This window comes from Phoenix dactylifera, chromosome 2 (genome assembly GCF_051530095.1).
Source record: "Phoenix dactylifera cultivar Ajwa chromosome 2, Ajwa_hap1_PhDact_Kaust_v1.1, whole genome shotgun sequence".
Taxonomy (NCBI): Eukaryota; Viridiplantae; Streptophyta; class Magnoliopsida; order Arecales; family Arecaceae; genus Phoenix; species Phoenix dactylifera.
In genome coordinates this window covers 52,864,016-52,927,209 of record NC_143191.1, presented here as the reverse complement: position 1 = coordinate 52,927,209, position 63,194 = coordinate 52,864,016, and the positions used below count along the sequence as shown (strand labels likewise).

At 41.2% G+C, this 63,194-nt stretch overlaps 1 protein-coding gene across 1 annotated transcript; it reads left to right on the top strand.

Moving 5' to 3' along the window:
• Window positions 1–19,903: 19,903 nt before the first annotated feature.
• LOC120105567 (MATE efflux family protein) lies at window positions 19,904–21,715 on the top strand. Its single transcript, XM_039118147.3, has 2 exons — window positions 19,904–20,061; window positions 20,127–21,715. The coding sequence occupies exons 1-2, from the start codon at window positions 19,993–19,995 to the stop codon at window positions 21,558–21,560; spliced, it is 1,503 nt and encodes a 500-aa protein (XP_038974075.3). The 5' UTR covers window positions 19,904–19,992; the 3' UTR covers window positions 21,561–21,715.
• Window positions 21,716–63,194: the final 41,479 nt, after the last annotated feature.

Below are 63,194 nucleotides of genomic sequence, written 5' to 3'. Positions count from 1 at the left end.
GTGTCCTTTCACATAGTTGGCATCTTACACTCAAAGAAGCCCAAGCACTAAAGTTTCCTAAAGAGAGCTCATTCGATCGAGCTACGGAGTACTTCATTGGTTCTCACTATCCATTGCAAGTTACTCCTTTCCAAAAAAAATTTGGGTCATGGATTGATCTTCCTTTTCTTTCTCATATGCCTATATGGTGACGAGTTTCTGAAGCAACTTACTTCATCCTGTAAAAATAAATCAAGAGACCGGCCAGTCTCATTCAAGTTTATGAAGGATTACATGTTCAGTTTACTCTAACTTGAAATTGTTCTTGAAAGTTTGTGTTTAAAAAGGAGAGGCATCACATTCTCTAATGCAATTTGCTTGCTTCTGTACAAAAGAATTGACAAGGTGCAGCTTTAAATAACTCTTTCTTTCTGGATGAGTTTTCTGAAAAAAAAAAACTGAAAGTCATGAGGGATTTTGGCATGTCAAATTTGCAACAGCAATTGCTAACTTCACCAAATTGTATGGCGCAAGACTCCTGTATTCCTAGAAGTGAAATCATTGCCAATTTTGTTGATAGTTTGATCAAAAAGAGTTCATGTCACCCATGTCAATAGGCTGGACTTAGGACACAAACCTTATATAAATTCATGATCAAATAGAAAATAAACTTGGGCTGCTCTAACCCTCAATTACCACTGCATCAGTCCTACGAACTTCTCCAGATAAGTTTTTCCAGGCAGGAGAACATTGCCTACATGCACCCATTTTGCATCTACCATTCCCAGCCACATGTGCCATAAATCACACAAAAAAAGAGGAAAAATTCTCAGTTTATGTGATCAGAATAGGAGTTAAGGTTATTAGATTGCAAATTTAACTAGCCTACTGTAACTCTTGAGTACCAACTTGTCCTTTCTTTGTTCATCGTAAATTTACCTTTATTTTTTTTTTAAGAAGAAGATAGCTAAAATTATTCATGAAGACTTGGAGAATAGAGATATTCTTTTAGGGGGTAGAAAATAGAGCTATGTTATGACAATGAACAGCTTCAATGAACACCAGTTTCAACAGGATACTGCTCAAGTTTATATGGACCAAATAGACAAATCTTATAGACGCGCCTAATTTCATGGCTATCGATATTTGGTCCTCAAACAGATCACTTTAGACCTTGTACAAGCTTTCACTCTTCTAATTATGTTAAGATATAGATGTCGAACACATCAATATCGCATGTGCGAAGTTCTATTCAGGACATCCAATGCCAAGTCAAATCCCAAGCATGTAAAGTTTCAGCTCATACATGAACAATTGTGAGGATGCAAGTCTGGCTAGTGAAGTTCTACTTTATCATGGGAAAATAAAGAAGCCACGAGAGAGAGAGAGAGAGAGAGAGAGAAGGAAGAGGTTCTTCTAGGCCCCCAAAGATGTCATTCTTCATGAAATTGATGCTCCTTTTGATTGTTAACTATTTCCATTGACCAGATTCTCCTAAAAATTCTACACCTAGGGAATCAACTTTACAATGAATTCTCTGTGTTCGAATCCAAATCCATATCCAAACACTTTTTCCTCGAGGAATTCATACCTAAACACTTGCATGATTGCGTGTGAAATCCTTTCTTTCTGGGTGGGCATGGTTGGATCCCACCATTTTCATATCTAGACTCCAATTCCTTCACAATTTAAGGAATATATAACAAGCTCAACCGAACCAGATCCATATATTATATGCTAAGTAGCCAGAAAGCAAACATGTCTCCTGTGATGAAATGCTTTGTTAAGAAAGGGTAATGGAAGACAAGATGGAATAGGATTGGATTGAGATCAGTCAAAAGGTTTGAAAACTCTGGTGTGGCTCCCTCTCATGCCCATGCGTGTTGACTCAAAGGGGGTCAGAGGGAGAGTCCCGCCTTAGGCTTTGCCAACTTTTGACGAGGAGAGAGCGCACCAAACGAATTGGAGTTTGCGTTGGAAGATGATTTCCTCCACTAGCACTCTCCACTAAAGGAGGAAAATAGTATCTGAGGCCACTAGGATCTTGCTGATTGCACGCTTATCTTGTGTGAATTAGGTCACTTGTGCATGCAAATGTTTGCCTCTAAATTGACACCATCTATTATTGCAGGCTTAGCCATTTCTGAGAGGGTGGTAGTGGCAAATATATGGTGCCATTTTGGTTTGACAATATAAGCTCCCAGGGCAAACTAATAAGCATTTTGACAACAAGTGGCATTCATTACTCTCTAGATGGATAACCTTATTCATTTGTGAGACGGTGTGGGGTATCCAATTTCCTAGCATTGCTCGGAAGTGTTTTGTCCTGTGTGAGATGAATCAGGCATGATTATGAGATATCCATCTCTCCTTATGTAAATGCTGTTAAAGCAGATTAATAAATTCGGGTGGATCCAGGGCCAGTACAAGGCGGGCAATGGGCATTTGCAGACTGACGAGAAATTTCTTCTAGATCACTCATGTGTACCGAGCAGCGAACAGGACAATTGACTGAGTCGCTTTTTCTATTACTTAGCATTCTAGTAGCATTTTTTGGGATATCTATGGGATTATTTTCTCTTCCTTACTTCATCTTTTATGTTCTGATTTTCTTAGATATATTCATATTAGAACTGTATAATCTATGCGATCAAGAATTATTTCGTGCTTAGAATTTGGATTACATTTCTCCCCCCTTTTCTAACCAAAATGGAGGACCGAGGTCCAAGGCCCACCAACACTTAGTTGGGATTATCTTTTTCTCGATAAGCTTAGACTGGGCTATCAACCTAAAGAATGATAAAGTTAGCAACTTAACTAGTTCAAATGCTCAACTCCAACCCGAAGCTAAACTTGCTCCACCCAAGACCAAACCGAACCCAATCCAAATCCATGCCAAATTCGGTCTCTCGCCTACGATCACAATTCGAATAGGTCAAGTCCAAGTCATGTTGGATTCGGTGCGACCAGTGACACATCCAATGGTGACAGATTCCAATTAGGATCCTCATCATTTGCAAGATAGAATATAAAATATTCGACATCAGAGGATGCGAAGATTCCGGGATTATGTCTGATCAGAAGATTATCATCTCCAAGATACTGAAATCCCCCTTTATGGTGTTGGTTTGGACCAGATACGCTAAGGCCTGCTGGTTTCTAATGGTGCCGAGCTTTGGTTAGTGACAACCCTTGCTTTTCGGTGCAACAAGACAGTTAATCAAACAATTTAAGTCTTATGTGGGGTATCAGAGAGGCACATCAGATGTCCATCCTTGCCCCAAGTTGTAGTTGTTGGGTGGACTTTAGACAGGCTAATTAGCACCCTAGTGGCATCGGTGGTTGGCCATTTAGATTCTCTTCTCCTGCAACATGAAAGGCTATCGACCGCTATCTAGAATCTCTGGATAACTTAAACAAAACCATTAGCCCTCTTGCTTATTATTAAACTTGGAGATACTGTTGGTTGCTTGGGGTTTCCCCTACAATGCAACCGACCATCTTATTAATCACTAGATGTGACCATGGATGTGCTATCATTCCAATAGGCATGTGAAATGGAGGTAATTGTCGGCCTGGGATTGGCTATTGGGCATATGCTATCCTTGCTTGGCCTTTGGTAATATGATCGAAGCATGATGTCGCAATCCAAGCATCGCCTAAGTGGGATTAGGTTATAATTGGAGTTTCTTTTTCTAGGGATGACATTTGGGTCGGACCGGATAAAAAATTATGTATTAAACATGTCAAGTTAGGTTAAATATATTTTTAATTAATTAAATAGATTTAAACAAATTAAGCGGATCAAATTAAGTAGATCATAAACAGATTAAGCAAGTTTTGCAAACAGATTGAACGGGCCACATTATGATCTGACTCAATTATTAAACAAATCAAAGCGGGTTAAACAGGTCAAATGTCTAAACCTATATCTAATTCATTTAATATATAGATCTGGATTGAACCTATTTATGTCAAATCGAAACCTACTTAAGATGGGCTGTTCGTGGATTTGTTTGATAAATCGGGTCATAAATTGTCATCCCTACTCTTTTTTTTTCGCCTTTAATCATGAGATTCCAACATGCATGGTTCCGTATTAATTTTCAAGCATTGCAGTAGGGCCATGATATGCTAGAGCCACCCAGTTAGGCTGAACCCACGCTGGAATATATCGACTAAGATAAGGTTGTGGGGGACGAAGTCATGGATTCTAGTCTAAGCTAAAATCATAAACATCTAGTGACATGATGAGAAAGGTACAAATTGCCAAGCTAACCACCACCTTTTATGTGTCGATATCCTTGCAGCATTGGGTCAATGCTAGTTGCCAAAGTGGAAGCTTTTTTTATCACTTAATCCAACTGCCCATAGTTGGGATTCTCTCTCTCCATCTCTCTATCTCTATCTCTATCTCTATCTCTATCTCTCTTTGATGAAAAGGAAGGAGGGCGAAACATGCTACCACCATCAAATTTATTAAGACCATAAAATCATGTAAATATAGAGATCTGAAAATATTAAATGAAAGGGAGAACACACGCACACATATTGACTATTGTGTTGAAATCAAAATTGTTTGGACAAAGCTATACTTTAGATTTTATTTGTTCATTTACATTGCAGTTACCTTGATTTTTCTTCTGGCAGGACACCATAAGTAGGTTTATAATGCGGTTTGACGAAAAAATATGTTATTCTAAAATGCAATATATTGTCGAAGACAGGAAAACTTAGCGATAATGCAATATGTAACTCTCATCCTGATTTGCTTTTTAGGTAAATGTTGATGCAAGGGTTGTTTAATACTGTCTAATGTAATGTGGGCTCAGCCCGCCAAACTATCAAACAAAGCGGCTCTGTCGGGTGGCATAATTACTGCCTGGAGACTGGGGTTTGGTGATCTGGATATCTTCAATGTTTGTGAGCAACAAATAATGATAGTGATCTTTGAAGGTAATGAGAGGCTGTGGATCCTAGCCATTGTATATGTTAGCACAAATTTCAGGGAAAGAAGGATCTTATGGGAAGAGGTAGCCAAACTGTCTCAGCTGGGACATCCATTGCTAGTGGCTGGAGACTTTAATTGTATTGATAGCCCATAAGAGAAGCTAGGGGCGGAGGCCTTCTCCAACAAGAGGGAGGTTAGAGAGCTCCAAGAATTCATCACTAGCAATGGGCGATTGATCTTGGCTTTGATGGTCTGAGATTCACTTGGTGCAACAACCGTCTCGGGCAAGCTAGGGTCTGGGAGCGGATTGACAAAGTCTTCAACATGGCTATATGGGTGCAGAGCTATCCGGACTATCGGGTGAGTCTTCTACCTCATATCGCCTCTATGAGGCTTGGAGGGTGCCAGTCCAGGGTAATCTCATGTACAGAGTCTCCCATAAGCTGGAGATAACTAAACGGCGTCTGGTGGAATAGGAAGGAGGTGGGCAACATCTTCAGGATGGTAGAGGAGGCCGAGGAGGCGATCTCCAGACTACAATCCTAGGAGGTATAGGAGGGGTCTATCGGAGGTGGATCTGGAGGAGCTCAAATTTCACTTATCCGCTCATGACTCACTTCTTCGCCAGCATGAGATGTTTTGGAGATAGAAGTCCATGATCCAATGGATCAGAGATGAGGACTGAAACACCAGATTCTTCCATCAGTTGACCATCATCAAAAGTTAGAGAAACAGAATCAGAAGAATTAGGGGTTCAGATAGCCAGTTGACAGAGAATCTGGATGCTATCAGACAGGTGTGGGAGCAGCTTTTCAGGTCCAAGTGAACAGATCAAACGAGCAGAAGGAGTTCGCCTTTCATGACGCCACCTGTAACTAGTGTCACAGAGGAAGAGAATGCAGCTTTGATCAGACCTGTGTCGGCCGAGGAGATTCGGGAGGCTCTATGGTCATTGGGGGAGGATAGGGCCTCGGGGCCAAAAGGGTTTTCCCCGATTTTCTTCAGAAGGTATTGATTGATTGTCAGACAGGATGTGGTGGAGGCGATGCAATAGTTCTTCAGCTCGACAGGCGACAGCCCTACCAACTGACTGGAAGAAAATTTGTTATCCTGATCCCAAAAAAATAGGATGCTACAGAGCCATGTCACTACCAGTCGATCAGTTGGTGCACTACATTGCACAAGGCTATAATGAATGTTTTTGTCGCTAGGCTGCAAGGCATCCTACCTAGACTGATCAATCTGAAGAAGGAGTCCTTTGTGGGAGGGTTGAGCATCATAGATGATGTCCTTATTGCCCATGAGTTCATGTTCGACTTACAGAGAACCCCAAGACGAAGGAGTTTGATAAGCATCAAGCTAGACATGGAGAGGGCTTATGATAGGATGTGCTGGGAGTTCCTACGGAGTTCGCTTGTGAGTATTGGCTTCCATGAGCAGTGTATTGGTTGGGTTCTAGGTTGTGTGAGCGCTCCATCTTTTGCCATTCTTGTGAATGGCTCTCTCACACACTTCTTCGAGTCTGTGGTTGGCCTCCGTTAGGGCTGCTCGCTGTCTCCCCTACTCTTCGTCCTGTGTTCGGACGCCTTATCCAGGGCCTTGCGGCATGTGGCGGAGACTCAGGCCTTAGACGTTTACAGGCCAAGGGCAGAGTCAGTTCAAATCTCACACCTCTTCTTTGTTGACGACTATCTATTACTGGTTCGAGCGACTAGGCGGGCGATAGGGTGATTCGGGACATCTTGACAGGTTACTATTCCGCCTCTGGTCTGCAGGTGAAAAAGGTCAAGTCCGCCATATGCTTCAGCCCAAAGACCAAGCCGCATATAAAGGCCTCTATCAAAGAGATCCTAGGGGTGGGCGAGCAGGAGGGTGCGATGAGGTATCCGGAGGTTCTTATCACTGGTCGGCGTCTTCGCTATAGCGACTGTTCTTATGTCGAGCTGAGTATTAGGCATAGATTGGAGGGATGACAGATGGATGCTCTTTCCATGATAGGCAGAGTCACCCTGGTGTGGATGGTGTTGAGCTCGATTCTAGTGTATATGTTGGCGAACACCCTTGTTCCATTGTCACTACCGAGGTCTCTAGAGCAGATATTCAGAAACTTTATTTGGGGCAGGCAGGATGGTAGGGGAGGCACTGACCTGGTGGCTTGGGAGGTGGTCTGTCAGCCGCTCAGATGGGGTAGTTTGGGGATTCATTCACTGGTGGCGAGGCGGGAAGTACCAGCTGCAAGACACACTGCTGGGTTTGTCTTGGTGTCGGACAACCTGTGGAGTGCTTTATTGAGGGTCAAATATGGTGCGCTCATAGCGAGGGTGGAGTTTCGGGCCAGGCATCACTGCTCTTTCATCTGAAGGAAGATCTGCTCTCATGCCCCATCAGTGCTATTAGAGATCAGGGGGGCAATCGGGGATGGACAGTCCATTGATGTCCTGGGGGATAGGTGGGTGACAGAGCAACCGCTAGGTCGGATGCCGACGATGGTCGACTCGACGAGGGTGGCCGGGCTAAGAGTCAATGAACTTTTCATTTCTGAAGAGGGCTGGTGGGACGAGGTGCTGATTTGAGAGGCTTTCGGGATGCAGCTTGCCGAGATGATCCTAGCTATCCCGCGACCTCAGGGTGCTTCGAAGGACAAGCAGATTTGGGTGGGCATAGGGAGGTCCAGGATGCGCTTTGTTGACCTACATGTAGTGATGGGTGGCGAGGCCTCCAGGCGATTTGATGGTGGATGGATCTGGAGGATGCAGGTCCACCCCCACGTGACCTTGTTCACTTGAAAGGTGGCCTGGGATTGTCTACTGACTAGAAGTATGCTGGCTAAGAGGGGGGGTCAGAGTCTCTCTAATGTGTGTGGACTGCTCGGATTCGATGGAATCTGTCAGTCATGCTCTGATTGAGTGCCCATGTGCGCACGGATCTGGATGAGGGCCTTATTCTCTTTTTTGGGGCCCGCCGTGTAAGCTAGAGATCTTATTCAGCTCGTGAGGTTTGCCACGCGGTCTCCAGGCACCGCGGGGTACGGCATTGTTGCCGTCTACTTGGCTTATCACATTTGACTGGACAAAAACAACAGTCTTCGAGGACAGGAGGGCACTCTTGAGGTCCGTCGTAGAGAAGGCTTTCCATTGGCTGCAGAGGTTACTAAGGCTACCATGGCGGTTTTATTTGGAATGGCTAGGGACATCTAGGACCCTTTCTTCTCTATTATAGCACCCTGGTATGTCCTTGTTTCTTGGGAGCCATCACCTCCTGGTCATCTTAAGGTAAATTTTGACAGCAGCGTGCCTACTAGTGGAGATAGAGCTAGAGTGGCGTTTGTGATCAGGGACTAGATTTCAGGTTGATCACTGTGCGGAGGCATCAATCCTTTGAGGCATCAGTTTTTAGGGTGGGCTCAGAGCAGCATGAGAGGGACTCTCCTACGCGAGGTAAGTTCTAGAGGCGGGGAGCATCATTCTCGAGGGGGACTCAGCCAAGGTAATTGAGCGCATCCTGGAGGCAGGGTAGGGGCTGACACCCGCTACTACGCGACATCTGGCGTCTGTTGAGAAGTGTTGTGCCTTCCAAGCCATGTACGTGTTTCGTGAGGCGAATAGACTTGCTGATTGAGTCGTCTCTTTTACTGACCACCATTCTGGAGAGATCCTCTGGACTGGGCATGCTTCCGTTCCTCCGCCGTTGTATAGTCTTCTTTCATTGATTCAGCTGGCTGTGCTCATGCGAGATTAGTGTAAACAACCGATGTACCAAAAAAAAAAAAAAGAGGTAGTAACTAGTTGCTAACATAACAGCAAACAACTACTTGTGTTGCTTAGAGTAGTGCCCATGGAAAATTCTCTACGAACTCAATTTATTTTACCACAACTGAACAGGAGTGACTTGTACCACCATACCTTTTTTTGATGTAAACTTGTGCCATACCTGCATCCCTCCATTGCTGCTGGCTTCTGTGTCATTTTTCTGCTCTCAAGTCTCCTTTCTTTTCAAGAGACTAGGACATAGCTATTAGATGCTGGCCAGCTCTGAATATTTTCCATGCATTCAAGCCATCGCGTGCATGGGTCTTGCACATTCATCTCGGGAGTAGTCGCATCTCAAGACAACCAATCCGTTTCTTTCATCTCCACAACCATCAAAACATCCCCCAAACCTTTATATATCTCCTTGCAAATTTTGTTCCTCGTGAAGGGGGACGTGACTCATGCCATCATGAGATACATGGATATGTTTGTCCCTTTCTGACATGGGCATACTGCTCACAACATACTGTTACAAGGGCATTTTAGAACCCTAGTAGTGCGACCCACATAGCTAGAAGGTCCCATCCATGTCATGGAACATAACATAGAAATGCTAGGGCCGGACCACAAACTCATGATGCACATAAAAGCATGCCTTCCTAACCATCTCCCTATGATGCACATAAAAGCATGCCCTCCTACCCAAAGTTTATAATAACAAAACATGAAAAGGCAACCACGCATGCAATGCAGCCAGTTTTTCTTTTTCTTTTTCTTTTCTTTTTAAGAAATCCATTTGGATTTGTGTAAGCCCGACAACATGTAGTCTTTGAGACTATTGGATTTTGCTCAACTAGCGATCCTCTAATTTCCACACATGAGAAAGGGTTTTATTCTACATTGGTGATACTTCTACGGCCTTCTTGCGAGATTTACCCCGAATCCGCATATAATCGGACAAAGCACCGCAACGTGATCCCCCCAACCCTGTAGAAGAGGCTGCTCCAACTTTCTTGGACATGGCGCGTGCACTGATAAACCTAACATTGGCACATGGATGTAAGGGCTAGGATTAATTAGGGTTAGATCCTTTGAGGTACTACAAATACCTAATTGGTCCCTATAGTTTGTATTCTATGTTAACATGAGTAGCTCCATAATCCATGCCATATATGTCAATAAATTTGCAGGCAAATGTGAACTATCTATTAGACCAAGTACAATTGTGGACTCTTAAAACATGAGTGCCAAACTAATGGGCATTATTTATCTTAAAACACAAATAAAAGTGCATTAGGAGTAGGGATTTCTCTTCTATTTCTTGTTGTACCATTGTCATGTCCAATCAAATGGATAGTAGTCTTCTCTACCATGTTGCTCAAAGAAGAGGAAGAAGGAGAAGAAGAGGAGAGAGAAGAAAAGAAAGAAAGAAAGAAAGAAAGAAAAGGACTACTAGACTCGCTTCCTCTTCCTTTGCTACTAATTATCTTGAGAATATAAATATCCGGCGACATTATTTTTCTAATCCAAAATATTTGTGGAAAGGAGAATTATAAAATGTTGATGAGCATGTAAGCTGCCATATTGCATTGCATATACTTCAGTCTAAGTCTATATATATCTTAAGGAGAGGATATTTAAAGAAATAAAAAAATATTTGGTGTTGTGCTATAACAATTATACCTATATACATATATATGCGCGCGCGCACCCACACACACACACACACACACACACATATATATATATGTATGTATGTATGTATGTATGTATGTGTTATGTGTTGTTGTTTTTGTTGTTGTTACCGTCAATAAATTAAAATGAGAGATTTGTAGGCAAAAACCTATACACATTGGCATTATCCTCCTCTAATACAAAACCCTCCCAAGCTCGAATAAGGTGGTGCCTACTACACTAGTAAAATCTCTTGGTGGTTACACCAATACACTAGAAATGTTTAAGATATCTTAGAGGATCCATCAATTCTTTCAAGAACTCATAATTTTAAGTACATGTTATTTTTAATATTTTTGCGAGCAGAGAACAATCTACAAGTTATTGAGTTCATGGGAAGTTATATATGTGCCATCATTACAAAAAAAAAGAAGCAAAGCCGACTCTTGAATGCCGATTCTAGGGAGATGCGTCGGTAAATTTGGCTTCCGTGCCAAATTTTACCGACGCGTCTAATGAGCGTCGGCAACTTGAAAGAACAGACGACGCTTAAAAGCGTTGTCGTAGTCCTCAAGCGAAGACGACACTGAGAAGCGTAGGGAGTGGATCTAGGACAACGCTTTTAAGCGTTATTGTTGTCCCCGACCTAAGACAACGCTTATAATTGTCGAGCTAAGACGACGCTTATAAGCATCATCGAAGGCGAGGAGCCCTTTAAACCCAGCGCCCGATCTCGAGCCCTCATTCTGCCCTAGCTACTCCCTTTTTTCTCCTCTCTGGTGTTTCCCTAGCCCCCGTCTTCCTCCTCTCCACTGTTGTCCTAGCCCCCGTCTTCCTTCTCTCCGATGCTGATCTTTCGACTCCAACCTCCTCTCCTCCTTCCTCCTTTCCCATGTCGACCGACTGACCTTAACCCCCTATGCTCGAGGTATTTTTCTTCTCCCTCCTCTCCCTCCTTCTTGCTTGTTCTCCTCCTTCTTCGCCTCCTCTTGTTCGTGTGTTTGTGGGTGTTTTTTTTTTAATTTATTCTCTAGCTTCTCCTCCTCCCTCCTCTCTGGCGCCGACCGAGCAACCCTCAAGCCTCGATCGAGCTTCGCGACTGCCCTCCTCTCCGAAGACTGGCGTCGACCGACTGACCCGAGGTAATGCACTATCTTTCCTTTATTCTTCTGTGCTTAGTCATGTACTCTAGATTTTAATTATCAATTTGATTTTTTTTTTTGGGATATAAGAATTAGAATAGAGCTATGCAATCATTAAATTATCTGATGAAATTCTAAAACTGAGATGCAATCATTAAATTAAGTCAGTTTCCCCCTCCCCAATTTAGCCACAATGAAACCTTTATCTTGATGTCATGACATGAATATTCAAATAATCAAGCAAAGATATTTGTTAATGAATTGCAGAACATTAATGCTTGATCCCACCACTTTTGCAATTGTTGGAGTCCCTTGGAAGAGAAAGAGAAATGGAAACCTCTTAGTTTGAAATATATATGTTTAATTAGAAAAATAATTTTGAAGAAGGTGATGACACTCGGTATGATGTGCGAAGCAGATGGTCCTTGCAGATTTTGTTCTACGCCATCTTTTATTGTTGCTTTAGTTTTGTGTTATTTTTTGCTTGCCTGGTTAAGTACATCAGATTCGAATTAGCCATACTTAAGACCTAGGTTCAACATTTCACAACTCTTAAAGCTTCAAACTAAGAGCAGGCTACTTCAAGAATGACTGAAGAGCGTTTAGAATTTGAAGAATGCACTGAATTGATCTTAATCTTACAAATATAAAAGGTGACGAGGCTCTTTATTTTAGAGACATTATTCTATCTGTTCTAAAAGACTATGTTTCCTGGTCAATATTGTTCAAGCCCTTGACAATATATTTAATGTAAATTTATTTAGCTTAAGGGAGGAGATAGGGATGAAGAGGGACAAGCCTGCCTTTAATTTGATGTTGCCCGCAGTACTGGCCTTTCTTTCATGTCTTCTTTTATTGTTAGAGAAACAAAAGAATTAGAGACCTAATTTTGTTTATGTTTTTTAAATAAATTGCAATTCAATCGGTATTCTAATAGAATGGACAAAAGTTGGATAAATAAGTTGAGATCCAGTGCCGAGATTTGGATGGAGTTCAGAATTTCATTAAATTTGCTTTTGAAAAATCTAATATGAATGAAAAGATTTTATATCCATGTCAAAAATGTATAAACAGTTCTGCTCTTGATCCAAAAATTATTGGAGAACACTTGATATGGAATGATTTTCTAAAGGGTTACATTGAATGCATACTTCATGGAGAGTCCATATTGCCGTCTCCATATAACCAACCCTCCTATCTAGAACACAACTTCAATTTTAGATCTAGTAACACAGAACAAAATTCTGTAGGAGAAGATGATATAAGTGGCTTACTCAGAGATGCTCTTGGATATAGTATTAGAAATTTAACAGATTTTAGTGGAGGATAAAAAGCAGCCATAATAGGTGATGAGCATACAATTATTTATCAATCCATGTATGTGGAAGAATCTATACATTCTGATGACACAGTTTGGTATGATAATTTGGTGAAAGATTGTGATCAGAAACTATTTCCGGATTGTAAAAATTTTATGAAAATTTATTTTCTTCTGCATTTATTATATTTGAAATATTTGAATGGATGGTCCAGCAAGTCTTTTACTATGCTTCTTTAATCACTAAAGGATATATTTTCGGAAGGTGTTACTTTGCCATCATCCTCATATGAAGCCAAAAAACTAGCAAAAGAGTTGGATCTTAATATGAGAAGATACACAGTTGTTCGAATGACTGCATGTTATATCATGGTAGAAATATCAACCAAGAATCGTGCCGAATATGTGGAACTTCACGATGAAGACAACATAAAGAAGACGAGAATAATTCATTGATAGAAGTGGATGCTGCACTGATTAAAAAAAAATCAGCTAAAATTTTGAAGTATTTTTCTCTTATACCTAGATTGAAAATAATGTTTGCATCATCGAAGATGACTTTCTCAATGAGATGGTATGACAAAGGTTGTACAAAGGATGGAATGTTAAGACATCCAGTAGATAGTCTCGCATAAAAAGCATTTGATGATTGGCATCCCGAATTGCTTCTGATGTTTGCAGTGTTAGGCTAGGTTTAACTAATAATGGGTTTAATTCATTCCAAACGATGAGTTCAACATACAATACTTGGCTAGTTGTTTTGATTCCATATAATTTTCCACATTGATGTGTATGAAACAGTCTTCAGTAATTTTGTCAATGGTTATTCTAGGTGACAAGAGCTAAGGTAATGATATTAATATTTTTCTACAGCCTTTAATAGAGAAATTGAAACAATTATGGAAGGGTATTGATACATTTGATGCTTTTGTTGGCCAAAAATTCAAATTGCGTGTAGGGACCATTAATGATTTTTCTGTATATGCTAATTTATCTGGTTGGAGCACTAAGGGGCGTATTGCATGTCCTTCGCGTGGAGATTCAACCCATTCGTATTGGTTAAAACATGAAGGAAAGTTCTATTATTATGGGTCATCGTCGATGGTTAGAAGCAAACCATTTATTTCGATTTTAGAATGACTTGTTTGATAGTACTGTAGAGTTGCGATCTGTCCCTATTCCACCAACTAGAACTGAAGTCTTTAGACAAATGCATGGCACTAATTATATACCAGGTAAGGTCTCTAAATGTGCAAAGAAGAGAGGAAGGGAGCATGTTGGCAGCACAATGAATGAAGGATTAATAGCAGAGGTTGCTGACTTTTTTGAGAATGAAGACAACATAAATGGTCAGAAAAGATGATAACTCAATGGTAGCATCTCCATAGAAACAACTATAAAAAAAAGGAGCATTTTTTTATTTACTTTATTGGGAATATAATCTTCTTCGATATAACCTTGATGTGATGCATATAGAGAAGAATGACTGTGATAACTTGATTGGAACATTGTTAAATCTTGATGGAAAGATAAAAAATAACTTGAAAGCGCGCATTGATTTGAAAGATATGGGCATAAGACAAGAGCTTAATCCGAAAGAACTTGCCAGTGATAAAATTTATATACCTCCTGCATGTTATACAATATCTACTCAAGAGAAATATTTTTTTCTAACAGTTCTAAAAAATATGAAGGTTCCTGATGGGTACTCATCGAATATTTCACGATGCGTAAATCTCAAAGAGCAAAAACTTTCAAATCTTAAAAATCACGATTGTCACATTTTGATGCAAGATATCTTTCCATTGGCTTTAAGATCATCAACACTGAAACATTTTGATGCAAGATATCTTTTCTTCAGAGAGCCATGATTGGGTGCTAAAGTTCCTCAACTGCAAATAGAAAGAATATAAAGTGAAATTGAAGACGGACTTCAAGCATGAGGGTATGACAGAGGAGGAGGTTGCTCGTGTTTGTCCTCCTGATGTATAGCCTCAGCAGTGGAGGGAGCTTGTTTACTACTAGTTTTCTAAAAGAGGACATGTCACGTATATTGTTTCAATATCTCATATTATCTTTATTATTAATATGGATTGCAAATATATACATTGAATATATTATATTGTGTACTTTTATTTTGGCAGATATATTCTAATATTGGTAGAGCTGCATGAGCATCTCAAGCAGTTCCTCACACTTCAAAGTCAAAAAGTTATGCGAGACGTAGAGATGAATTCTTAAGATTTTTTGAAACTATTTGAAACTCTATTAATATATTGCACGTATCATATTGTATTAGTTTGCCAATATACTCTTCGAGTGTAGATAGAAGAGCATGGAAGGGAGCCTAATGAGGTAGAGTTTTATAGGATGACTCACACCCATCGAGATGGCAGCTTTGTTCGAAAGAAATCGAGAGAAATAGTTATATTATTTATCTTTGATTTGTTCAAAAAAAAATTATTAGTTTTACTTTTTTTAAAAATATTAATGTGACTGTTTGTTTTGAGAGATATAGGATAGAACTTCACTTCTTATTGCAGAGCGCGTCGGGGAGTCATCATCATCTGGCGCAGCCAGACATGTCGAAGCTTAGGTCTTTGCCGAATTGATGGGCCCAGAACGTTATGGTTGAGTGAGGGGTTATGGCGTTGGACCCTACTCAGTTGTCTGCAGTGAGCCGATATACCCAAAATGCCAGACAAGATAGTCGCACTGCAGATGTTTATAATTTGAAGATAGAGATAGCACAGATAAAGTAGACATATGAAAAAAGATAAAGGAGATAACACAGAGTCATAAAACCGATATTGCGGAGTTGAAGCAGACCCATGAGTTAAAGATACAATCTTTGCAGAATCAACTTGACCAGATTTTATCTTTATTGCAAAGATTTATCCCTCTAGTAAATAACTAAATCAATTTAAATATTTTACGTAATTATAATATATTTTTGTATGAGCGTAATGACTTTTGTATTCTTACTTTCTAAAGTGTATTTTTTTTCTTATAGGTTGCTGATGCTTCATTTACTCGTAGAGATGATGATGCCATCGACCTTTAATATATCGTAGACTATTTATATTTAGGAATTTGATATGTATGTTTTTAATATTTTTCAAGTACAATGTAATTAAATATGATATTATGAACATTTTGAATGAAAAGTTCTTGTTTTGTAATGTGATTTTTGTTATCTATGTGATTTAGATTGTATATCTATTGTGTTGAAAAAGTAATGTATATTGGTTTAAAAATTACTTTTATAATTTTTTTTAAAAATAATCACTATTGCTGATGCTTTTAAGCATCGGCAATAAGCAAAGTGGCACGCCTTTGCCGACGTATTAAAACATCGGCAATAGAAAATTGGCACGGCACAGCACAGTGGCGTCGACGCTTTAAAGCGTCGACAAAGGACCAACCTGAGCCAATGTGACTAATTAGCGTCGGTCTAGTAGAAAACAAGCCGACCTAAGGAAGCATCGGAAAATTAGAAATAAAATGGCAGTTAAAAGTGTCGGTATATATCACTTTATGCTAACGCTTTCTAAATGCGTCGAAGAAAAAAATCCCACCCCCATCTGCCCCACACTTCACCAACACTTTTGGAAGCGTCGGCATGAAACTTACCGACGCTTAAATGCGTCAGCAAGTATTCTAAAAAGCGCCAAAATATTTAGATTCTTTTGTAGTGCATGCATATTGAGATAAACATTTTTTTACTTGAACTTTAAAAAAATGGTCCTAATGAACGACATACCAAATTTCCTCAAGAAAGAAGATCACCATTCCAAAATCATTACAAGCATATTAAGACCTGTCTTGGCTAACTCAGATAACTCTATTGAATTCTCTTAGGGCTCGTTTGGTTCGCGGAAATCATTTTTTCTCCTAGGAATATGATTCCTAGAAAATAAATTTCTAGAAAGAGGATACCTGAAAAAGTACTTTTGGCATGTTTGGTTGATAATGGAAAAGTGACAGATTTTCAGAGTGCTTATGATTGGTTGACCATCCACTTTTCTGAAAAAGTTATGTGTAATTCCTATTATACCCTTAATAAAAATTAGATATTTAATGCCTCTTTAATGCAGAAGGGCTTTTTTGGAAAAAAATGAAAATGGAGTGATTTCCAGCTCACGAAAAAGTAACATTCTCATGTTTCTCATAGGAAAAACTTTTCCATGAAACGTAGAAATTATATTTCCATGTGAATACAACTTTTTCGTCTCTCTTCTTTGAAAACTCCAACCAAATAAGAGGCATCTCATTACTTTTCCGTTGACCACACTTTTTCCCCTTCTTTTCCTGCGAACCAAACGAGCCCTTAGAGTAGTGCAACCTATATGACTTGTGTGCATCAACAAAGGACGGTCAGGATCTTCTTGGCAATATTATCTGCATGAACAAGGTTTCTCATGATCATTAACAACGAGTAACACCTCTTAGGGATTCAGGAATGTTTGAGCCTGCACTTTGTATGCCAAACTCTTCTATCCATAGGCATGTTTGGTGTTGCAAAACATTGGACCAATCATTTTGCAATGGTGGAGTGCTCAAAGAACGGGGTTCTTCTCTCTACCACCCAAAGCAAGTCACTGATACAGCATGATATTGATCCCTGAATCATCATTTTGTTGTGCAATTAAAGCTAGTTGACTGAACCTTCACATTTCCTCCCATGAATCTCTTGTTACCTCTCTATCCCAAAATGCCTAGTCCTCTAGTCCATGGTGTACTATATAGGATCGGTAAACAAGCGAGCTAGCTCAAGTTCAGCTTAAAATTTGGCTCAATAAGTTAAGAAACAAACTGAAGTAAAAAAATTAAGCTTAGCCCACTCATGCTCGTCTTTAATTAGCATGGATGCTAATATATAAATAATTTATATATTATATATTATATATAATTTTAACTATTATTATTTTTATAAATTTATTATAAATTAATATAAAGTAGAATAGAATGTACATCAATTATAATATTAAAATATAATTGGGTTTATTATTTCAAGCTGCACAGATGAAAGCCTCGGATGATATTAAACTTTTAGTAGATCTTTCAAATAGGCTGTCCATAAATAACTCAAGCTCAACTCGATTACTAAAAATGGTGAGCGAGTGCTAGGTGTGACTAAGCTTGTGTTTGGCTTGTTTATAACTTAGTATGTATATATATATATACATATGTTCCCCTTTTGTCACCATGACTAGATGAGATCAGTTCAAGTAAAACAAAAACATAGTTCCTTAACAACACTCCTAACCTCTAATTGGATATTAGCATGCCATCTTGGGTAGCGAGGATGGATGCCCCCAAAGCAAACATTGACTGTGTGTATTTTTGTGTAGAATTTTTTTAAGCATATAAGCAAAACCTAAAAAAGAGTAGCAAATTTGTACAACCTTCTCAATAGCAAGAACCGAGTTGCTATCATGGAGGCGCACTACAACGATCCATTCTGTATTTTTGATACCTGGAAGGCTTTAACAACAACAGCAGGGCTAGGTTGTGAGTGATGATGGTTACATTTAGTGGTTAGTAGCTATAAGTTCGCTTAGGTTTCATTTGAATATCAAATAGTTTATCTGGAGCTAAATAGATTAAATCATCAGTAACCACTCCCTCATCAAATTAAATGGGTTACAATTACTCACTATTTGGTTGACATCCTAAAAATTAATAAGATAAGTAGTAATAAAAAGTTAAAAAAAAAATGGAGAGAGAGAGATGAGAGAGAGTTCCTGTGGTCAACATTATTTAACCTTCGCCTCTGACATAAAGTTAAGCAGGTTAGGTTGAGATCTTATCTGTTTGATTTAATTGTTAATCCAACATTAACCATCATATAACCTACATCCAAACAAGGCCTTAAAAGATTGAATTGCACTACTTTTTTTTTAAAAAAAAAGAATTACACTGATTGCTATCTGCACTAAAATTTTGACATGAGGATAGCTTAAAGATTCTAATGATTGAGTTTTATAATGAATTTGGTTAGGGGATAAAAAGGCAAACTCATGGACGAGAACACATTTGAAATTTACAAGTTACACAAAGCTAATTACGTGCCATACCAACATTGTCCTATTATGATGGGAAGTGGGTGGCCAGCCCGATCCTTTCCCCTTCCACATACCACACATTTGTACTTCGCAGCCTTGTGGGTCTTCCGGCACATGACCCATCAAATCAAGCTCACACTCTCACGACCAAATCCAGATTGGTCGTTATGTGATCTCGATCAACCCACCCACCTGTTGGGAGCCACATACAACTATCATTAGTCCGAATTTATGACAAGCGCCTCTTTTAGGAGACTTGGTTAGGTGCGATCTCGTTAGCAACACTCGTGCTGCTATCCCTACTGGCTGTGGGGCTGCTGCTTTTTTTTTCTTGATGGATCTCATGCTTATTAGTTAGATGTAGAGCTTATAGTTGAGCAAACAAACAAAAAAGTAATGACCTATGTTTAGTTTTTTTTTTTTTTTTTTTTCTTTTTCGAGGTCGATACATCAAGTTAGCTCAACATACACTGCTTTCGTTTTTCAAGGATAAAATAAACTAAATTTGACCTAGAAAAGCTTAGACTAATTTAATTCTGACTTTGTGAGGTAGCTTTCTCTAAGTTTATTGTGTTAGAAATAAGTTATGCGACGTCCGACAGTATCTTTTTTGCCCAGGGGGAAAAGTGCACCGTAAAAGTTCATCTAATAGAATAGCTTCTATCGGATAGATTCAGTGAGGGAGCACCACTTGTTCCAAGATAACCTGGAACCAAACAGGGCCCTGCAATACTTGCATCCCCACCATTAAGGACCTTCGGGCCGGGCGTTGGAAAGAGAGTAGTGATGAGTGAAGGTGCCATGGAAAAAGGTTTCACCCCATTGACATTTTTGAGAACAAGAGACATGTCTGACCTCCTGAAAACAAGAGACAAGGAGACCATATTTACTTTACTTATTGTGCTGTTAATCTCACTTCTCTCCCCCCTCCTAAACCGGGCTTTTCCTCCAGCTTTAGATTAATCCACTCCACGTTCAAGCTGCTATAAATTCCCTCCCCCCTCCCCTTCTTTTTCACATGCAACCACCCCCACCCTCTCTCTCTTTCTCACTCGCGCGCGCGCGCGCACACACTCGGCCCGAGAACAAAAGGGGCTGCTGCTCCCCTGCCATGAGCAAGGAGAGAAAGAAAAGAATGGTCGCTGAAAACCAAATCCAAGAGTACCTGACAATGGCAGAGGTACAAATAATATCTTTTTCTCATTATATTAAATCATGTTTTCATTCGATGCTTTCGTTTTGAAGGTGTTGGAGGAGCTGAAGAGAATGAAGGCCATAGGCCTCCCCATAATTGCCATCAACCTTGTGGGCTACCTCAAAGGAATGGTCTCGGTGGTGTTCATGGGACGTCTGGGTCGCCTCGAGCTCGCGGGCGGCGCCCTCGCCGTCGGCTTCACCAACATCACTGGCTACTCTGTCCTCGCCGGCCTCGCCATGGGCATGGAGCCCATCTGCAGCCAGGCCTTCGGCTCCCGCAACCTCCCTCTCGCGGCGCGCACCCTCCGCCGCACCATCCTCATGCTCCTCGCCGCTTCCGTCCTGATCGCCATGCTCTGGATCAACCTCCAGGCCGTAATGCTCGCCCTCCACCAGGACCCCGACGTCGCCCGCGTCGCCGCCCGCTACTGCCGCTTCGCCCTGCCGGACCTCGCGGCCAACAGCCTCCTCCACCCGGTCCGCATCTACTTACGCAGCAAGGGCATGCCGCGCCCTCTCATGTGGTGCCTCTCGCTCGCCTTCGCCCTCCACGTACCCCTCACCGCCGTCCTCAGCTCCGCCCTGGGAGTGGCCGGCGTCGCGATCGCCACCTTCATCACCAACTTCGACACCATCATTTTCCTCCTAGCCTACGTCACGTACGCCGGCATCCCCGACGATCCCATTTACGCACCGCTGCCGCCCTTGCCGACGTCGGCCCCGAGCAAGCCGACGGCCGAGTGGGCATCCCTGCTCCGGCTAGCTCTGCCCAGCTGCTTAGGTGTCTGTCTGGAATGGTGGTGGTACGAGCTCATGACCATGGCCTCCGGTTACCTTAGCAAGCCTCACGTCACCCTCGCGACGTCGGCTATCGTCATACAGACGACGTCGTTGATGTACACGCTGCCGGTGACGTTGAGCGCGTCCGTGTCGGCTCGTGTCGGAAATGAGCTCGGTGCAGGCCGGCCGCGGAGGGCGCGGGCGGCGGCGGCGGCCGCCATGGGCCTTGCCGTCTTCGGCTCGTGCCTTGCCTTGCTTTGGACCATCTTGGGGAGGGAGGCTTGGGGGAGGGTGTTCACCGAGGACGTCGAGGTGCTCGAGCTCACGAAGACTGTTCTTCCGGTGATCGGGCTCTGCGAGCTAGCCAACTGCCCGCAGACCACCGGGTGCGGCGTCCTACGCGGCAGCGCCCGGCCGGCCGTCGGCGCGGTCATCAACCTCTACTCCTTCTATCTGGTGGGGGCGCCGGTGGCCATAGTCCTGGCCTTTGGACTCGATTGGGGCTTTGTGGGCTTATGCCTTGGGCTTCTGGCGGCCCAAGTTGTCTGTGCCATCTCTGTGACTTCTGTCGCTTTTCATACGGATTGGGACAGCGAGGCCTCCAAGGCTCTGCATTTGGTGGGTACGGGAGAGGTTCTACTTGAAGGCCCAAAAGACATGGCCCAAGAAGAGAGTGGGATTCTCACACAAGTGTTCTGCTAGACATGGAGCAAAGTGAAATAGCATGCTCAGTTATGGATGGTAGCGATGCATGTACATTTATGTAACCTTATTTTGTCTACTATATACCATGTCCTTACAAGCCTTTGATGTGATAAAGGCCATCATATATATAAGCATTATGGATTACAAATTAATACGAGTACGAGTCTCTACGGTGTCTTTTCATTTCCTTCCTACCAACTTCCACTATAACTGACATGAATCACTAAGGATCCCTCCCTCAAGTTGGTTTTCAAGCACTGCTAGTGTTAAGTCGGATATCTCACTTGAAAAAGCTAGCCACTCACAAACGTAGCAGTATCTCATTCTTGATTCACTGGCATCGATCGTACAAGCAGCTGAGATATAGATGGCCAAGTGAAAACTGGAAACATGTTATTTGATTCCTCTTGTTTACAATAAAAATATTAATGTAACCGAGGATGCAAGGTTATATCTGCTACTCTCGATCGACACTTGCATTGACGTGTTGAGCTAGCATTAGAGGCCAACGCATTCAGATGTGATGCAAGTACTGAATCCGTTTATGGGAAGTGCTTAACTTCCTGTTCTTACCCAACCCATCATGCAGTTTAGATGACGACCATTGCAACGTTACCATGCACTATTGCCCCCGTGGCTATCACTGGCACTTGCTATGAATACATGCAGATTTAGTATATCGTGCTAGCTCGAATAGTAACCCGATATAGTTCACCCTAGTTCCACATTTCATCTTTTTTTTATGGAGATTTAGTATATCGTGCTAGCTCGAATAGTAACCTGATATAGTTCACCCTAGTTCCACATTGCATCCTTTTTTTTTATGGTACATGGTAATGTTGATCTACCTCTTACCATCCATCATGGCCAACTAATTTCGAAGGTTTTGGACAGTTAGGGTAGGCTCCTATGTTACTTGCAATAACATGCAAAATACAAATCGAAGTTGGAATCAGATGGGATCACATTGTTGAAGTTTTTTTAATTTAAAAAAATAATAAATTTTAAATAAAAATAACATCAAACTTGTTCCTTAATTTTTATTTGGTTCGAATACTTTAAAATACTTTCTTTTTTCATTCCACATTGGATATGTGAGAGCAGACTTCAGCCGCCCATGTCATACGCATGGCAAACCCGCCCCATAATCTTCATACTTATTTCTAAGTGTCATTCAGCACCAACAAACATAATTTTTGCATATCCTGCATAGAAATTTTAATGATGCAGGTGAGCATTTATCCTCAATTGTGAAGTTAGTATGGTTACTATATATGAAGAACAAGTGATATCTAGTATGATGCCACTCATGGGTGGATGAGATGCGTATGGGAGTTACAAGTGGATCCCACAAAAAACTTGGAAAGTCATGAGCCTAGAAGAGGATAGCAATGTATGGAAGGATGGTGGATTGGCACGAGGCAGTCCACCCCCCGAATCTTCCACAAATAGGTTTGCTCTCACCTGCTCTAAGATAGATTGTAAAGTAGCTAGGATCTGTGGATCTAAAGGGAACAAGAAGGCAAGCAGATTCTTTTGAGAAAAGGCAGTGGAAAATCTTCCACAAATTTCATTCAGCAAATGAAATAGGCACGAGCTGGAAAAGGGGAAGAGGAAACAAGAAAGGAAACTGAGGCAAACCATATCTCATTTCATATGAGCATGTTGTTGACATGGAAAACGCCATGCATGTCATAACCTCAAGATCCGATATTGCATTCAAGTATTCAACATCAAGCCAACAAGGAATGCCAAACTGTGGCTCTAAGTAGACCAGTCTTTGACGGCATTTCTTGGAGACGCCACTTTTTATTGAAAGCCTGGGAGGTGAGACTTACAGAATCTTGGATTGAAATGATGCGTTTATGCTTATATTTGTTTTATATAGTCTATTGCTGCATGCCTTCGTACGTGATAAACAAGCAACACATGCATTAGAAATTACAAGAGAATCAAGAATCATGTTCCTCTTCGTTTCTACTTTCAGTTTACTCACACAAAAACTGGCAAGTACAATTCATGTAACATATGTAGTAGATATAAAGGATGTAATTAATCTTCTATATGATCATTTTTTTTTCTAAATCAATTCTTGTAATCTTGATAAATCCATTTCCAATGTGAGAAGGGTGCACTTCTCTCACTTCTCACCATCCAAATAAAAGCTGCACTTAACAGGATACATTTATCCAGGATTTTTGTTATGTAAGTGGGTACTTCTTGGCTATTCGGACTATGACTATTGTTGCACCTTTTCTTTTACTTCCATCTATATAACCCTACTAAATTGTCGAATTCGACGACACCACACATGCATGCATCCTTATGCATGCGAGCACTCATTCAATACTCTCTTCACCTGAAAAGAATTTGAGACGTGTGCCCAGAGACTACTGTATGGGGATACGCTGCATTGTTAGTTTGGAAGTAATAAAAGTGGTGCCGGTGCAATTCCATACATAGTGACTAAGACATTTCCAAGAGTCAGGAGTGAACAAATTTGATAGCCACATGGCTGAAAGCCTGGTGAGCTTCCATTTAGAAGGCGACCGATGGAGGCGATCTTTCAGATCTCCCACAGGCCAAGAATCACTTCTATTTCCCTTTAATGTAGACCTCAGATAGGTATAGTCTCGATCTCGATCGGAAACTAGGGATGTTAGCACACAAGATCAGAGTGAAAGCAAACAAAACCATATCTCATTGCATATCAGCATGCTAGTGACCCACAAATATGCTACATGTTATAGGCATGAGATAAATATTCAGATTCAGCAACAGATCAATGAGGAATACCCAACTTTGATGCTTGCAGAATACCATGTGTCTTTTCCTCTTATTCATCTCTTCTATTATACCTTTCTTTGATTTGAAACTATTATACCTTTCAATATGATAGATTGGCCACATAATTTTTCTTTTCCTTCTCATCTGTCATTATACCTCTCAGCATCATATATGGATTGGTCATGTGACTCTTCTTTTCATCCATTGCTATCACTATAAGGCAAATTATCTTGAATCTTCATCTGTGGGTCATGAGTACTCTCTATCACGCGCGTGAAAAATAAAGCGTTCATCGTGTAATCTAACTGATTTTGCTTAAGCAAGAGAATATAGAGGGATGGATTGACTTGAAAAAAAATGGATTTGTTTTTACTATAGGGGTATCACAATCATCAATACCAATACTTTGGAGGAGTCTTGATTTCCGATCTCGAGTTTCTTGATAGAATGGATAGGTTTTATTTGCCAATCACAGCAATCCATGTATGGTGCAATGGCGCAGGCCCCATGCAGCACGAGAAAAGCAAATCTAAGATGGGGCCTGCCCAATCATGGCTATCATGCAATACATGGATGGATGTGATTTGCAAACAGGCCTCTTGATCCAATGATGGGTGGGAGAGGTTCTGAATTCTACTTCAAATATCTCAATTATCCATGTGCTTGACACTAATCCATATAATTAACTCTTCCTTTCATAGTCCAATACAACTACGGTTCGCGTCGTCTTAAATTTCACTTCCCTTACATTTAGATATTACTCTAGATCACTTTGCCACACAGGGAATGATGCTCCTTGATGATCTCCATCATAGCAAAAGATGAATCTCTTTGTGACTTGGAGGCCCACAAGCTTGATTCTGTTGATTGGGCTAATCACAAATGCCACGATGGATGCGAATCAATTGCAGGAGATCATGAAACCATGAGAGGTAACGCACTCCTAGAGTTCAGAAGCAAATTAATCCTCTAATTACAACTCAAGTTGTAGAAAATTTCTAAACTTCGATACATGGCAAATTTCAGTAGAATCAATTGTGCCATGACATCAATATTTATTATAATTACATACCATAATGTCTATTATTAGCGAAATTTACAAAGTCGATGTTTTTTACTTCCTTCTGCAATTAAATCAATCAAATTATGTGTATTTTTATGTCATCTAATCTTAATAGTTTAATATTTTCTTTGGCTAATGACATCAATATTTTGTGGGGATGGAGTTAACTGATTGACCACTAGAAATTTTGAGTCAACTGACCTACCAATACTTTTAGATAGTATTATATTACTTTCATTATCAGATGCTGATACAGCTGTTCTAGTCATAAATTTTATGCAGAAGCTGGATCAGGTGAAAATAGAGAAGAATCAATATGATTGACCGTAAATAGACAAAAATTTCAAGCTTACATTAAAATTGCACATATAACTCTAATCTAGAATCAAAATTAGCACTCTTACCCTGACATTCATGCCATTTTTCGTGCCATTTTTCATGCCGTTTTGTAAATCTTTTATTAATTTTCTAAGCCAAATAATCCTTATGATTTCATAGTCCTATTCGACATTGTACGTAGCTTCTAGGTTAGAGATTGGGAGTAGGTTTCAGTTATTATTTTTAGTAATTTTTTTTAAAAAAAAATCTACTATTTCCAGTAATTTGTAAAGCTTATTTCTATAAAAGGCGGCCTAGGATTTAGTTTGAGGCATATTTCTGATTGATTAATATAACTTTCATGAAGTTTTCTTCCTTTCCCCACCTTCTTGCTTCTTGTACTTCTGTCGATTTAAACTTCTTTTGTATGTATAATGATAGTCATTAAAATTAAAAATATATTAAAAAGTTATAATAGTAATATATTTCATAAATAAATTGACGCAGGTTGTAGCTATGTCAAGTGGCAGAATAAGCTTTTCCTTAGCATCTGCATAATAGCCTCCAAATAAAGCTTTTCTTGAGAGAGAAACTCTGGTCTTCTTGAGAGAGAAACTCTGGCGTAGAGAGAGAGAGCTCCCAACGGCTATCTGGTCGGCGGCGCTCGCGAGCTGATTGACCGGGGAACTTGGTGCTCCGGTGGGCGGTGTGGGTCGGCTGGCCGGCGGGGATCTTGGGGAGTCCTCAGTTGATCGTCGAGAGCCTGGGGTGGCTGTAAGCGGGCGAGCGGCAGGGGTCTGGCAACCGAGGAGGAAACCCGAGGAAGAACGCCGGCGCCGGGCGGACCACACCGGAAGGGGGGTGTATACTGGTACACTCTGTCCCCCTGACCTGTTTGTTGTGTCTTCAGGTGGGCAGTAGCGGCATGGATCGCAAGGGGAAGCAGACGGCGGCGAAGGCGTCGGAGGAAATGGCGAGAGGCAACGGTGAGTCCACTGCTACCAGATCGAAGCCGACCGGTCGTGGGGTGCGCCCTAATGCCTGGTCGAAGCCGGGGCCGTGGATTACCCACTGGCCCACGGCCGAGGAGGTGGACCGCCTGAGCCGCCGCTTCCCAGAGGTGCTGCGGCCGCCGGAAGAGCCGATAGAGGCGGCCCAGCAGGTGTGGGAAGGGCGGGCGGCGATTGTCAGGAGTTTTAGCCGCCGGATTCCGGCGGAATGGGTAGCCAAGGATGTGGCCTCCCACGCGAAGCTTGAAGGAGTGGTGGCTGTCCCGTTAGCGGACGATTACATCGCCCTGCGATTCCGGTCGACGGAGGACCGGGATCGGGCTCTCAGGGGAGGGCCGTGGGTGGTGGCGGGGCAACTGCTCGCCATGAGCCCGTGGGTGTCGGACTTCGAGCCGGGGGATGGCACGGTGAACAGGGCGTTGGTATGGCTCCGGCTGCCGCGACTACCGCCGGAGTACTGGTCGACGTCGACCATCCTCCACATCGCGGCTCGCGCCGGCCAGCCGGTGGCGGTGGATGAAGTTACCGAGCAGCAGGTGGCGATGGGGTTCGCCCGGGTTAAAGTGGCGATTGATCCCACTGAACCGCTGCGGCCGGGGGTGCTAATACAGGGGAAGACGAAGGTGCGGTGGCAGCCCTTCGTCTTCGAGAATGTCCCTGTTCTCTGCCCTAGTTGCGGGCGAATGGGGCATACGGAGGTGACATGCCGTCTCCGGATGGTAGCGGGTGCACACAGGGAGGTGCATCCGGCGGCAATGGAGGCGGGGGACAACCCGGATTTGCCGACCGTCGGTGGTGGGGTGGACGTCCAGGGGCCAGTCTACGGCCCCTGGATGGTGGCAACACGGCGAAAGATCCCTCGGGGGGACCTGCCACCGCGGCCGAAGGATCCTCCCGGGCCCGATCATGAGGCTGGGTCGTCTGCGGGTCGGCCGGGGGGTCCGGTGGTTGCGTCATCATCGCCTGCAACGGTCTCTCCGGCAGACACGGCCGGCTGGCAGAAGCCGGCTAAGGTTGCTCGGCGTCGATCGCCGTCGGTAGCGGAGGGGGAAGGGATCCAGCTAGCCCCTCCTCTCGGCCCGTTTCAGGTGGACCTGGCCGATGACGACTTGCTCGGGGACGACGAGGTCGAGCCAGCCGAGCAGGACCGACGCGGGGGGACCACTCCCATGCGAGCGGACCCAGGGCCGAGTCAGGATGTCCTGATGCAGGCTGAGATCGGGTCTGGTGGGCCAGCTGTGGCCCGGGCCCAAGTTCAGAAGAGGCCCAGGCCACCGGTGGACCCGGGCCCGCACGGTGGCCCAGGTAGGGGGGATCACCTACGTGCGCTTCCTGCGGTGGGTCAGCGGGCTGACGCGTTGTTGGCCCGCGGCCGGGCCCAGAGGAGGGGACGTCGGGGCCGTGGGCTGCCGGGTGCGACTCGGGATGCGTCTGCAGCGCGGGGCACGCTGCGTGCTCGATCAGCCCCGGGCCTGCGGGCCTCCCCAGCGGCGGGAGAGCGGGCCCGGGAGCTGTTGGGCCGGGCCGACTCGCACGGTGGCCATGCCCCCCTGAGTGAGGTACAGCCATGGGATGCGCAGGGTGGTACTGGCCCCGCTGGAGTCTTCCGGTTTGGCCCTCTGCCCCTGGTTGCGGGTGAGCAGGGGGAAGCCTCCTCTAGTGGGAGTAGGGCCAGGGATCACCTCCGGCCTTCTCCGGAGGGGGGGTCAGGCCGCGCCACCGAGACCAGAAGAGGGTACGGACCACATGCTTACTGTGCAGCGTATCAGGGCGGCAGTCATGCAGTCCACTCCTGACGAGCAGGGGATGGGCCCAGGCATCGTACCTGAGGCCGGCCCCGCGTACCAGGGGGAGGATGGGTCTGAGGCCGACTTTGTGGACTGTGATCCATGAGGATCCTAGCTTGGAATTGTAGGGGGGCAGCCAAGCCGTCCTTCATGTCTTCTTTCAAACGGTTAGTGCAAATTCAGTGCCCAGAGATCTGTGTCCTTAGTGAGACCCGGCTATCTGGTGAGGGGCTTGCACGTCTGAGACGACGTCTGGGGAGGGACTGGGAGACATACGCAGTCGAGTCCCAGGGGTTGTCGGGAGGTATCTTGCTCCTGTGGAGGCGTGGGGTGGCGACCTTTGATGTCTTCCATAACTGCTCTCAACAGGTAGTTATGGTTGTATCGGCACCTGATGCTCCTCCGTGGGTTTTGTGTGGGGTGTATGCAAGCACTAATCACAGGGTCAGGAGAGTCCTCTGGCAGGAGATTGCTAGTCTCACTGCCCAGGGTGTCCCGACAGTTGTTGTTGGTGACTTCAATTGCATCCTGAGTTCGGGTGACAAGAGGGGAGGGGCAGCCTTCACGGATAGAGTGGACAGGAGGGAGTTCCGTGATTTTGTGTCACGCACTGGCCTGGTGGACTTAGGTTACTCAGGACCTCAGTTTACCTGGTGCAATAATCAGCTTGGCAGTGCTAGGGTTTGGGAGCGTCTGGACAGGGCCTTTGCGTCCCCAGATTGGTTTCTTCTCTTTCCTACCTGCAGGGTTACTCACTTACCTCGGATCGCCTCGGACCACTGCCCCCTGCTGATTTCTACATCACTGGGACCCAGGCATCATAGCCCCTTCCGCTTTGAGAAGGTTTGGCTATCGTACCCCCAGTCCTGGGATATTGTACGTGATGCATGGCGCCTCCCGGTGCGTGGAGACGCTATGCACCGGGTGTCGCGCAAACTAGAGTTGGCCAAGAGGCGTCTCCGGCGATGGAACCGCGAGGTTGTGGGCGATATCTTCCGGAGAGTGGAGGGGGTTGAGGCCGCGATCTCCGACTTGCAGTCGAAAGAAGATTTGGAAGGCACGCTTTCGACGAGCGATATGGGCGACCTTCGGGGGCTTCTAGCGACTCACCACTCCCTTCTACGACAGCACGAGATCTTCTGGCGTCAGAAATCTCGAGTCCAGTGGGTGCGTGAGGGTGACCGCAATACTAGTTTCTTCCACCGGACTACGATTATTCGGAGGCAGCGGAGCTCGATTCACTCGCTGCGAGATAGGTCGGGACATCGGGTGGAAGGTGAGCCCTCCATTCGTCAGATCTTGTTGGATTTCTTCTGCACCAGATGGACGGAGGAGGAGGAGTCCGACGACAGCAACCCCATCCCTCCGCGGATGGATGTGAGGATCGAGGATGATGAGAACGCAGCCCTGGTCCGACCGGTGTCGGCACAGGAGGTACAGGAGGCAGTCTGGGCTTTGGCTCCAGACAAGGCTCCGGGACCAGATGGGTTTCCCCCGTTCTTCTTTCGACGATATTGGGGTATTATTCAGATAGCGGTGGTTGAGGCCATTCAGTGCTTCTTCTCCCAGGCGGTGATGCCAGGGGATTGGAAGGCTACCTTCATCACGCTCATTCCGAAGCGTCAGGAGGCGGCCGAGCCCTGCCACTTCAGACCCATTAGCTTGTGCACTACCTTGTATAAGGTAGTGGCCAGAATTATGGTTCGGAGGATGAAGCCCCTTCTGCCTGGCATCATTAGTCAGGAGCAGGGGGCGTTTATAGCTGGCAGAAACATTTCCCATAATGTTCTGCTGGCTCAGGAGATGATGTGGGACCTTCAGCGAGCATCGAAGCGACATAGCCTGATGGCTATTAAACTGGATATGGAGAGAGCTTATGACAGGATCAGATGGAGATTTCTTCAGCAGACACTGGAGGCGTACGGATTCCATAGGCAGTGGATCGACTGGGTGCTGGGGTGTGTCAGGGGGCCAAAGTTTTCGATTTTGGTCAATGGCACACCTTCTCCTTTCTTTGAGTCTACTATGGGGCTGCGTCAGGGATGCCCTTTATCTCCTTACTTGTTTATTCTTTGTGCTGATATTTTGTCTCATGATTTGCAGAGGGTGTGTGCCCGTAGGGAGCTGGAGGCCTATGTTCCCGCCCCGGGGGCTAGTCCTCTTTCCCACTTACTCTTCGCTGACGATTGTCTTCTTTTGGCCAGGGCGCGGGTTTCTGATGCACGGGTCCTTCGCAGGGTGGTAGCAGATTACTGTATGGCGTCGGGCCAGAGAGTCAATTTCCAGAAGTCAGCTGTCCGCTTCAGCCCGAGTACGGAGAGCAGGGTCAGACAGGAGATTCGTGGGATTTTGCAGATTCCTGAGTAGGAGGAGACATTGACCTACCTGGGAGTCCCCATCACAGGCCGCAGATTACGAGTGGCAGAGTGTTCCAGCCTGGTGCAGCGGGTGGAGAGCAGGTTGGAGGGATGGAGAGCAGTCTCCCTATCTATGATGGGGAGACTGACCTTGATCAGATCAGTGTTGGGGTCCATGCCAGTTTATCTCATGGCCAACACTGTGGTTCCGAAGACGACCTTACTGAGGATTGAGCGACTGTTGCGGTGCTTCCTGTGGGGGTCACATGGCGGAGGCCGTGGGGTGCATCTGGTAGCCTGGGAGCACGTATGCCGGCCTACCAGCGAGGGCGGTCTCGGGGTGCAGTCCCTGCTGGAGCGTCGCGAGGCCTTCATTGCTCGGCATGCAGCTCGGTTTCTGCTAGAGCCACACGGGCTGTGGAGTCAGGTGATGGCTGCCAGATATGGACGTGACGGCTCTGAGGTGGCATGGAGTGGGCGGCGAGTCTCCTTCATGTGGCGTGAGATTGGGAGGTATGTGCCGACGGTGTCGGCCAATACCAGGTGGATAGTAGGCGATGGGCGGAGTATTGATGTGACTGCGGACCCATGGGTGGACACTGTCCCACTGAGGTGCTGGCCGACCATGATTGATGCTGCGGCGGCGGAGGGACTGCGGGTTTCTGATCTTCTGGCCCCAGGAGAGTCAGCATGGGATGATGCCAGGTTACGTCAGCTGTTTGGGGGACATCTAGCTGAGAGGATCCGGTCTCTTCCGGTGCCAGGCTATGGGGGGCCTGATGTTAGGGTTTGGGGCACTTCTTGCCGATCCAGGGTCCGATTGGGAGATCTTGCCGGTGTTATCCAGCAGGAGCATGAGCCAGGGCCGGACTACACTTGGATCTGGAGGTCAGGGCTCCACCCGAGGGCTGCACTCTTCCTATGGAAGGTGGCGTGGGACCGCCTCCCGACGAGAGCAGCGCTGAGTAGGCGAGGATGTGGGATCCCTGCGGAGTGCGGGACATGCAGTGTGGAGGAGTCGGTCGACCACGTGCTTTTCCAGTGTACGTGAGCGAGGTCGGCATGGCAGTGGGCAGGGTTCCCGCAGGAGGTCTGGTATGGGAGGCCTCAGTTTTTACAGATGATGCAGCAGTGGTTGGTCCGCCCTCGGACATGTCTGGAGGCTATTCGAGCGACTTGCACAGCACATCAGATCTGGCTGGCAAGGAACGCTCGTACCCTCGGTGAGCGCAGGGTGTCACCGAGGTTCGTGGTGGAGCTAGCGCGCGTACAGGCATTGGAGATCAGATCCTCTTCAGATGGACCTCTGATAGCTCGGGACACCTGGGGTTCTCTTTCTGCTTCGGCAGCTTCTCAGATGGTGTTCTTCACCTGGGAACCCCCACCCCCGAGTTTCCTCAAGGTCAACTTCGATGGATCGGTTTTGGATGGAGGCGCGCGAGGTGGTGCGGGCTTTGTGATACGGGACCCGCACTCCAGAGTCGTGGCTGCAGGGGGCTGTCAGCTGTTCGGCATGTCGGTCCCCGGGGCAGAGTTACGAGCTGCCTGGGCCGGCCTTCGATATGCGAGGCAGGCTTTGCAGGCTGGCTCGATTGTGTTGGAGGGCGACTCAGCCACAGTCATCAGTTGGATTCAGAAGGGGCTGAGGGGTGAGGGCTCAGACCACCCCTTGGTTCGGGACATTGGGATGATGTGTGGGGTTGGGGTGGCCATTCAGGCCAAGCATGTATTTCGAGAAGCCAATGGGGCAGCCGACTGGGTGGCTGCCTTCGCGGCTCATCACTCAGGATACACCCTGTGGGTGGGGGAGGGGGAGTTGCCTCTGGCTCTCCGTGAGTTAGTATTTTTTGACTTTATTGGGTGTATTCGTACACGTCTTGTATGAAAACCTGCTTTTAGCAAAAAAAAAAAAAGCTTTACCAACGCGATGTAGCACTGAGTTAGCTTTCAGGATGAGCAAGTTATACTCGAAAGACCATCAACTATCAGTAGCATCTAAAGATAATCTGATTAATTTCTAGTAGCAGATAGTCAAAGAAATCTAATCCTAATTGGATGCAGTCATCCAAGGATATCAAAATAGTCATTAGGTTAAGTTTATAAATATTTTTTAATGATAAATATTCATTATGTAGGATGTAATACATTATTATCTATAGGGTTCGTTTAGCCGGGGTATGTCAGATTACTCGAAAATCTAACAATTTTTAAAAATTATTTATCTGAAAACAATAAATTTTATCATATTTGGTTTACTTTAAAAAATAGTATTGGAAAAAAATTACTATATATAATTAGAGGTAATCTTATATGTGAATGGTGCCAAATTTCCAACAATACTCTTGAATAAGCAATTCAAGTAATAACACTTTTTTTCTCAGTCCTTGGCAATTTATGGCCACTTACATTATTGTTGTCAATATTAGCTATTTCAAATATTGAAATATATTTACATGAGTTAATAAATATTTTTAAATTATTTATACACATATTAGAAAATATATTTATTTTTATAAATAAATTTTAGCATGTTTTGATATATAAATAAATATATTAATTATTAATAAATCCTGCATTATATTTATTGAAAATTAATAAATATTTGTAATTATTTATTAAATATTAGTATTTATTAATTAATATATTAATACATTTATAATATAATAATAATAATATTAATATTACTAGTTATGTAATATAATTAATAAATATTAATATAATATAAATGATGGTATTTTTATCAGGAAACCGTAATGTCAGATTACCTCTATTTGGTAATCAAGTATAGGAAAACAAATACTACTTCTTTGATGATATTTGTTTTACTTTCTCTTTCAGAAAAATAGATATAAAATTTGCATTTAGTTTACTATCTTTTTTATTTGTTTTTTTAACCAAATATGTTAATCTGATATGAAATTTATTTTGTTATGCTAAATTATCTCCAATCAAATAGACTTGTTTTTAAAAAAATGTATAGCAATAACATCTATAGTTGATGTTGTACTTATAAAATCTAATATTTTGACTTGAAGTCCTTTATTTTCTTTGGCTTAGGAAAAAAGAGGGGGGGGGGGGGGGGGGAGGGGGAGGAGAATTAACCCCACCCGCATAGCAGCTTCTATTGGGGCCTCCCTTCCATCAGAGAATGTCCGATGCTGGTAGAAAATACACTCATATCCTTTCCGACCCTGGGGAGCCCTACCAACGTGGCAGCTCCTTCCACGTGTAAGTACGTCACCCCAGCACCACCTCAATACTGGCGGACCAGATGACGACTTCACCAGACAAATCAGGCAGAAGGCATCCGGTCTCCGCATTTAATCGATGCCCGCGCTTTTCAAATTTACGCCATTTTGGTAAAATCTTATCTTCATTCCAATCGTGCTACCATCTTGGTGTTTGACTTATAGTTCTTTCGGTAACAACTATTTTCTACACAACTCGCCTATTTGGACTTGAACTCAGACGAAGGCGATGCAGGTCGTATAGAGCTTGGTCAATTTTAGATGAGGGGATCAGGCATGTGGTCAAACGATGGGTTGCCTTGGGAATTGGGCTTTGTTAGTTAAATCACATAGAATTCAAGTCCTGGCCCGACAACTCCAGTTGTCACAAGCCTAAAGAATAAGAAATTAGCTTCTGGTTACGGATCCAAGATTGCATGGCAGCAAATTGCATCCTGTCAACCGCACTATCTGAGATCTGAAGTACAAGTGCCATGCCCAGATTAACAAATAAAATAAAATGATATGATAGGAATAATGGAACCCAAATCCACATCAAGATCCTTTGGAGTACTAGTAGACCATCTGGATCCAAATGTTATCATAGTTTTGACTTTATGCATTGGTACCACATTATTAAAACATTACGCAATATCTAAGTTTTCTGTATTATATTATCTAAACCCGGTCCAGTTAGATCATCGATCTATTTCTAGCCCTACAATAACTAGGGCTGAAATCAGATTAGATACAGATCAAATACTGACATATCCATATCCATATTTATTTTATTTGACGAATATAAATACAAATATGGATGTTAGTCGAATGCAAAAATTTATATTTATATTTATTTTAAACGAATATAGATACCAATTGAATACTAAAAGTACGGATGTAAATATGGATACAAATCGGATAATCAAACTTTATAACTATAGAATCAAAAATATTACTAACTAGATGATAAATCAAGTTCATAACACATTAATATGATCATTTATTTTTCCTAAAAACTCATGAGTGCTATATAAAATTAAGTAGGATTACAAATAAATTCAGATATTCGGATATGGATTAGATAGTTATCTATCCATATCTATGTCCATTTTTCTTTGACAGATATAGATGTGGGTATAGATATTGGTCAGCTGGTCAAGTTTCCATCCATATCCGAATAGATTTGAATATGAAAATGAATTCGAAAGAATATTATCCAATCCTCTTTCATCCCTAGCAATAACCCAACCTTAAACGGGTTTACCGGGTTATTGGACCTTCGTTACGGACCCTAGTCCTGTGGCCACCATAAAGATTGTGCGTCCACTTGAATTGCATTAGTGATAACACGACCACTGATTCCTCCTAGTGTGGTAAGATTGCATGGGACCACTTTGTGCAGTTCTACTCAAGCTTCTTGTTGGTAGGTAGGGGTGCACCATAATGATACCTTTCTTTAATGATGTTTAGCCATTTAAAACCATTCTTTCTGAAAATATGGCTGAACCTAGGGTTTATGCTCTCTTGAAATGCTCAACTATACTGAAGAAAATAGAGAATGAAAGTAAAGGAAGAGGACTCCATTGTTTTGCCTCTTTGAAGGAATTGATGCTTCATATGTATTCACTTACTGCAGCACTTTGATGCTTAAAAATATCCCAAGGAATGAACTCATCTTGGCAATAGTGATTGTCGAAAGCTTTGGTGAGAATATATAATGTTTCAGGTCCGTAACTTAGGTTATGATCACATGGAACTGGCTAGCTTCACTTGATGCATGAGGAGAGGACTCCATGATCAGGTACCTTTCAAAAGACATTTAGCTTTGGTGCAATTAGGTTGCAGCATACATGATGCTCCACCCGAAAAAAAAAAGTGCAGCATATTTGTAGAATAAAGATTAGATCGCGGTCTAATCACTCTCGTTAAGAGAATGTAAAAGATAAAATTTATATTGTATTTATTTTTGAAAAATAGATATGCAATATATATGTATAAATATAGTATCAATAAGAATGAAAAAGATAAAATACATATTATTTATTCTTGAAAAATAGATATGCAACATATACAGTAATAAATGTATAAATATAGTCTGATTGTGATAAATGAATTTCAGCTAAACATAATTTCAAAGTGAAATCTAATAGAGATTAATAACTAGTGGTCATGAGGTAGGTGTGGCACATCAAAATAGACATGATTATTTATACATGTTGGACATTTACATGGCAGCCTAGAAAGTAGGTGAAAAAACCTTTACCCCACAAATGAAATGGTCTGATCCAACATGTAGGCCATTAATAGAACCACAAATCAATGGGAAGATCAAGCCATACAGTATAATAGCCAAAGTCGCCCTTGGTTTAGGAAGAAAATACTTAGTAATGTCCAATCAAAATTGGAGATGGAGACATACCCCATTAGCTTGAAAAGCACAAGCATGGACCTTGATTTTTGGGATTTGCTACTTGCTACGAGGGGAGACAGTTTACCTTTAGAAAATGTGATACACTTAATGCTTTGCTCATCCAAAAAGATTAGTTGGAAGATGTTATTTAGGTTCCTTGGCCCTTTATAAGTACTCAAGATCTACCCAGTGCATAACCGATGTGGGACCAAACATATGCCCGCATGGATCCTCACAATTTTACTATTACAAGATTTCATAGGAAAAAAAAGAAAAATATTATAAGATCTGCTACAATAACATTTGAGTAGAATTTAAATATTAACTTCGTGTTCTAGAATTTGTATGCCCATATGATCTAAGCCTATCCTCCATGGAAAGTGGGTCAGGTCTAATGCTTATGGGACCATTTGATGGTCCGATAACAACATGGTCTCTTGATCGTACTCGAGATACATGAAAGTGCAGGCTCACACATGATACACTTGAGCACGACATCGAAAGCCCATGCTTTCATGTATTTTGTTGCATGATCCACGGGCTCATACTACATCAGACCATCAAATAAACCACCAATCTTGGTATGACATTTACATCAGTTGGTAAGACTTGGATTCCAAATGTAGGCTTCCAAATTTAAAATCTTAGGTCTTGCCAGATTCCACCTAACCTAAGCTAGGTTAGAAAATCAATATTATGAAGTTATATAAGTTGGAATTTGACTACTTACCATACACATAATCCGCACTTGTGACAGGGGAATAGGTGATAACAAAAATCATCTTGAAGAAAAAAATTGGGAAAAATTATTAAAAGGATTGAATAATTTTCCCAGCTCTCTCCAACTCTTTTCTTTCCATTTCTAAATCGGGGATCTCCCTCATCAAATTTTATGTTCTGCATTGTCACTCCTGACATCCACATGGTGCTCGTTTAGATTATACATGAATAGCCTATGCATATGGTGAGATGAAGTGCATGCAGTGAGAAGTCCTACTATGGAAGAAGAAAACTTTGAGAAAAGCCAAAGAATTTGCAATCTCCTAATTTGGCGATAATATAAACCTTTTTTTTTTTAGTACAACGGTGAATTATACTGACCTAGCATGAGTATAACTACAAAAAATCAGAAAAAAGAAGTCTCAGAGGACTCCACCCGAATGCTGAGTAACGAAGATTTATTATATAATCTAAAATTTAGGATAATATGATCCATGATTCTCTCAAGCTTGCAAACTTACTTCTGTTTTTATTTTGTCGCATCATCACTAATTGGATTATCTATAGATAACATACAATAGAGTATATGGTCTTAATTATTTATGGGGAACTTATGCATCAAAGGAGAGTACATTGAGGAGTTCGATTAAAAAAACATATGAATAAATTCATAATGCCTATAGTTTGTGGATGATATAAACCATGCTTTTTATTGGATTCTATTATCCCTTAAAATCAGGGACACTGATCCATGGCCCTCAACATTGTCCCCTCACGCTTTTCTTCCAATATGCAAGGTGATTTGTGGATAAGCTATGCCTGCATAAAAACTGAGACTTAAAGGATCATCTTAGATAGGATATTTATTGAGTGAATTGGACTCATTTTTACTGATTTACACCACAACAACAGTTCCTATTGGTTCATTTATTTTTTTTCTTGTTTATTTTTTTATTTATTTATTGCTTGTTTAATGTATAGACAAGAAACCTCCAAAACAAAAAAAATATATAGTTTTTAAGTTATATTTATATACTATCAACTATACACATCCAATATATGTTAAAGAAAAGTTTAAGAGACTGGAGGATAATGGTGGTAAAACAAGTGGATCATAAAAAAAGTATTTATGTCTTGTCTTTCTTTTGAACTTCAGAAAGACTCTAATTAGATAGGAATGCAGATAAGAGATGAGCAGAATAGTTTTTTTTTAAAAAAAAAAAAATTCTATTTGGTTCTTTGAAGCTGTATATATGATGGAGGCATATTAATAAATAAAGTCCATGTAGATTATATATTTAACTTTTTAATCATATTAACATTTAATAAATATTCATGCAATATGAGTTAAGAATATTTTTGTCACAAAATTTGGCGGACGGAATCTAAACTAGAACATTTTTTTCTTATCTAATAATATAGTACAAATATATATGTTAGCAACGTACGTATGCCCTCCATATATGAATAAGAATAAAAATATTCAAAAATTTCAGAATAATAGATATAAAATCCATGAAATTAGAAAAAGAGTATTATTTATTTTTAAATTTTAAAAAAGTGCAATTTGTTGGGACGTAGATAAACGATGAATGGAGGTTTTTTTGAACAATAAGTCCAATATGAATAAGAGTTGAAGAACAACGTAAATAAAAGATAGAAGTGAAAAATAAATAAAGATATACTTGGATATTATTTTTTATAGATATTCGTGAAGAGAGGAGGTACGAATATTCTAGTTATAAAATTTGATAGGTGGAATCTAAAATAACATATTTCGCTCCCAAAACATACTATGTATATTTTTATAATATTTTTGTGTTTATAAAAAAATTCAAGATATTTAAATTAGATTATTCAAATCAGAATAGTATGCTTTGTGTAAAATTGAATTGTGCCTCCAAGAACATCTCCTTCTTTTTTTTTTTTCTTTTTTTTTTTTTTCTTAGGGATAGGGGGGGGGGGGGGGGGATGAAACCCCGCCTGCGTAGCAGCCCCCATTGGACCCCCTTCTATCAGGAAATATTCGATGCGAGTAGACGAGATGACCATCCTTTACTCATACCCTCTCTGACCCATGCCTTACGTGTGTGTACGTCATTCCAACACCACCTCAGTATCGGCGGACCAAATAGCAACTCCATCGGGCAAACCAGGCGGGAGGCATCTGGTCCTCATATTTAATCGACGCCCACTCGTTTTGAAACTGAACCACTCCGATGGAATCTTAGCGCTGTTCTAACCGTGCTACCACCTTAGTGGCTACAAGAACATCTCTTCCCGAGGGCAAATTATACTCCTTGCACCGTGCCAACCAGTTTATTTCTTTCGTGCAGGCCAATCATCGAGACGAGCGTACAATGAATCGGGTCTATAAAAAAAAAAAAAAAATGGTGACCGGTATGATGCATGGCTGCATGATGTAGATATAATTTCTTTGTTAGGGGATAACGCCAACCAAAGCTAAATCATATTTTTGTATCCAAAACATATAAAAGAAAATTCCAAGTCATATCTGTTAACGAGTTAAGGAGTCAAGCAAGCTCCGGAGATGATGTTGACGGGAGTACAAGTGAACACTGGACAAGCTAAAAAAGCTTCCATCAGAAGGCCCACATGATATTGTTAACATTGGCCCATAATTTGGACCCCACCATACCAAGGAATCTAGTACCTCCATTCCCCGCAAACGGAAACAATGCACCGGGAAATAATAGAAGACCCAAACGCAACTCTTGTTCCAACCCAACTATTAATCCACTGAATATTTTTGAGCAGCCTATTTCCTCCATAGTTAGTTTGGCATTCTCCAATTATCACTATTAAGGTAACTATTTAGAATTGGCCGGAAAAAAAATCTAATTTCAAAAAAAATTATTAGATGATTAAAACTATGAATGTATGCAATTATTAAATTATTTATAAAACTTTCATGTAAAAACAAGCTAGAAAAAAGAAGCGGCAAATGCAACTTTAGTTTATCACGACGCTGGTATATAAGAAGCTTTTGAATTCTATAAATGATTTGTTCATGAATTATTATTATTATTATTGTTTTCTGGTGCAATGGAAGGAAACTTATGTTACAAAATTTTAAGAAAATTAATAATTTTGAATAATTTATATTAAACATAAAAATATTTATTTTTTAAAATATCAGTGATTAAAAGTTAATAAAAATATTAATTTTGAAATATTAAATTTTACACTAAAATAATAATAGAAGAAATAAATATAATATTATCAAAGAAAGAACTGAATGACATCAAACTAGCTTTAGCATGTTGCCAACAAAAGTGCATAGTGCCAAAAGCATATGATTTAATAATAATTTTCTCTATAGGTAATCAATTTTTTAGAATTAATAATATAAGATTTATAAGTAGACCATGAGATTAAATAGATATTTCAACTTTATATAGATTGATTTAACTAATCATCCATCCTTGATCAAAATGCAGAAAAATTCAAGAACTTTAGAATAATTTGGAGAACAAGTGCCTGCTGTAGTCCTTTTTATTTTTTTGAAAAGAAAAAGAAATCCCAACAAAATTTAATTTTTAAATTAGTTTGAAACAATTAGTGGGGGGGGGGGGGGGGGGGGGGGAGATCGCTATGGTACAAATTAGCAGCTTTTTTATTTTTCATTACCTGTTGGGCCCCACGTTAAAGTTGGAATCTTAAATGGCTCTGTGGGGTCCAGCGTCCACCTTGAGAAAGAGGCACCACGTGGAGGCAGGAGACGAAACGCGTCGATGAATCCCACTACTGCAAGCGTCCTTCGGTTCCGTTCAGCCCCATCGGGGCAGTGGGCCCCGGCGGAACTCCTTTCTGATGCTCCTCGTCCTTTTTTTTTGGCCTTAACCTATACCTCGGTCCCACCGTTAGGCATTGGATATGATATGAGTTCTTGGTGGTGAGGCTACCACACTATTCCTTACATTGAACCATATTCCTTGTCTAGGAATTATATACATCATTGGCAAAACAAGAAGGGAAAATCATGTCTAGGGTTAGGGTTATAGATATTCTCACAAGTCCTAAACTAAGAAATAATTAGACAAGAAAAAAATGATCGACCATTGGGGAAGAATAACAAAATTGATTGAGAAAGTTTAAAGACAAGAAAGCTATGAATTTTCACTGTTCAAAAAATTGTTATTCATGCCATGCGAAAGATTTCATATTTTGGATATTGTTCGTAGGATTGGGTATTGAATCCTTGTATCATCTCATGTAAATAAGGAGTTACGAGAAGGTGCAATGAAGAAGCTAAAAAGGATGGGAAGGACTATAAATCTAGAAGTTCAAAATTCCTATGGCACTAGAGTTGTTTTAGATATGTTTTGCAAGTATGTGTATCTTAATAACCAAGAGATTTGTGGCCTTTCTTGTATTTCAAATCAACACTTGTTGTCAAGGAAATATAGTGCAAAGATCTTAGTCTCAAATAATATGATCAGTGAGGGATTTAAAAAGAGGTTAGGAGTTTTAAGAGGACAATTGTAGTTGTTCATAGTCAAGTTTCTAGGTATTTACCTTTGTTAGACTATTGTTCTCAATAGTAAATATGACTTACATATGATATGGAGGAGATATTTATTGATGATTTTAATTAAGTGCCACCACTGCCAACCATTTTATGGATTAAATGAATTCCTTCAATTTATATCTATATTTTTCCCGTGGTTTATCTTATGCTCCTATGAAGATGATTTAATACTCACATTTTTTGTTCTATCCATACCTTTCAAGTAAATAGTTGGAATTTTTTAAATTGGCCACCACTTTATGACATGAAAGTACCAGTGCAAGGTATCAATTAGACCGTAATTATATCTAGTCTTCATGAAATTAGTCAATTTAGATTCTCGAAGCCCTTCACCATTATCAACAAGCTCTGCTCCTTGATCGGTTTACCATACCATTTCATTCGAAAAATATTATACCAACAATTGCTCTTTTGCTCTCCTAAAACACCTGCTCATTCTCTCTCTCTCTCTATCAAATACCCCCTCCTATAGCCATTGATGCGATATGCTTAGCTCTAACAAGCCATGGCCAACATAGCTCATGCCCTCTGTTTGAAGGAGAGAGGGGAGGGGCGGGGGGTTGAAGAGAGAGGAGGGGGAAGGAGGGACCCCGGTAATTTGATGAGTTCTAAGAAAAAAAACAAGAGAGAGAAAAGTGAAAAAGAAAAAAATTGAACCATAAAAGTTCTAAGTATTCTATCACATAAGTAGTAATAGTCGATCATTTGCACTAGTTAGATGATCAATTGCTTTCCTATGCCAAGAGAAACTAAAATTACTTAAATCACTTAACTAACTATACTAGTTCAACAAATTAAATATCAGTGTTACCCCACTACAAGTAGAAGGTTGAGATTTAATGAATATGACAAATACTTAGAAGATATAAAGGTAGTGAGGCAAAACTCATGTTCTTTTCTTTAATGCAATGTCTATATTTTTCTTCTCACTCTTTTATACCCAATAAAAGGTGGACCATGGTATAATATTAAAGTTGCTCCATTGACTTGAGTGTCGTAGATTCAAAATGCAAAAACAATCTTTCTGCATATGGGAGTAAACTATGTATATTTCAACTACCCTAGACCTTGTAGTAGCAAGAGCCGTAGGTACTGGGATATTCATTTTCATTTTTTTATACCCAATGCAAGGTTAGGTCTTCCAACAAAATTGAATGGAAATCCAATTATCTCGGCAGAGGATAAGGCATTTATTTTAAAGTTGTAACATAAATCTATCAATATATGTAGAATATACGACAATTTCATACTTTTTTATTATCTCAATGAATTGGAAATTGTTCCTCTTTTTCTCTGAAGAAAGAATATACGACAATTTCATACTTTTTTATTATCTCAATAAATTGGGGACTATTCCTCTTTTTCTCTAAAGAAGAAAGAATATACGACAATTTTTCTAGACTTATTGTCATGCAAAATAGACGGCTACCAGCAAATTAGGACCAATAATTATGCTACAATTCAACTTTTGTCTACTACTAAATATGTATTATAAGATTTTTAACATATTTCTACTTTGGCAAGATATACTAATTCTTCTTTTTTTAATTAGCTATTTTGCCAGGTTGATCCTTTTGTGCTAAGCATATTTTCGAACTATGTTGATTGTGATAGGGGGAAAAATGGATCGTCCAGCCTACAACTAAAAGGCCGCCCAGTTTCGGCCCAGTAAACGACAACGACAATCAGCTAAATCTTCACTTCGGCTCAGAGTCAGCTCGACTTCGGGACTCCGCCAAAAGCTCCACCAACTTCAGATATTCGCCGACTCCCCCGACCAAGCTCGAGGTACATCCAGACATTTGCCGACCCGCCTTGACCAAGCTCGGGGCGTTTACGCCAGCAGTACGCCCCGACCCTCGAGCTCTGGGCGCTCCACCGAGCATGCCTCGGAATCTAGCAAGCTAAGCTACTCCCAACACCCGCCGAGCCGACCTCGTCAAACGTATGACGCGACTACTTAACGAGCTCGGCTTTGCCAACGACAGCACTCATGTGCGGACCTACGTCCACCTACGTGGCCGTACTTCACAACATTACTGTATCACGTCTCCATAACCGGTCTTCAGCAGTCAGACGACACCTTGACTACTCCGGCCATATCCTGCCGTGACTGTCAACACCCTACCGTTCTCAAAAACGGATAGTACTGCACGCCATCAGCCAGTCTAAGCTGCGCGCCATCCGGCTCAAACCACGCCCCCTCATGATGAGGGCTGACAGTACCTTTGCTACCTGAGCCACTCCACCGAGACTATAAATAGCTCGGTCAGGTAACTTCTACGGAACTTTTTTGGCTGGACCAACTTTATCCCACTCTAACTTGATCGTCGGAGGGCCCTCACCGAAAACACCGGTGAGATTTTGTGCAGGTCCGCAGCCATCGCGCAGGAGGTGGCTCCCGTCTTCTCCTTCCAACAATTGGCGACTCCGTCAGCTCCACCAGCATGTCACCCTCGGGCCAAATTTGAACCACAATATTTCTGGCGCTAGAGGAAGAGCCTGAGTCATGATCATGAGGCTAAGGAGTCATGGAGCTCCGAGTGCATCGAGCAGCCGGGCCTCGCTATCTGGCCACTCTCGTCAAAATCCACCCTCTACAGTATGTACGCCAGCGAACCAAGTCCTGCAAATCCAGCCAGAGTGATTTGACCTGCTCTTTCAACAGGTTCAAACTCTGACCGCCGTTGTCCAGGGTCTGCAATGAAGTGGGGCCCAATCTGCGCCCCCTCTCCGTGGGTGCGAGTCCACGGGATGTCACCCGCGGCATCGCTCCCCTGTCAGACACTATACAGCGGGCGAAAGGGAGCCCCGCCGTCGTCAAGGTCCCCATCGAGTCCAGTCTTCGAGTTGGGAGAGCTCACCAAGCCGTCGTCATCCTGGAAGCCGGTGCTGAAGTTTAACCCCCGGTCGCGGGAGCAGCAGTCGGAGGCAGGGTCTGCCCCGTGTCGAGGCGCCTGCAGTGTCGACAAGAGCCGGAGAGGCCCCGCCGACCACAGGCAACAGCATCCCCATCGGGACTCAACAGAAAGGTCGAGAAGTTGGAGCGACAGATCCAAACGCTCCGATACTAGGCTCCCAGGCGTGACGTGGACATCGACTTTACGACCGACTCTCCGTTTCCGCGATCGGTCGCAGACGAGCCGATCCTCCAGAGGTTCAAGATGCCCCAAATGGAACCATATGACGGTTTGTTCGATCCTTCGGACCACCTGAAGAGCTACAAGGCTCTCATGGCTCTCCAAAGAGCCACAGATACCCTGCTTTGTAGGGCCTTCCCAGCAACCTTCTACAAAGCAGCTCGCCTCTGGTTCTCCGGGCTGAAACCCTATTCGATTCTCTCTTTCGAACAGTTGGAAAGGCAGCTCACCACCTACTTCGCTGCTAACCGGGGTTAGCACGGAACTTCAGACTCCCTCTTCGCTATTGAGCAGAGGGAAGGGGAGCCTCTAAAAGATTACATCGATTGCTTCACCTCGGCTACATGGAAGATTCGCAATCTTGATCAATCTATCGTCATATCAGCATTAAAGACTGGAGCTCGATCCTACAAATTTCTCTTCTCCATTGAGAAGAGTTTTTCCGTCAACTTCATAGAAATACTGGCCCAGGCCCGGAAGTACGCCAAGACTGAAGAAGCCATGGCCTTTCGACGTGAGGCGGCTGAGCAGCCAGCTAAGATGAAGAAGAAACGCCTTGAGGAGTGCTCCCGCCCAAGGAGCCGATCTCCTCGGCATGAGAAGAATCCTCTCCGGCCCCAGAGCCCGGCTGACCCGAGGTCTCCGGCCCAGATGTTCAGCAAGTATGCTCCCCTTCCGAAGTTCGGGAGGTATACTCCCCTTTCTTCCACTCGAGCTGAGATCCTCATGGGGATAGAGGGTCGAGGCTATCTCCAACCCCCATCAAAGATGCGGTCCTCGGCTCCACGGAAGTGCTCGGACAAGTACCGCCGCTTCCATAAAGACTACGGCCATGATACGAAGGACTATTATCAGCTTCGTAATGAAATTGAGGTGCTCATCCGCCATGGACGGCTGAATCAGTTTGTTACTGGCCAACCTAAAAGGAGGGTGCCCGAGGAGCAGAACCGTGAGCCACCTAAGGAGCAGAACAACAGTCGCCCCATCGTGGGCATTATTCACACCATTGGCGGAGGACGGCCAGAATGCCTGAGACGTCGGGCCAAAAAAAAGGAGCCCCTTCAAAACGTTCGCGCACTGTGGAGATTATCTCCTTCACCGATGAGGATCTAAAGGGTGTTAAAACTCCCCATAACGATCCTGTAGTGATTTCCCTTACCATCGCTAACTATGATGTAAAAAGAGTTCTGGTGGATAATGGAAGCTCTGCAGACGTCTTGTTTTATGATGCCTTTTGCTACGTCTTTAAGTTTGCTCTTTTTAAAAGAGAAATTAAATGTAGAATACCCCAAGTATAGGGTGTAGCAAAGTAATATTCTCGATGAGTCCGAGATCGAATCCACAAGGATTTGACAGTGACAAAAACTAAAGGCTAAATAATATTCGGATTGACAAAAATATAACTACGACATCAGGATTCAGCCTAGCACTTCATCATGCTTTTCTTAAAATCATCTATTATCTCAGTTAGATCTGAGTGAAGACCTAACCAGAAAGTGGAGTGGTGAAAATACCAATTAATCATAATAAAATAGATTTAGTTTTATGGGCAGCACTGCAGTAATTCTATTTTAAACTACAGAAATTTCTAAGTATCTGTTATACCCGAAAAAAAAACAAATCAAAAAAAATATATAAGTTTGAAATAATTTCTATAAATCTACTGCACCATAAATCAAATCACTAACATTGAAATTCCATTGATGATTAAATAAAATACATAAAGAAGATACTAGGCTTTTCCCTAGCCTTAGCTAAAGAGGTTTAGCTACTCATATGAGATGGAAGCATTTTTATAAAAAGGATTATCAAGAATAACTAAAATAAAACATAAATCCTTTTTTTTTTCTTTTCTTTTATTCAGAAAATAGAGTGCTCTGTTTTCTTTTTTTTCCCTTCCGATGGTTCCCTGGCTTCCTTTCTCTTCCCAAATGGCCCCTTCCTTCGTGGCTTCTCCCAGGGGGATGTAGTCGGTTCCAAAAGGAATAAAAGGCTTTACTGGATTAAAAGCTTGGAGTTGAATGGAACCCCCTCTCCCTGGTCTTCTCTCGCCTGGCTTCTTTTATATTCTGTTTTCCTCCCTCCCTCCCCTCAAGGATGAAGCCTGCGGATGGATCTTGAAGGGATGCAGGGATTTTCGGATGTTACAGAAGATGAGATTGGAGGGAGTTGGATCGGCTGAATGGGAAGAAAACGTGAACCACTGGGAAATCACGAACGAAACGCTGCCGTTGGGAATTCGTTTTGACGTTGAGAAGACTCCTCAGATGGATGATGGGAAGACTGGAACGCGACTGAAATGCATGGATTTGAATGCAGAACCCACGGATGAGACGCAGCTTGGGGATGATCCGGTTGCTTGAGACGCGGGATGAATGAAGTCGAATCGCTTGTGACTCTTCGGCTGCTGGGACGCTTCCGCTGTTGCTTGGAAGCCACGGGTGAATGGGATGAAGGAAACGTGGATGGCCGTTGGGGTGTTGCTTCATGGATGAAAGAAAGAGCCGGTTTGGGAGAGTCTCGGTTGCTTGAGACGTTGCCACACAGACGAAACCGTTGGGGATGAAAGAACGAATTGTGGAGCTGCTTCAGGTTGGATGCTTCTTACCGAAGCAAGGGAGACGGGAAGCCAAGCGGCTGTTGGGGAGCTTCGGAAGACCCGGACGCGTTGGGACGACTCCTATTGGCGTTGGATTGGACGTGTTCTGATGCATGCAAATGCGTGATACACGCGGCTGGGACATGCGATCGGCAGGTTGGGGATTTGTTGAGCTCGGGCTGCCGGGCATTGGACTCAAACCCAATGTTATTAAGTCTTTTGGATTACTTACACTCAAACACAAATAAAACATTAATTAATCAATTTTATCAATAATGATTAGCTATAATACTAATTAAGATGGTATGAAGATTGCACTTTTGTGCTCTCATCAAACCCCCCAACTAGCTTATTGCTAGTCTCTAGTAATTTAGTGTGAAAATGATAAAATGAGGGTGCAAAATTGTTGTTTATTTTTATTAATATATATCAATATGCATGAATTAAAATAAATACTCACTTTCGTAGAGCATTACGATTGCACTTAGCGTGTACAATAAGCCGTTAAACCCCTAAGTTATCCTAGTGGACGAGTGTTATCTCGTGAGGATTTGCAGTGATGTTACCCACAAACATCATTTTTAAGTTAAAAGATACTCTAAAACATAGCAACCCTTAAGGCAAATGTAAATGTGACGTCTCAGAATACCTATACCTCCACCACAATTGGGTACCGCTTGAGTTCTAGGTGCACTACTCAAATTCACAAGTGTTAACTACCATTTGTTAGATCCCGACCCACTAAATTTTCTGAATATCACATGTTAATTGTCCAGAATGGTTCGCACATAAAAATGAAGCTATCAATCCCAACTAGACATCCTAGGTACACAGAGTTCTAAAACAATGGAGTCAAACCAGTCATCCATATGTCACTTGGTTTTAATTTAACTAACTCACTCATGTTTATTTTAATAATAATTTTTTTTTTTGCACAGTGACTACAACAGTCCAACTCCATTAGGCTCTAGTAAGGTCCATGTAACGAGCTTTGGATCAATGACTCTTGATCCAGTTGGCTCAAGGCATTAGGTGAAACACCCCTCAGACTTAATTACTCAAACCAGACTACGCCACGAGGCTAGACTAGTCACTTATTTTAGTCATTTTCACCTTTTTATGCGAACACTCGCTGCTTTGTAGGCAAGAGGCTCGGTTACTTAGTGAAGACAAACTGTATTATTTCTCTCTTTATATATATATATATATGTATATATAACGTGACTGTATTGTGACTATAGGTGAACCAAGGTCAGAACATAAGGCACCTAGGTGATCTAGCTGGGAATTTCAAACTCTATCTTTATGTGAAAACCAAATCATGAACTTTAGGATAAGGACACTCGTACTTCTTTTGCGAATAAGGTCAACAAACAAATAGGTAACACAAGTGAACTCCTGAGGCTTTTCTATTATCATTGAATACTTGTGTGGAAATCTAATAATAGGTCTCTAATAAGTCATAATGTGCTCCTTGCCTTAATAGTTGCACATGTTTATTTGCTTAGAAAAATTAAAGTGGTAATTAAATGCAACAAAATATATTTTTGTTATTATTATTATTAATGTATATATATTTATTATTATTATTTTTTCTTTTTCAAAGATATGACAATTGGTATGATAAATAGAAAAAAATATACAGTAATCTCCCCCCCCAACTTAAATTCAACATTGTCCCCAATGTTGTAACATGAATGCATGAAATATGGCATTGATAATTGTATGAAGGATAATAAGGCTGAAGGTTAGAATTTACTTGATAGAATGACTGCACACTGTTGTTGCTCACCAATTGTCATATCAACAGAAAATGAAAGAGAAATAAATTATGATACAAACAGAAGATCTCTAGCAGATATAGAGATCAATCCTGATAAACAGGATCTCCCAGATTGGTCGATTCAACCTCTGGGGTATAGTTGTCCAAAAATAACTTCAAACATTGGCCATTTACTTGAAAAATATTACCGTTGTTTGGATTCTCTATCTCAACGGTTTCACAAGGATAAACAGTTTTAACTATAAACGGGCCGGTCCACCTAGATTTCAATTTTTCTGAAAATAAATGAAGTCTTGAATTATACAATAGAACTTTCTGGAAAGGCTCAAATATTTTTCTTATAATATTTCTATCATGAAAGACTTTCATTTTGTTCTTATAAATTCGAGCATTCTTATATGCTTCATTCCTGATTTTCTCTAGTTCAATAAGTTGAAGTTTGCGTAGTGAACTAACCTTATCCATATCAAAATTAAATCTCTTAATAGCCCAGTAGGCCCTATGCTCCAATTCCACAGGCAAGTGACAAGGTTTGCCAAAAAAAAGACGGTATGGAGACATACCAATCGAGCTTTTAAAAGCAGTACAATAAGCCCAGAGTGCATCAGTTAAATCAAAGATCAGTCTTTGCGATTTGGGTTAACCATTTTTTCCAGAATATTCTTAATTGATCGATTGGATACTTCAACTTGTCCACTTGTTTGTGGATGATAAGGGGTGGCGACTTTATGGGTGATCCCATATTTTCGCCTTAAAGCCTCAAAAGACTTATTACAGAAGTGTAAACCCCCATCACTGATGATGGCTCGAGGCGTTCCAAATCTGGAGAGAATGTTTTCTTTTAAAAATTTTAAAACAGTTTTATGGTCATTATTCTTGCAAGGAATTGCCTCAATCCATTTGGAGACATAATCTACAGCTACTAAAATGTACAAATTTTCGAATGAAGGAGGAAATGGACCCATAAAATCTATTCCCCAATAATCAAATATTTCGATAATTAAAATTGGGTTGAGGGGCATCATATTCCTACGAGTTATCCCACCTAACTTTTGACAACGCTCGCAAGCTTTGCAAAAGTTATGGAAATCTTTGAACAAGGTGGGCCAATAGAAACCGCACTGTAAAATTTTTGCAGCCGTTTTCTTAGTAGAGAAATGACCACTGCAAGCTTCAGTATGACCAAAGAAAATGACACTAATAAATTCGTCATTAGGTACACATCTCCTAATAATTTGGTCTGGACAGCATTTGAAAAGATAAGGATCATCCCAATAAAAAAAAATTTATTTCGGTCAAAAATTTTCTTTTGTCCTGATTATTCCAATGAATCGGAAATTCACCCGTGACAAGAAAATTTGCAATGTCTGCAAACCAGGGTGACGACGTGATCTCAAAGAGTTGCTCATCAGGGAAAGTATCTCTTATGGGTGAATTATCTATGGAATCTGGAAGAGTGAGACGGGACAAGTGATCAGCTACTGCGTTCTCTACCCCCTTTTTATCTCTTATTTCTAGAAAAAAATTCTTGGAGTAGAAGAATCCACCTAAGCAAGCGCGCCTTAGCATCCTTTTTTGAAAGAAGGTACTTAAGGGTAGCATGGTCAGTGTAGATAATGATTTTGGATCCAATCAAGTAAGACCTAAATTTGTCTAGGGCAAATACTACGGCAAGTAGTTCCTTTACCGTAGTGGTGTAATTCATTTGTGCACTATTTAAAGTCTTACTTGCATAGTAGATAACATAAGGCTTCCTTTCCTTTCTTTGCCCTAAAACTACCCCAACTGCATATTCAATAGCATCACACATGATTTCAAAAGGAAGCGACCAGTCTGGTGGTTGCATGATGGGAGCAGAGGTCAGCAAGTTTTTAAGTTTATCAAAAGTTTTTTGACATTCTTCAGACCATGCAAATTGGGTTTCCTTTTGAAGGAGATTACATAAGGGTTTAGATATTGAGCTAAAATATTTAATGAATCTCCTATAAAATCCTGCATGACCCAAAAATGAGCGTATATCTTTGATAGTTTTTGGGTTGGGTAAATTAGCAATTAAGTCAATTTTAGCCTTGTCTACTTCAATCCCTTCAGATGAAATGACATGCCCGAGAACAATTCCCCTAGTTACCATGAAATGGCACTTTTTCCAGTTTAAGATTAGATTCTTCTCCTCACACCGAATTAAGACTAGCCTTAAATGGTTCACACAGTTTTCAAAAGAGGAGCCGAAAACCGAAAAATCATCCATAAAGACTTCCAAAAAATGCTCAACCATGTCAGAGAAAATACTGAGCATGCATCTTTGGAAGGTTGCAGGAGCATTACATAATCCAAATGGCATTCTCTTGCAAGCAAAAGTGCCGAAAGGATATGTAAAAGTGGTCTTTTTCTGATCTTCAAGATCAATTGCAATTTGGTTGTAACCGGAATAGCCATCTAGGAAGCAATAAAATTTATGACCTACCAACCTTTCTAAGATTTGATCAATAAAAGGTAGAGGAAAGTGATCCTTCCTAGTGACAGAATTAAGTTTTCTATAGTCAATGCATACACGCCAACTAGTTGGGATCCTAGTTGGAACTAATTCATTGTTGGCATTTTTGACTACAGTAACACCAGATTTTTTCGGAACCACTTGGGTTGGACTTACCCATTTACTATCTGAAATTAGGTAGATCATACCCGCATCCAGAGGTTTCAGAATTTCTGCCCTAACCACATCCTTCATGTTTGGGTTCAATCGATGTTGAGGTTGATAAGAAGGTTTGGCATCAGCTTCTAGGTGGATTCTATGAGTGCAAATTGAGGGACTAATTCCCTTGATATCAGCAATTGTCCACCCTATTGCTCCCTTATGCTCTTTGAGAATTTCTAACAATTTTAATTCTTGACTTTGTTCGAGTTGGGATGATATGATCACAGGAAAAGTTTCTTCTTGACCAAGGTATGCGTATTTGAGCTCAGATGGCAAAGGTTTTAGCTCAAGTTTAGGTGCTTGAATATAGATGGTAAAGGACTATTGTTGCGTGGAGGCAACTCTTCGAAACGAGATTTCCAACTATCCATATCCAACAAAGGAGCTGAATCTAATATAGCACTGATTTCTCTAAAATTTTGGTTTATATCTGCATTTCCAAAATGAGTTAGGCATGTGTCTAAAGGATCGGAAGAAAGAGATAGGACAAGAGCATCTTCTACAATGAAATCGATCAGATTAACTCCATGAATTTCATCATTTTCATTGTCATTATTGGGTTGTTTGCAAATGTTAAATATATTAAAATCTATAGTCATATTTCCGAATGACATTTTCATTATTCCATTTCGACAGTTGATCAAAGCATTGGAAGTAGCTAGAAATGGGCGGCCTAAGATGACAGGTACTGGAGTTGTTGCCCAAGGTGACAAGCCAAGAGGGGGGGGTGAATTGGTTTCTTTTAATTTTAACTATCTTACTTGTGTTAAATGATGAGTTAGTGAACTTAAACAAATCACAATACAAACAACAAGAAGTATAGTGGTTCGGTGCTCTCCTTAGCACCTACGTCCACTCCCCAAGCGACCCCTTGGGAATTCACTATAATCCTGCGGATTACAGTTGGATTGTTTTCCGGGCTCACAATCCAAAAACCTTTACACCTTGGTTTTCCGGGTTCACCAAAAACCTATGTTGGTTTTACGGGCTCACCAACGAACCTATGTTGGTTTTTCGGGCTCACCAACGAACCTTTACAATTGGTTTTCCGGGTTCACCAATCAACCTATTCCGTTGGTTTTGCGGGCTAACCAACCAACCTTTACAAGTAGTTTAATAAACAAAGAAAGAAGATTTAAACTCCTAGATGAGCAAATATAACAATATAATCTACAAAGAAGAGTTTAGAGAATATTTATCGCTTGATGTGACTTCTCTCTTCTTGACATGGATGGAGCTCTTGATGACTCTTTGAATCTGCTCAACCACTTTCTTTTGATTCTTGAATGAAGCACTTGGATGAAGCTTGCCTTGCTAGGGTTCTCTCTTGAATGCACTTGATGTATTTTCCAAAACTTGCTTCCTCTGATGAATACTCCCTCTTAAATACTTCTCCAACCTCCAAATAGTCCTTCCTGACCGTTGGATTGAAGAAACTAGCCGTTTATAGCCGTTGGGAGTCCAAAAAGCACTTCTGCACAACTAGCCGTTATGCTTCTGCCCGTGCTTGGGTCGACTCAACCTGTCCTTGGGTCGACCCAACTTTCACTTGGGTCGACTCAAACATTCCTTGGGTCGACTCTCTCAGAAAATACAGAAACTTGAAATTCAGCCTTCCTTCCCTTGGGTCGACCCAACCATTCTTTGGGTCGACTCAAAGTTCACTTGGGTCGACTCAACTTCTTCTTGGGTCGACCCTCTCAGTAATTCCAGAGAACCATTTTCTGTCTTCTTTTCTGTCTTGCCTTTGGGTCGACCCACACAGGGTTTGGGTCGACTCAAGCTTGGGTCGACTCAACTTCATCTTGGGTCGACCCTCTCAGTAAATCCAGAGAACCATTTTCTGAGTTGTTTTGAGGATCTTGATGTTTGGGTCGACTCATGCTTTCCTTGGGTCGACCCAACACACTGTTCATCAGTGCCATTTTTGCAGAAGTGTGCCAAATGATTTCTTGATGTGCCGGGGTCGACCCAATCATCCTTTGGGTCGACTCAATCCACACTTTGCTGCATCTCAAGGTTAGATTCATTCAAATAAACAATGAAATGTATCTATATCAATTTATATAAATATACTGAGAGTAACAGACTTATAAATGAAGTATCGTTTTAACTTATAACATACTCTTGTTAAATGCTTGTTAATCATCAAAATAACACTATCATCCTCAGGAGTGGTACAATTCATGACAGGCTGGGTATCTAATACTATGAAGTCGACTGAAAAATAGAATTTATCAATTTGGACAAGTACATCCTTGACTACTCTTCTTGGTATCTTTAAAGATCGATTGGCAAGTTGGAGAGTAACCTTGGTGGGTTTTAGTTCACCAAGTCCTAACTATTCATAAACTGAAAAGGGTAGTAAGTTAACACTTGCACCTAAATCAAGAAGGGCTCGTTGTATCCTGAAGTTTCCTGTGATGCAAGATATGGTGGGACAACCAGGATCTTTATACTTAGGTGGGGTGCTATGTTTGAGAATAGCACTCACCTGTTCAGTTAGAAAAGCTTTCTTTTGTACATAAAGCTTTCGCTTTATGGTACAAAGATCTTTTAAAAATTTGGCATAAGATGGGATCTGCTTAATCGCATCTAATAAAGGAATGTTAATCTTTACTTGTTTAAAGATTTCCAGAATTTCTTGGTTAGGTATTTCCTTTTTAGCTGCAAGCAAGCGCTGAGGAAATGGAGCAACTATCTTGTGATGGGGTATTGGATCATCTTGTTCATTATCATCTTCATCCTTCTTTTCAATAGATTTTTCAGGTTTATCATCTTTTGTCGGAATTTCTTTGTTAATTATTTTTCCGCTACGAAGGGTTGTGACAGACTTAACTTGTTCAAATTTTGGTTGGGATGAACTTGCTTCATGAACCTTATGTTGACCCTTTTGGTTAGATTGAGGTTGGGCTAGAAATGTCCTTTTTTCCCTAACATTGAGTTGAGCCTCAATTCTACCTACAGAATTTTTAAGTTTTTGGAGTGATTGCATTGTATTCTGATTTATCTGAGTCTGCCCTTGCATGAAGGTTTGCAATGTATCTTCAAAGGATTTCTTATATGGTGGCACATAAGGAGTAGGAATAGAATTTCCTTGAGATTCATTGGCAGTGGGTCCATGTCTCCAACTAAAGTTAGGATGGTTTCGCCAATTAGGATTATATGTTTCTGAAAATGGTCTTTTATAAGTATTGGTGAAATTTGCTTGATCATGCAACATTTCTTGAAAAGCAGGGATTGTAGGACAATCCTTGGTCACATGTGCATTACTCTCGCAAATTCCACATATACTGTCAACAATAGTTTATGCTTTTCCTATATTGGCCTTGCTTAATTCCATGGCTTCAACCTTTCTAGTCAGATTAGCAATTTTTACATTGACATCATTATCATCTTTAATAAGATATATTCCTCCTTTTGCATTAGGTGCTATTTTAGATTTTTCATTTTTATCTATTGTATCCCAAGCTTGTGCATTTTATGCTAAAAGATCAAAATAATCCCCAGCTTCATTTGGTTCCTTACTCATGAATTCACCGTTACACATCATTTCTACAAATTGTCTCATATTGGAGGACAAACCATCATAAAAGAAACTAATGACCCTCCAAATTTCATAACCATGATGTGGGCAAGCAAGTAGAAGGTCCTTAAATCTTTTCCAACACTGAAAAAATGTTTCGCTATCTTTTTGTGCGAAGTTCATGATATTTCTTCTAAGTGTGTTTGTTTTATGTGGTGGGAAGAATTTCTTTAAAAATTCTCTTGTCATTTCTTGCCAGGTAGCTATGGTCCTAGGCCTTAAGGAGTATAACCATGACTTAGCTTTTTCCTTTAAAGAAAAAGAAAATAACTTAAGCTTAACTACCTCTTCAGTGACATCATTGAAATGAAGTGTTGAACACACTTCATCAAATTCTTTCAGGTGCAAATAGGAACTTTCAGAGTCAAGTCCGTGAAACTTTGAAAGTAATTGGATTATTCCTGGTTTCATGTCAAAAGCTCTCGCAGCAGTATGAATAACCATACAGGATGGGGTACTGGTCCTAGTGGGTTGTAGATAATCACGAAACATTCCAATAGGTAAGTCATTTTGAAATTCATTATCTCCCTGATTACTATTATTAACTTCCATTGGATTATTTGAATTTTGAACAATTAAATTTTTATCTTTTGATTCAACTCGAAATAATCTATTCGTTTTATCTCAATCCCACAACAGCATATACTGAAATTTTATTTTTATTATTTTTTATTATTTTTTATTATTTATTATTATTATTATTATTATTATTTTTAGGTTGGTACAAGTACCACTAAAAGAGATCTAAACAAACACCTTAACAAAAATTTAATTAAAATTAAACATCACCCAATAATTTCTAATGTTTTCCTAAAAATTCTAGACAGCTCCTAACTGGTTTGAAGAGGACACCTAAGCCTCCAATCCGGTCTAGTAACCTTAGTCGACCAAGTAAGCTCCCAGGTAAGTGAAGGGATCACGATGCGTGTAGCAAAGATCCCACTTAAAATCCACTTTCCTCGAACAGAAACTGTCTCCCATCAATCACTTAGAGGGACAAAGCTTGCCTAGATGCATCGAGCTGAGATCCTCATGGGGATAGAGGGTCGAGGCTACCTCCAAACCCCGTCAAAGATGCGGTCTTCGGCTCCACGAAAGTGCTCGGACAAGTACTGCCGCTTCCATAAAGACTACGGCCATGATACGAAGGACTATTATCAGCTTCGTAATGAAATTGAGGTGCTCATCCGCTATGGACGGCTGAACTGGTTTGTTACCGGCCAACCTGAAAGGAGGGTGCCCGAGGAGCAGAATCGTGAGCCGCCTAAGAGCAGAACAACAGTCGCCCCGTCGCGGGCATTATTCACACCATTGGCGGAGGACGGCGAGAATGCCTGAGACATCGGGCCAAAAAGAAGGAGCCCCTTCAAAACGTCCGCGCACTGTGGAAATTATCTCCTTCTTCGATGAGGATCTAAAGGGTGTTGAAACTCCCCATGACGACGCTGTAGTGATTTCTCTTACCATCGCTAACTATGATGTAAAAAGAGTTCTGGTGGTTAATGGAAGCTCTGCAGACGTCTTGTTTTATGATGCCTTTTGCTACGTCTTTAAGTTTGCTCTTTTTAAAAGAGAAATTAAATGTAGAATACCCCAAGTATAGGGTGTAGCAAAGTAATATTCTCGATGAGTCCGAGATCGAATCCACAAGGATTTGACAGTGAACAAAAACTAAAGGCTAAATAATATTCGGATTGACAAAAATATAACTACGACATCAGGATTCAGCCTAGCACTTCATCATGCTTTTCTTAAAATCATCTATTATCTCAGTTAGATCTGAATGAAGACCTAATCAGAAAGTGGAGTGGTGAAAATACCAATTAATCATAATAAAATAGATTTAGTTTTATGGGCAGCACTGCAGTAATTCTATTTTAAACTACAGGAATTTCTAAGTATCTGTTATACCCGAAGGAAATAACAAATCAAAAAAATATATAAGTTTGAAATCATTTCTATAAATCTACTGCACCATAAATCAAATCACTAACATTGAAATCCCATTGATGATTAAAGAAAATACATAAAAAAAATACTAGGCTTTTCCCTAGCCTTAGCTAAAAGAGGTTTAACTACTCATATGAGATGGAAGCATTTTTATAAAAAGGATTAGCAAGAATAACTAAAATAAAGCATAAATCCTTTTTTTTTCTTTCTTCTATTCAGAAAACAGAGTGCTCTGGGAAATCACGAACGAAATGCTGTCGTTGGGAATTCGTTTTGACGTTGAGAAGACTCCTCAGATGGATGATGGGAAGACTAGAACGCGCCTGAAATGCATGGATTTGAATGCAGAACCCACGGATGAGATGCAGCTTGGGGATGATCCGGTTGCTTGAGACGCGGGATGAATGAAGTCGAATCGCTTGTGACTCTTCGGCTGCTGGAACGCTTCCGCTGTTGCTTGGAAGCCACGGGTGAATGGGATGAAGGAAACGTGGATGGCCGTTGGGGTGTTGCTTCATGGATGAAAGAAAGAGCCGGTTTGGGAGAGTCTCGGTTGCTTGAGACGTTGCCACACAGACGAAACCGTTGGGGATGAAAGAACGAATTGTGGAGCTGCTTCAGGTTGGATGCTTCTTACCGAAGCAAGGGAGACGGGAAGCCAAGCGGTTGTTGGGTAGCTTCGGAAGACCCGGACGCGTTGGGACGACTCCTATTGGCGTTGGATTGGACGTGTTCTGATGCATGCAAATGCGTGATACACGCGGCTGGGACATGCGATCGGCAGGCTGGAGATTTGTTGAGCTCGGGCTGCCGGGCATTGGACTCAAACCCAATGTTATTGAGTCTTTTGGATTAGTTACACTCAAACACAAATAAAACATTAATTAATCAATTTTATCAATAATGATTAGCTATAATACTAATTAAGATGGTATGAAGATTGCACTTTTGTGCTCTCATCAAACCCCCCAACTAGCTTATTGCTAGTCTCTAGTAATTTAGTGTGAAAATGATAAAATGAGGGTGCAAAAGTGTTGTTTATTTTTATTAATATATATCAATATGCATGAATTAAAATAAATACTCACTTTCGTAGAGCATTACGATTGCACTTAGCGTGTACAATAAGCCGTTAAACCCCTAAGTTATCCTAGTGGACGAGTGTTATCTCGTGAGGATTTGCAGTGATGTTACCCACAAACATCATTTTTAAGTTAAAAGATCCTCTAAAACATAGCAACCCTTAAGGCAAATGTAAATGTGACGTCTCAGAATACCTATACTTCCACCACAATTGGGTACCGCTTGAGTTCTAGGTGCACTACTCAAATTCACAAGTATTAACTACCATTTGTTAGATCCCGACCCACTAAATTTTCTGAATATCACATGTTAATTGTCCAGAATGGTTCGCACATAAAAATGAAGCTATCAATCCCAACTAGACATCCTAGGTACACAGAGTTCTAAAACAATGGAATCAAACCAGTCATCCATATGTCACTTGGTTTTAATTTAACTAACTCACTCATGTTTATTTTAATAATAATTTTTTTTTTTTGCACAGTGACTACAATAGTCCAACTCCATTAGGCTCTAGTAAGGTCCATGTAACGAGCTTTGGATCAATGACTCTTGATCCAGTTGGCTCAAGGCATTAGGTGAAACACCCCTCAGACTTAATTACTCGAACCAGACTACGCCACGAGGCTAGACTAGTCACTTATTTTAGTCATTTTTACCTTTTTATGCGAACACTCGCTGCTTTGTAGGCAAGAGGCTCGGTTACTTAGTGAAGACAAACTGTATTATTTCTCTCTTTATATATATATATATATATATATATATATATATATATATATATATGTATATATAACGTGACTGTATTGTGACTATAGGTGAACCAAGGTCAGAACATAAGGCACCCAGGTGATATAGCCGGGAATTTCAAACTCTATCTTTATGTGAAAACCAAATCATAAACTTTAGGACAAGGACACTCATACTTCTTTTGCGAATAAGGTCAACAAACAAATAGGTAACACAAGTGAACTCCTGAGGCTTTTCTATTATCATTGAATACTTGTGTGGGAATCTAATAATAGGTCTCTAATAAGTCATAATGTGCTCCTTGCCTTAATAGTTGCACATGTTTATTTGCTTAGAAAAATTAAAGTGGTAATTAAATGCAACAAAATATATTTTTGTTATTATTATTATTAATATATATATATATTTATTATTATTATTTTTTCTTTTTCAAAGATATGACAATTGGTATGATAAATAAAAAAAAATATACAGTAATCTCTCCCCCCAACTTAAATTCAACATTGTCCCCAATGTTGTAACATGAATGCATGAAATATGGCATTGATGATTGTATGAAGGATAATAAGGCTGAAGGTTAGAATTTACTTGATAGAATGACTGCACACTGTTGTTGCTCACCAATTGTCATATCAACAGAAAATGAAAGAGAAACAAATTATGATACAAACAGAAGATCTCTAGCAGATATAGAGATCAATCCTGATAAACAGGATCTCCCAGATTGGTCGATTCAACCTCTGGGGTATAGTTGTCCAAAAATAACTTCAAACATTGGCCATTTACTTGAAAAATATTACCGTTGTTTGGATTCTCTATCTCAACGGTTCCACAAGGATAAACAGTTTTAACTATAAACGGGCCGGTCCACCTAGATTTCAATTTTTCTGAAAATAAATGAAGTCTTGAATTATACAATAGAACTTTCTAGGAAGGCTCAAATATTTTTCTTATAATATTTCTATCATGAAAGACTTTCATTTTGTTCTTATAAATTCGAGCATTCTTATATGCTTCATTCCTGATTTTCTCTAGTTCAATAAGTTGAAGTTTGCGTAGTGAACTAACCTTATCCATATCAAAATTAAATCTCTTAATAGCCCAGTAGGCCCTATGCTCCAATTCCACAGGCAAATGACAAGGTTTGCCAAAAATAAGACGGTACGGAGACATACCAATCGGGGTTTTAAAAGCAGTACGATAAGCCCAGAGTGCATCAGTTAAATCAAAGACCAATCTTTGCGATTTGGGTTAACCGTTTTTTTCAGAATATTCTTAATTGATCGATTGGATACTTCAACTTGTCTACTTGTTTATGGATGATAAGGGGTGGCGACTTTATGGGTGATCCCATATTTTCGCATTAAAGCCTCAAAAGACTTATTACAGAAGTGTAAACCCCCATCACTGATGATGGCTCGAGGCGTTCCAAATCTGGAGAGAATGTTTTCTTTTAAAAATTTTAAAACAGTTTTATGGTCATTATTCTTGCAAGAAATTGCCTCAATCCATTTGGAGACATAATCTATAGCTACTAAAATGTACAAATTTCCGAATGAAGGAGGAAATGGACCCATAAAATCTATTCCCCAATAATCAAATATTTCGATAATTAAAATTGGGTTGAGGGGCATCATATTCCTACGAGTTATCCCACCTAACTTTTGACAACGCTCGCAAGCTTTGCAAAAGTTATGGAAATCTTTGAACAAGGTGGGCTAATAGAAACCGCACTGTAAAATTTTTGCAGCCGTTTTCTTAGTAGAGAAATGACCACTGCAAGCTTCAGTATGACAAAAGAAAATGACACTAATAAATTCGTCATTAGCTACACATCTCCTAATAATTTGGTCTGGACAGTATTTGAAAAGATAAGGATCATCCCAAAAAAAAAATTTATTTCGGTCAAAAATTTTCTTTTGTCCTGATTATTCCAATGAATCGAAAATTCACCCGTGACAAGAAAATTTGCAATGTCTGCAAACCAGGGTGACGACGTGATCTCAAAGAGTTGCTCATCAGGGAAAGTATCTCTTATGGGTGAATTATCTATGGAAGCTGGAAGAGTGAGACGGGACAAGTGATCAGCTACTGCGTTCTCTACCCCCTTTTTATCTCTTATTTCTAGAAAAAAATTCTTGGAGTAGAAGGATCCACCTAAGCAAGCGCGCCTTAGCATCCTTTTTTGAAAGAAGGTACTTAAGGGTAGCATGGTCAGTGTAGATAATGATTTTGGATCCAATCAAGTAAGACCTAAATTTTTCTAGGGCAAATACTACGGCAAGTAGTTCCTTTTCCGTAGTGGTGTAATTCATTTGTGCACTATTTAATGAATCTCCTATAAAATCCTGCATGACCCAAAAATAAGCGTATATCTTTGATAGTTTTTGGGTTGGGTAAATTAGCAATTAAGTCAATTTTAGCCTTGTCTACTTCAATCCCTTCAGATGAAATGACATGCCCGAGAACAATTCCCCTAGTTACCATGAAATGGCACTTTTTCCAGTTTAAGATTAGATTCTTCTCCTCACACCGAATTAAGACTAGCCTTAAATGGTTCACACAGTTTTCAAAAGAGGAGCCGAAAACCAAAAAATCATCCATAAAGACTTCCAAAAAATGCTCAACCATGTCAGAGAAAATACTGAGCATGCATCTTTGGAAGGTTGCAGGAGCATTACATAATCCAAATGGCATTCTCTTGCAAGCAAAAGTGCCGAAAGGATATGTAAAAGTGGTCTTTTTCTGATCTTCAAGATCAATTGCGATTTGGTTGTAACCGGAATAGCCATCTAGGAAGCAATAAAATTTATGACCTACCAACCTTTCTAAGATTTGATCAATAAAAGGTAGAGGAAAGTGATCCTTCCTAGTGACAGAATTAAGTTTTCTATAGTCAATGCATACACGCCAACTAGTTGGGATCCTAGTTGGAACTAATTCATTGTTGGCATTTTTGACTACAGTAATACCAGATTTTTTCGGAACCACTTGGGTTGGACTTACCCATTTACTATCTGAAATTAGGTAGATCATACCCGCATCCAGAGGTTTCAGAACTTCTGCCCTAACCACATCCTTCATGTTTGGGTTCAATCGATGTTGAGGTTGATAAGAAGGTTTGGCATCAGCTTCTAGGTGGATTCTATGAGTGCAAATTGAGGGACTAATTCCCTTGATATCAGCAATTGTCCACCCTATTGCTCCCTTATGCTCTTTGAGAATTTCTAACAATTTTAATTCTTGACTTTGTTCGAGTTGGGATGATATGATCACAGGAAAAGTCTCTTCTTGACCAAGGTATGCGTATTTGAGCTCAGATGGCAAAGGTTTTAGCTCAAGTTTAGGTGCTTGAATATAGATGGTAAAGGACTATTGTTGCATGGAGGCAACTCTTCGAAACGAGATTTCCAACTATCCATATCCAACAAAGGAGCTGAATCTAATATAGCACTGATTTCTCTAAAGTTTTGGTTTATATCTGTATTTCCAAAATGAGTTAGGCATGTGTCTAAAGGATCGGAAGAAAGAGATAGGACAAGAGCATCTTCTACAATGGAATCGATCAGATTAACTCCATGAATTTCATCATTTTCATCGTCATTATTGGGTTGTTTGCAAATGTTAAATATATTAAAATCTATAGTCATATTCTCGAATGACATTTTCATTATTCCATTTCGACAGTTGATCAAAGCATTGGAAGTAGCTAGAAATGGGCGGCCTAAGATGACAGGTATTGGAGTGGTACAATTCATGACAGGCTGGGTATCTAATACTATGAAGTCGACTGAAAAATAGAATTTATCAATTTGGA

Bases quoted from the DNA above. Each gene is read 5' to 3' on its own strand.
- LOC120105567 (XM_039118147.3), top strand. From the start codon at position 19,993: ATGAGCAAGGAGAGAAAGAAAAGAATGGTCGCTGAAAACCAAATCCAA. The intron at 20,062-20,126 runs GTACAAATAATA...TTCGTTTTGAAG, and splicing joins AGTACCTGACAATGGCAGAG to GTGTTGGAGGAGCTGAAGAG.